Source organism: Mycetomoellerius zeteki, unplaced genomic scaffold (genome assembly GCF_001594055.1).
Source record: "Mycetomoellerius zeteki isolate Tzet28-1 unplaced genomic scaffold, Tzet1.0 scaffold138, whole genome shotgun sequence".
NCBI classification, from domain to species: domain Eukaryota; kingdom Metazoa; phylum Arthropoda; class Insecta; order Hymenoptera; family Formicidae; genus Mycetomoellerius; species Mycetomoellerius zeteki.
The window spans coordinates 96,718-167,063 of NW_017256319.1; the positions used below are offsets into that span (position 1 = coordinate 96,718).

The 70,346-nt window shown below is 32.8% G+C and overlaps 11 protein-coding genes across 15 annotated transcripts in view; 6 read left to right on the plus strand and 5 right to left on the minus strand.

The window, feature by feature from the left end:
• mts (protein phosphatase 2 catalytic subunit mts) overlaps window positions 1–701 on the plus strand; it is a 10,832-nt gene extending 10,131 nt beyond the window's left edge. Inside the window, exon 6 of the mRNA XM_018462331.1 lies at window positions 1–701. This exon is cut by the window's left edge and continues 275 nt beyond it. The gene's annotated coding sequence lies outside the window, so the exon portion shown is untranslated.
• A 5,242-nt stretch (window positions 702–5,943) lies between these two features.
• APP-BP1 (Nedd8-activating enzyme E1 regulatory subunit APP-BP1) lies at window positions 5,944–9,306 on the plus strand. The gene is made up of 8 exons (XM_018462297.1): window positions 5,944–6,170; window positions 6,383–6,547; window positions 6,624–6,806; window positions 6,925–7,420; window positions 7,494–7,627; window positions 7,984–8,186; window positions 8,839–8,975; window positions 9,055–9,306. The coding sequence occupies exons 1-8, from the start codon at window positions 5,983–5,985 to the stop codon at window positions 9,283–9,285; spliced, it is 1,737 nt and encodes a 578-aa protein (XP_018317799.1). The 5' UTR covers window positions 5,944–5,982; the 3' UTR covers window positions 9,286–9,306.
• Window positions 9,307–11,151: 1,845 nt separating this feature from the next.
• Window positions 11,152–14,919, plus strand: CPSF2 (cleavage and polyadenylation specificity factor subunit 2). Its single transcript, XM_018462311.1, has 11 exons — window positions 11,152–11,312; window positions 11,388–11,659; window positions 11,796–11,955; window positions 12,039–12,390; window positions 12,514–12,824; window positions 12,891–13,150; window positions 13,231–13,416; window positions 13,739–14,108; window positions 14,244–14,438; window positions 14,499–14,636; window positions 14,801–14,919. Exons 2-11 carry the CDS (start codon window positions 11,511–11,513, stop codon window positions 14,891–14,893), a joined length of 2,214 nt encoding a protein of 737 aa, XP_018317813.1. The 5' UTR covers window positions 11,152–11,312; window positions 11,388–11,510; the 3' UTR covers window positions 14,894–14,919.
• A 267-nt stretch (window positions 14,920–15,186) lies between these two features.
• On the plus strand, window positions 15,187–17,390 carry LOC108731807 (uncharacterized). Its single transcript, XM_018462312.1, has 2 exons — window positions 15,187–15,438; window positions 15,527–17,390. Exon 2 carries the CDS (start codon window positions 15,638–15,640, stop codon window positions 16,952–16,954), a length of 1,317 nt encoding a protein of 438 aa, XP_018317814.1. The 5' UTR covers window positions 15,187–15,438; window positions 15,527–15,637; the 3' UTR covers window positions 16,955–17,390.
• A 173-nt stretch (window positions 17,391–17,563) lies between these two features.
• LOC108731808 (NSFL1 cofactor p47) lies at window positions 17,564–19,754 on the minus strand. Of its 3 annotated transcripts, none has more exons than XM_018462316.1 (5): window positions 19,543–19,754; window positions 18,568–19,000; window positions 18,205–18,490; window positions 17,890–18,093; window positions 17,564–17,788 (listed from the first exon to the last, which is right to left on the minus strand). In XM_018462316.1, the coding sequence occupies exons 2-5, from the start codon at window positions 18,893–18,895 to the stop codon at window positions 17,659–17,661; spliced, it is 948 nt and encodes a 315-aa protein (XP_018317818.1). In that variant the 5' UTR covers window positions 18,896–19,000; window positions 19,543–19,754; the 3' UTR covers window positions 17,564–17,658. The 3 variants fall into 3 exon arrangements, with proteins under 3 accessions (XP_018317818.1, XP_018317816.1, XP_018317817.1); XM_018462314.1 differs by having other exon boundaries at window positions 19,416–19,753; XM_018462315.1 differs by lacking the exon at window positions 19,543–19,754 and adding an exon at window positions 19,085–19,330.
• A 1,138-nt stretch (window positions 19,755–20,892) lies between these two features.
• LOC108731805 (dynein heavy chain 7, axonemal) lies at window positions 20,893–29,216 on the minus strand. Its single transcript, XM_073512057.1, has one exon. It carries the CDS (start codon window positions 29,214–29,216, stop codon window positions 20,913–20,915), a length of 8,304 nt encoding a protein of 2,767 aa, XP_073368158.1. The 3' UTR covers window positions 20,893–20,912.
• An 880-nt stretch (window positions 29,217–30,096) lies between these two features.
• LOC108731778 (dynein heavy chain 12, axonemal) lies at window positions 30,097–32,445 on the minus strand. The gene has a single exon (XM_018462281.1). The coding sequence runs from the start codon at window positions 32,443–32,445 to the stop codon at window positions 30,097–30,099; it is 2,349 nt and encodes a 782-aa protein (XP_018317783.1).
• A 674-nt stretch (window positions 32,446–33,119) lies between these two features.
• On the plus strand, window positions 33,120–44,350 carry LOC108731826 (uncharacterized). The gene is made up of 14 exons (XM_018462347.1): window positions 33,120–33,221; window positions 33,461–33,670; window positions 34,011–34,211; window positions 34,292–34,431; window positions 34,502–34,756; window positions 34,842–35,009; window positions 35,120–35,613; window positions 39,561–39,778; window positions 40,304–40,485; window positions 40,708–40,855; window positions 40,938–41,302; window positions 41,526–41,991; window positions 43,452–43,681; window positions 43,940–44,350. Exons 1-14 carry the CDS (start codon window positions 33,180–33,182, stop codon window positions 44,265–44,267), a joined length of 3,447 nt encoding a protein of 1,148 aa, XP_018317849.1. The 5' UTR covers window positions 33,120–33,179; the 3' UTR covers window positions 44,268–44,350.
• A 7,726-nt stretch (window positions 44,351–52,076) lies between these two features.
• On the plus strand, window positions 52,077–56,133 carry HLH3B (Helix loop helix protein 3B). Its single transcript, XM_018462308.1, has 5 exons — window positions 52,077–52,161; window positions 53,164–53,391; window positions 53,972–54,183; window positions 54,749–55,096; window positions 55,680–56,133. The coding sequence occupies exons 1-5, from the start codon at window positions 52,159–52,161 to the stop codon at window positions 56,020–56,022; spliced, it is 1,134 nt and encodes a 377-aa protein (XP_018317810.1). The 5' UTR covers window positions 52,077–52,158; the 3' UTR covers window positions 56,023–56,133.
• Window positions 56,134–57,541: 1,408 nt separating this feature from the next.
• LOC108731779 (trichohyalin) lies at window positions 57,542–62,045 on the minus strand. Its single transcript, XM_018462282.1, has 5 exons — window positions 62,010–62,045; window positions 60,591–61,063; window positions 58,942–59,216; window positions 58,577–58,869; window positions 57,542–58,488 (listed from the first exon to the last, which is right to left on the minus strand). Exons 1-5 carry the CDS (start codon window positions 62,043–62,045, stop codon window positions 57,880–57,882), a joined length of 1,686 nt encoding a protein of 561 aa, XP_018317784.1. The 3' UTR covers window positions 57,542–57,879.
• The window catches only part of LOC108731824 (uncharacterized), a 10,712-nt gene continuing 1,351 nt past the window's right edge, over window positions 60,986–70,346 (minus strand). For 2 of the 3 annotated variants that reach the window (XM_018462343.1, XM_018462344.1), the window contains exons 2-9: window positions 66,819–67,091; window positions 66,233–66,496; window positions 65,490–65,659; window positions 65,109–65,180; window positions 63,928–64,214; window positions 63,604–63,765; window positions 63,423–63,533; window positions 62,353–62,713 (exon numbers count right to left, since the gene is read on the minus strand). In XM_018462343.1, coding sequence (XP_018317845.1) covers window positions 62,529–62,713; window positions 63,423–63,533; window positions 63,604–63,765; window positions 63,928–64,214; window positions 65,109–65,180; window positions 65,490–65,659; window positions 66,233–66,496; window positions 66,819–67,058 — 1,491 coding nt within the window. In that variant the 5' untranslated portion in view covers window positions 67,059–67,091 and the 3' untranslated portion in view covers window positions 62,353–62,528. Of the gene's footprint in view, window positions 61,064–62,352; window positions 62,714–63,422; window positions 63,534–63,603; window positions 63,766–63,927; window positions 64,215–65,108; window positions 65,181–65,489; window positions 65,660–66,232; window positions 66,497–66,818; window positions 67,092–69,274; window positions 69,461–70,346 lie in introns of those variants that run through there. The other variant, XM_018462342.1, reaches the window with a different exon arrangement.

A 70,346-nucleotide genomic window follows, 5' to 3' on the forward strand; every position in this document is an offset into this window, starting at 1 on the left:
ATTCTGTGCGTGCCTTACATGATACATGTAGACACAACATTACTTGTACACTGAAAAGGAAAAAATAATACAATAATGTACACACGTATCGATTAAATTCATTTGTAGCATTGAGTTTTACAACTTTTATTATATCCGCTTGTATTTTTATTATAAAAGAAACTGAATTTATAATAATGCACACGTTTGCGCGCAATAGATAGAACAAAAATAACGATAAAATGGTATTGTTTTGTAATCTTGAATGAGAATATTATAAAATTCGTTGAGAAAAATTTATAACTAGGCAACATTGTGTGTATTTTAAACGACGGTTCGTTCTAACGAAGTTGATTGTCATACAAGATTTCAAGAAAATATACCAAAATGGTTATAATTTATATTTAAGAGAGTGTCACGTTATTATTGGTGTGAATGGAGCATGAGATGTTCCACTTGAAGAAAATGCAAGGTGAGTTGATGCAACAGTAAATTGGCATGCATAAATTGTGCCATATAAGGATTCAATAAATATAATTTCCAAGTATAAAGTTCATTAAAAAATTTCATATGGTATTACACATACGAATTCATCAGAATCATGATGAGCAGTCGTTTTGTCAGAATTAGAGTTGCTTCTACACAGTATTTATTATTTTTAAGCAAATGTACATTTTTATTTAAATAGTACCTTTTTGAAGTCCTCAAAAGGTGAATGTAAATCTCGTTCTCGTCGATGTAGCTTTCTATCTATTAATGTATCTGTAACATTATTTTTGCGAAATAATATACGTCTGTATAATAAAAAAAATCGAAGAGAATGATGTCTACATCTGCATTTGAAATGTTTTTACTTTATTTAGGCAAAATAGTTATATTTAATACTGTACATAAAATTTAGTTGATTTGACTTACTTTTATATTATAAATTTGTCTTGTAATGTTAGACTGCAATATAAAATTGAGCTACACAGATTGATGATTAATCGTAAAAAAAAATACGACACTTTTGCATCAATTCTATCTGCCTTCTAAAGTGAAACACATACTTTATATCGAGAGAATCTATGCATTCATCATGATTAAATTAAAAAGAAAATTGTTTGCTTGTAAACTTATCGATGATCTTTTTACTTATTAATTAATGGATATAAAATTAATTAATGGATATGATGCTTCTGATAAATAAACATGTGTAATGCAAGCCAAAGCAACCCAATGTCAAATTTTATATTCAATTCTATGTTAAATACAAAAACAATTTGTGTACACAATGAACAGTTAAAAAAGAAACATATGAAGATATATTTATAAAAAATAAGCATTACAATTCGAATATAATGCATAATGAAACAAATATAATACCGATGACGAAGGATGACAAGGCGAACGTGAAATGTGTTAGATGCACATTATAGCAATTAACTAAGACTGTAAAATCCATATACAGCATAGGATTCAGCGCGGAGTTAACGCGAGCCTTCTGCACAACGCAGGCTGAGCATTTTTTCTTTTTTTCCGTTTTCTATTATACAATATACATAATATTCTCTAGACTACAATAATAATAAATTTTCCTATAGAACAAAAATGCACTTGTAGTATTATATATATGATGCGATGGAATTTGAAGATATGGTGAAGAAATAATAGACATCAGCAATTATTATAACTAATTTTATATCTGCTCTATTTATTGCCCTTTTATTGCATACATCGATGAAATCCTCATACAATGGATGAAATTGATATAAAATACTGAAATTTTATTATATGTATATATATATATATATACTATATAAAATATATATATACACACTCGTCAACAAATCGCATAGGTAAATTTATATTAAAATTTCGCATAAATTTAAATAAGCGTAACTCCTCGAAAAATGGTCGCATTTAAGTTTGCTTTTTTCATTTTCAAGGATAAAATCTGTTTACGAAGCTTTCAATGGATTTTAAATCTATCTTTACTCCTACCTGGCATCTTCAATAATAAGGACGTTTTTTTTTTAAATTTGTATAGTTTGACGCACTCTGCAGAGTAAATTTTTTTCGCAAATGTCATGATAACCGTAAAGTATGGACTTTTCTCGTATAAATTAAAAAAATATTAAGCTTTATGATTTTTTTTTCGAGGAGATACAGTGTATCAAACTTACCTATGCATTTTATTCAATTACCGCCAGCATTAGCATTACCCGATGCGTATCACGGGGAGGTTGCTGGTCCGATTTTACGTGCGTGCGTAGTGGAAGTATGTGGGGGTATATTTGCTCTTACTGTGTATTTCCGTCTCGTCTTCGGATGACCTCTTGTAAACGTGCACGCATATTGATGCAAGCTCTAATTGAAGCCTGAGAAATTTCCCATAACATTCGATGCAATGCTGCACATTTAAAATCCATGTTAATCCAAATTAAGCCATTTTTACAAATCAAACGTGTATTAACGAAAATCGAAACTTTGATTTAAAAAATCGTTCACTAGCGACCTCCAAATCTTAATATTTTTTGATAAAAATTTAGGGGTTTTTTGGCATGAAATGGAAGCTTTTGAACTGAGGTCGATTAAAAAAAATTTTTTTTTTCTTAGTCTAATATATACATATATATGTATGTATAATATATACAATATATATATATATATATAAAATATTGTATTTCGATGAAAACATGCATAGTATCATAATAACTACTTGAATATTATTTTGATTTTATATTGGCATGAAAAATACAGGAACGCTATTGTACAAGGTGTGCCCCATTTTAACGGAAACAAATACTTTGAAAACGAAAGAATTTACACAAAAATGGTTTATACAAAAATTTAGTTTTATTTCTCATTGATGTATTATTCAAAATGTGATGTCGTTTCCTTTAATAATCACCTTTTTTTAAAATAAAACTATATTTTTTGACAATAATTTTAATACATTGTTTTATAACTTTGTAAAAGAATTAAGATTATCAAAAAATAAACGCTTTATAAACTATTTTATATATTTTATAGTGATATATTTTATAAGATTAAAATAATTTTTTAATATCTCTGTTAATGTAAATTTTGCATAGATCGTTTTGTGTAAATTCACTTATTTTTTAAATATTTGTCTATTCATTAAAATAGAACTCTGTATTCTTGGAAATCCATTTATGCATTGAATATTTTTTATTGATTTAGTTTTGATTTAATTAACCCGGCGTGAGGTCGGATATCTCATACCCAGACATTTTTAAAACAAATATTTTTGTTATTGTGTTTCGTGGAACTCTGCTCTCTTAGTAGCTGAAGGGAAGGGTGCGGAGAGGGGTTTGCATTTTTACGAAATAATTATAACCTAGCGTTTAAGTGCAAAAATAAATAATTTCAAACACAAAACTGTTATTTTATTATGTTGATACGTTTAGGACATCCAGGAGAAAGTAATATAATATAATAACGAATCATTATATAGTATTATTATAAGCAAAATCTTTGAATAAATATGTGGGTATATGATACCCACCTCATAGTCATAGAAGGCGAGGGGGGAGGGAAGGTTTCATTTTAGATTTAACTTTATAGAAGTTTATATCGTTAATTCAAATACATTACAATATGTGTGGAGCAAACTTTATATATCTTAATAAATGGAAAATTTTTTGTGATAGCTTTTGTAATTTTTTAACTTATCTGAAATAATATTTAAATCGATTTTACACATGGTGAATATAGAATTGGGCCATTATGAGCATGCAGTACTCTCTTAAACTTTACGCGATATGAGCTTTATTTGGATATTTTAATTTAGCAAATCTGATATTACACACAGATAAGTCCAGATTTGCGAAAAGAAACAGAAAAATGCCATGAATGTATGATTATATAATGTCATCTTATTAAGGAATTAGAGAAATAGAGGTATTATCACATTTAGATAAGGTTTTTCTTACACTCTATATTCACAATATTTTGCAAAAGATACAATATTTAGTATATAAAACTTACTTTCTATGTATGTTTTTATTCATTTTTTAAAGTATTATCTTGTACATATAAAAGAATTATATGTTTGGATTGATTTATTATTTGATACTTGTATTTACGTTACGCAAAAAGAACATAACATGTATAAAGATAATACTTCATCAGTATTTCTGATATTTTATTAATTCAGCATTTGCTACTTGTATTTATTACGTTACGCAATAAAAAAATAGGTAATGTATATAAAGATAAAACTTTATTAACATATCTCTGAGTTATGTATATAGATAAATATACTAGAATATGTATATAAAAATATTAATTTTTTTTGTTTCTTAGAAAAATATACGATTTTGTCAATGTATACAATAATGCATATTACCCTGTTGCAAATTCTTACAAGAAAAATTCTTGTGAGATCTTTCAAGAGAATTTTCACATTCGAATTTCGGACAGGAATTACAAGATCATATAAGAATATATCGCATACGATACCTATAGGTAATTCGAGAATCTTACATGAATCTTACACCCATGTTACATGAATCTTCCCTATAAGCGCAAAATGTTCTTAGAATGTTATATGGATATTATTAAAAAAAAATTAAAATAATGTTATAATATTTCGAGGATACCATATAAAAAGTTAATATGCCTTCATATTAAATAATATTTTGCGCTTGTAAGATTATAACCATATTACATGACTTTTACACTCATGTTACATGAATCTTGAGCGCAGATTACGTGAATCTTGCGCGCATGTAACGTGAATCTTGCAAGAATATAATTGGAGTGTCATTATGAAAATATTACAAGAACACTATTGGAATTTTGTGTGATTTATTGCTCGTATCGTAGTAAATAAAATAGACAAGCAAGGAGTTGAATGGGATTTAAAAGAATTCATTTTGGCTAAAAATTAATTCTTTTTACACAAATTGAATAACGCTTTTTGACGAAATCAAACTTAATTTGGGAAAGGAGCATAAAAAACCTGTGCTAGTTATTATAGCGAAATTATAATTTATCAATTTAAGACAGTGATAATATATTCAGTCATCTTCAGTATACTAAATTTTTTAATTTTTCTTCATTCTTTTTCATTTCATATATTCAATCCAGTTTCTGTTCATTTAATAATTCCATTTCGTTTATTGGGATGATCGATACCTTTATTACTTTGGAGCGATCACGTAAAGAAATTATTTGTTAAAAGTATCTTATTAGGCTAAAGTAATTAAAATCTTTTCATTGTGATATAAATCGTGTATGATTCATGCCAGATTCCTACACCAACTTGAAAGATAAATTATTTTGTAACTATATATTTTTTAAGACTGACAATCTTTCATATAACACTTAGGGCGCGTTCACATCTTGACGGAAAAGCAGTGGCTAATGACAACTCGCGCTGGTAGTAAGTAGGCGAGTTCTGATTGGCTGCTGCTTTTCCGCTTTCTGCTTTTTCCGTCAAGTTGTGAACTCGCCCTTAGGGTGCAGTCACATGGAGTCAGAAATAGCGGAACGGAGCATCAACGGAAAAGACAAATGATGGGAGTTAACCAATCAGAACAATTCCGTTACATTTTTTCGTAGCTGGGTTTCACATGTTGAGAAATATATTTACGGAACGGAACTAAACGAACCGAAATAACCTCAATGACACGATAGTGGATAGCATCCCAGTAAACGAGAATGGATTAAAATGGATTGAAATTTTTTCTATCCGAATGCGTATTTTAAATAGCGAGTACTTTTTTTGGATTTAATTGGATTCAATTGGATTCAATTAGATCCAATTGGATGCAATTGGATTGAAAAACTGCATTTCGTATTCAAAATTTGAATTGAATAGTATTCACAATGCACAGAAAAAGCTGATATCCTGTAAAGAAATTATTTTTTAAAAGTTTCTTATAAGGTTAAGGCAATATCTTTTCATTGCGATATAAATCATCGTGTACGATTCATGCCAGATTCTTCATTTTAGATTCCTAGGTCAGTAAAGATTAGTGGTGAAATTCGTGTATGCGCGAGTGCAGTGGCGTTGTATTCGTTGTGTGGCTGTGCGCACTTGTCAGTGCGTTCTCTGCCTCTTTCCTCGAGGTGCTTCCTGTCACCGTACTATTCTTTCAAATTTGTTTTTCGATGGCATCCCCCGAGTCGAAATCGCCTGAACAGTCGGAGAAAAATCGGAAATACGATCGCCAGTTGAGGTAAGCTGATCAGTTGAGGTAAGCACAAGTTGTGTTTTGAGGTTACGACTAACAACTGTAACTAACTTATCTTTCTGGGTTTTTAATAAAAGAATTTTGACTCACTGTTTTTAACTTTAGTTACTTTCTTCTTAAAAGTTCGTTTTTTCTCTTATGTTAGATATATAAGATATTATTATGACATTTGATTATCTGATCTTTGTTCTTGATAGATTATGGGGCGACCATGGCCAAGCATCTTTAGAAGCTGCTCATGTCTGTGTCATAAATGCCACTGGACTTGGCACAGAGGTACTGAAATCACTAGTGCTTCCAGGTATAGGAGCGTTCACCATAGTTGATGGCAAAAAGATCACTGAGGAGGATATCGGGACTAAGTATATACACAATATCTTACATTGACAGAATCTCAAAATGTGGCTCAACTCAACATATTAAATGGATTTGGCTCAGCTTTTTTCTAGAAACTGATAGTGTTGGAAAATCCAGAGCACAAGTGGCTACTCAAATGCTCTTGGAAATGAATCCAGATGTGACTGGCGATTATATCGACGAAGAGCCTGAACAAATTTTATCCAACAGCCCAGACTTTTTTAATAGCTTCACCGTAGTTGTGGCGACTGCGCTGACTGAAAAGTAAGAATAGCAATTGTAGATTATATTCTATGATGAAACTGTATGATACATATTTTTTAAGTGTTTTTAGTATTAGGATAAAATATAATAATAAATGTGTTCTTGGGAATACTTTTAGAATATTGATTCTTCTGTCGAAAAGACTTTGGGAACTGAATATTCCTCTGATAGTATGTAAAAGCCTAGGCTTTGTTGCATATATGCGGATTCAAATAAAAGAGCACACAGTTGTAGAAACCCATCCGGACAATGAAACGCTAGATTTACGTCTAGACAGGCCGTTCGATAGCTTGAAGAAACACATAGATTCCATAAATCTAGATGAAATGAGTTTTAAAGATCATTGCCATGTACCATATTTAATTATCTTGTACAAATATTTAGAAAAATGGATTTCTGAGCATGGCACTTTACCGACAACTTACAAAGAGAAACAGCAGCTCAAAGATATGATAAAGAGTGGCATGAGGCGCGATGAACACGATTCATCTAATAGTGAGGAAAATTTTGAGGAAGCTATGAACTCTGTAAATAAATGTTTAAGAGTGAGCGATATTCCCGATAGTGTTATAAATATTTTAAATGATGATCGTTGCGTTAATTTGACAGCGAAGGTATCAATAAAATATACTAATATTGTTTATATATGATTCATATACCATTTGAAAACTGATCGGTATATTTTAGAGCAGCTCTTTCTGGATTATTGCGAAAGCGGTGCGGGATTTCGTCGATAATGAAGGAAAAGGACTGCTACCACTTAAGGGTAACCTGCCCGACATGACTGCGGATACTGAAAAATACATTGTACTCCAACAAATGTATAATATTAATCCTGAAATAACAATTTATATAGAATGACGATGCACAAAAAAGTAGCTCAGTATTCTGTATCAATGCAAATAAGAGTATTTTATTAATAAGTTTATTATCCAAAATATAACAAATAAATATTTTAGATATAATTATTTTACATTTAAAAAGTTATTTAATTTTATTCATTACTTTAATTAATATATATATATATATATATAGTTGTAGAAATAATAATTTAAAAAGAATATTTAAACTTTTGTTTAATTAATATTAATGTACTCTAAGATGCAGTACTTTTTCGTGCATTACTTTCAATCTGTTCTTGTAAACCAATTGTACATTATAATCCAATCTATTTTAGTTACCATAAACAAGCAGCAGCAGATGCAGAAGCCATATGGAGACGCACTCTACAATTATTACGACAATTGGGAAGATCGTCAGATTCGATTTTAGAAAAGGATGTTAAGCTATTTTGTAGACACGTCGCTAACATTCACGTAGAAAAAGGAAGCTGTATCGCAGACGAGTACGATCCTAAAGTTTTTGATACTAATATAATAGGTAATTGCCTTTCAAAAAAATATAAAATAATAATTTATAATTTAATTTATAAATCATAATCATGAAACAAGTAATGTTTTTATATGTACAGTAGAACCTCATCCGAACCTCGATTTTCCGATACGCGTGTAACTTCAAATGGCTATGCATTTATGTTCCTGTTTGCATATATCATGTGCGCATATTATACCTACATGATCTGAAGAGCAAGTTGAAACAGATTACTTAACCATAGTCATGAATTTTAACGATTAATATCTCGGTTCGCGGAGTAGAGCGACGCTTTTTTCTGCCAAATTCTTTCTATAAAAAAAGAAACTTATCAAATAAACCTAATTTCATTGATTTTTTTATCTTAGGCGATTTTTTTATCTTAGGCGATTTATCTAAATTCTAAATAATTATCCATGTTTTTTAAATAAAATAAAATATAATCCTTGATTATCCGATTTTCACGATTATTCGATCTAATTCAGGTCCACTATAGATCGGATAATTGAAGTTCTACTGTATAATAATAAAAAGAATTTAAATTATAACTGTAATTATAATATAATAAGAAAGAATTATAATTACAACTCTATATAATTTTTTCTTGTAATTAGTAACTGTAAGTATATATTGCTCTTAACAACTTTACAATTTTTTACAGTTCAAAATTTAGAGAATCCAGAGAGTATGATGATTTATTATGTCATGCTCCGGGGAGTTGATAAATTCCAGGCAGAATATAATTCGTATCCCGGCGAATTTGATGATCAAGTGGAACCCGATATCGTAAAGCTTAAAGTACTACTTTTTTTTTATATGTATAACGTAATTACTTACAACATAATTATAATAGTTTTACAATCACATCATATTATAGACATGCCTCACAAAGCTGTTGAGCGAATGGGGATGTGGTCCGTTAGCCAAAGACGATTACGTGCACGAGCTTTGTCGATTCGGTGGTGCAGAATTGCACTCCGTTTCGGCATATTTAGGTGCGCTTGCAGCGCATGAAACCATCAAGCTCGTCACGAACCAGTATAAACCTGTTCATAATACTTTCATCCATGATGCCGTCACATCGAACTCCGGAACGTTCTTCTTCTAAAACCGTGAATTGTTTAATGTGAAAAGAAAAATCTATGCTATATTAAAGTGATAATACAATCGTATAGCTTATATTAATTCTTTATGGTTCTTTAAATTGTTTCGAATTAAGACGAATAATTTCTTTACGAATATTAACGTTGCTTTTGTTTATTATTCCCATCATTTCTTTATTATTTGCATCATTGGTAAAAATGTAGTCTAGGAGAGCCCCCCCAATGACCTTAACCTTGACATATGTTGTCAAGGTCATGACCTTGAATGACCTCGAGAAAGTTTTAATCGTCGAACGTTACTTGTTAAAAAGTTATAAACAAAAGAAGTTTAAGAAATAACATCTTTCTACTCTCTATATGAAACAGAAATTTTCTGTAAAGGTACCTTTTCATGCTGACGCTCGACGTTCGACGCTCATTTTTGGCGTCAAAATAAGTCACGTGATAGAAATTGACGGATATCAAGCGCCAATTTTGATCACATGACCTATTTTGACGCTGAAAATGAGCGTCGAGCGTCAGCATAAAAAAGCACCTTTATACTTGAGTTGGAATAATAAAAGATGCGTATCACTTAGATTCTATTCGAGAAGCACGTATATCTTTAGCACCTATTTTACCTTTTTTTTTTTTAGAAAGGTAATGGGTGCATTCGGTACTACGACCGCTCACTGAGCGATTGTAGTACTGAATGCATCCAATCTTTCATACGAATGATACATAAAATTTTGTGGAATTTAACTTGGCGCTAGTTGTTATAATATCAAATCTTTTATACGAATGAAATGCATGTTATTAGAGTTAAGTAATAAAGATATTACCATTTAGGTTTTGCTTTTAATATATGTCTTAGTTAGTTAAGACCATCATTTTGATTTTAATTTTTAATTTGGTACAATAGTTTTTTTCGAAGAGTAATAATTTTTGACAGAGCATTAAAGCTGTCATTACTTCCTTGACGGAAAAAAAATTTTTCCGTCAAGTTTGTACGAAAAAGTACAGAAAAACTACATATATTGAGACAAATGCTTAAATTCTAAGCAGAATCGTAAAGCTCGTAACATATTCCTGTAAGACTTGTAAGAATTTTTAAGTGCTTATAGTTTTATACAATATTTTTACAGACAGCTTCTCACTAGTCATAAAATTTATTAAAAATTGTAGATATTTACGAATAATCGTACGTCTTACAATACATACTCATAAAATTAGAATACTGGTCATAAATTCTTACAAGTTTTACGAGAACACGTAAAGCTTCTACATTAGTCACATCGCAGCGTCGCAAGCGTTGCGGTCTAATCAACAATAGAGTGAGTATAAAGAGAGTGAAGCCAATTAACCGGAAGTCGCCATTTTACGACAAATATTTAGGACGTAATTCCTCAACTTTACCTTTTCTTTTTCTAACTAAGAGTTAATCGTAAAATGGCGGAACCAATCAGGAAAGAGAACCAGGATTGGCTTCACTCTCTTTATATCCACTCTAATCAACAACAATCTAGCTCGACTTTGATTGGACCACAACGTTTGCGACACGCTCTATCGAGGGCCACTGCCACCAAGCTCAGTTAACTTTGAAAATTCGACGCGGTAACCAATGAACATGTTAGGAACTGTAAACTTATTGGCTACCGCGTCGTATTTTGCCGCGCGGTAAGCGTTTCCGCGTCCAGTGTGCAGAAGCCATTAGGCCCTGCGCACAATAGAGGAAATATTAGGAACAGGAATAGATATTAAGATTTTAACCTATCAGATACCAGTTACACCGGAATACACGGTTTCTGATAGGTTGAAATCTTAATATCTATTCCTGTTCCTAATATTTCCTCCATTGCGCGCAAGGCCTTAAACAATTTTAAACGATCAGAAATCGAATACATCGGAATGCACGGTTTCTGATAGGTTGAAATCGTTTATTCTTTATTCCTAATTCCTTCTATTGTGCGCAGGGTCATACAACCGTATTGTCTTTTGCTTTTTAATATTATTGCTCCAAATTTTTGATAAATAGTTTGAATTTAATACAGATGTAATGCAAGTCTGAGTTTAGTACAAATTCATTGTGTTTGGCAAAATACAAGCCATTGTTTTTTTTTTTTTTTAGGTTAGGATGATAGAAATTTGAATGAACAATTAGAAACAACCTCGAAACAACGACCGATACTTGACACATCTCTGGTATCGTTTGAGATTTGTATTTGTGATATACTTAAAGAAAATATAAAAAATGACATCTATTATAAAACTTCACGCTATCTCTGGAGCGATGAATGAATCTCCACCTTGCTACATATTGCAAGTGGATGAATTGAGGATATTATTAGATTGTGGATGGGATGAAAATTTCGATCAAGATTTCATAAAAGAATTGAAGAGGTGCACATGCTCATAAAAAAATTATTATTGTAACAAAAAACTTATATATATTTTCATGAAAAAATTTGTTATTGTAACACAAAAAATATTTTATTAATTTTTGTATATTTATTCCTTTTATTTTTTATATTTCTAGACATGTACATCAAATAGATGCGGTATTACTTTCATATCCAGACCCATTGCATTTAGGTGCATTACCGTATCTAGTAGGTAAATGTGGCTTGAATTGTCCCATATATGCTACCATACCTGTCTATAAAATGGGTCAAATGTTTATGTACGACATATATCAGGTGTGTTCCTTTAATACTAGAAATGTAAAAAATTATATTAAATCAATACTAATATTTTAGTTTGTTATTTATATTGATTTCAGTCTCGTCATAATATGGAAGATTTTGATTTATTTACTTTAGACGATGTTGATGCTGCATTTGATAAAATTGTACAGCTAAAATACAATCAAAGTATATCAATGAAAGGTAAAGGCTATGGTGTTACATTGACGCCCTTACCAGCAGGACACATGATTGGTGGGACAATTTGGAAGATCGTGAAAGTTGGGGAAGAGGATATAATATATGCTGTAGATTTTAATCATAAAAAGGAACGTCACTTGAACGGCTGTGAATTGGAAAGATTGCAAAGGCCGTCATTATTGATAACAGATGCATTCAATGCTACATATCAGCAAGCCAGACGAAGAACAAGGGATGAGAAATTGATGAGTAAATTTCATATTTTTTATTTTATTCTTTTTCTAAAATTATAAATTAAATGGATAAATGGATAAATGTAAAAGATGCGTTTTCAACAAATATGTATTTTCAATTTGCATTTGTGTTGTTTAGCTAATATCCTGCAAACATTACGAGGTGGTGGAAATGTACTAGTTAGTGTAGATACGGCTGGTCGTGTATTAGAGTTGGCACATATGTTGGATCAGCTGTGGCGTAATAAGGAATCGGGATTACTTGCCTATTCATTAGCTCTTCTCAATAACGTGAGCTACAATGTTGTAGAATTCGCAAAATCGCAAATTGAATGGATGAGTGATAAATTAATGAGAAGTTTTGAAGGTGCACGTAACAATCCATTTCAATTTAAACATTTGCAACTTTGTCATAGTATGGCTGAATTGAATCAAGTCCCAAGTCCAAAGGTAAATTAAAATTTTATATAATTCTTAGATTTGATTTGAAGATTAATTTCAAATTGTTATATTTAGGTGGTTCTTGCAAGCACTCCTGATATGGAATGTGGATTTTCCCGAGAATTATTTCTTCAATGGTGTTCTAATCCACAAAACAGTATTATATTAACGAGCAGAACATCTCCTGGTACACTTGCTAGAGACTTAGTAGAAAAAGGAGGCAATCGAAATATTACACTAGAAGTAAAGAGACGAGTGAAACTCGAAGGTATTGAATTGGAAGAATATCAAAAAAGAGAAAAGCTGAAGCAGGAGCAGTTGAAACAAGAACAAATGTATATATAATGTAGATCCATCTACCATTAAGTTATAACTTACATGTTACTAATTATACTTGTAACATGTGTTTTATTAGGGAAACTGCAGATGTGAGTTCCGAGTCTGAAGATGAAATAGAAGTTGGTGGTAGCAGGGGAAAACATGATTTACTAGTGAAGCAAGAAAGTAAACCTGGCTTTTTTAAACAAAGTAAAAAGCAACATCCCATGTTTCCATTTGTAGAAGAAAAGATTAAAATAGACGAATATGGAGAAATTATAAAGTAAGGATATTTTTATATATCACAAAATGTATTTAATCAATAAAAATGTCTAATAAAAGTCTAATTCTAATATTATATACATTAAGTCTTTTTTAAAAGTCTATATATGTATATATAAAATATTTTGTGTATATATGTATATATATATATATATACAAAATATTGTACATACATATGTGTTAAAACAATTATCTATATCTATGTATTTATATTTTTACAATAATCCATTGCTTGTTTATCTGTTTATTTTTATGAATAAATATGTACTTAAAATTATAAGTAAACTTATATATATATATATATATTCTACTTATTATTACAGACCGGAAGATTATAAAATAGCAGAGACTGTACCCGAAGTAGAAGATAATAAGGAAAATGTAGAAATGAAGCAGGATGAATCCAATTATCATCCAGAAGTGGCCGTAGATATTCCGACAAAATGTGTACAAGTTTCACGTACGATGACCGTTAATGCAGCAGTAACATATATAGATTTCGAAGGTAGATCCGACGGTGAATCTCTACAGAAAATTTTAGCGCAGCTAAGACCGAGAAGAGTTGTCTTAGTTAGAGGTTTGCCTAAAGACACAGAGATACTAGCGCAGCAAGCGCAAAGTACTGGTGCAAGAGTATTTATTCCAGGAAGAGGAGAGACGTTAGATGCCACGACAGAAACACATATTTATCAAGTAATTATCTTTTCTTAATTATCATTTCTATTAATATTAAGTGACATGATTCTAATTTTTCTTATTTTGTTTTTGTATTAATTATCGATAATTGAAAATATCACGCCATTATGTGAAATGTATTTTTTATTATAGGTACGTTTGACTGATGCTCTAGTGAGCGGATTGAATTTCTCGAAGGGTAAGGGCGACTCTGAAGTGGCATGGATAGACGCTATGATAACAGCACGTGATCAGGTTTGTCGAGATGCCATTGCCGATACTGAATCTGAGAATGCGATTGACGAAAGTGACAAAATACTGACTTTGGAACCTTTGCCATTAAATGAGGTGAGATATAACTGAGAGAACATAAAAATTCAATTTACATAATAAATTGTACTTTTACAGGTTCCCGGTCATCAAACAACGTTCATAAATGAATTGAAACTATCCGATTTTAAACAGGTTTTGAATAAAAGTAACATTCCATCAGAATTTAGTGGAGGAGTACTATGGTGTTGTAATAATACTATCGCCGTCAGAAGGGTTTGTTTTGTTTGTAACATCAGTAAAAACGATTTTATTCATATTGCATGTATATACATTTTGCACTTTTATTCAAAAATATATATTTAAAATATATTTACCAAAGTGTACAATTACTATAAAAAATATTGTAATTAGATAATTAATTATTATATTTATTTTAGCACGAGGCTGGAAAGGTAATATTGGAAGGTTGCATTTCCGAGGATTATTATAAAGTGCGAGAGCTATTGTATGAACAGTATGCAATTGTATAGATTATGCATAGTATACACATACATGTAAAGAGATTGTATTTATATAATAATTATAATAGTGTCTTTTGTGTCTTATTAATTTTCCCTTTTTCATTGGACAACATTTTCCTGGCTGCTTTTTTGCATTTCGTAAGAAAAATTTAGAACATAATTTTTATAATTGGCGCTTTTCCGGAAAAATTCTTGGGACTCTAAAATTTCACTATCCAGCAGCCAATCAGCATGATGAATTGACGCGCATCTGCATCAATACAATTCGCTATGATGCACATAGATATGATGATGAGCGTGTGATGCATGTGTAAATGTGTATGTAAGTATTTTTTTAACGTTATGTACTGCAAGTTAAGTAAATCATTAAAAGATAAATTGTACAAATTTATCTGCAATATCGTAATAATCTCGATTCATGTTGAAGACGTGATTACATCAAAGATCAAGAAATTTGACGTCGAATAAAACGGGCAGTTTATGGTTATGAGATATTTGCTGGCGAGGAATAATAATTCCAGCTAAAATAATGAGAAACAAATGATACAAACAGAGTAAGAAATACTTATAATTATATGCATGTAACAATAGTTACAAATATTATGAGGTTAGGTGACATATATTCATTTATTTTTCTTTCAGAATGATTTTTGGACATGATTTCGTAATGATTATGAAATGCAGTACGTAAGAAATTTATCTTAGTCTTTAGAAACAACGTTATATGAGATTAAGAATATAATCATCGACAATATGAGAAAATATTACCAAGCTGCTTTAGCTGTTACAGCGGTAGTAAGTCTCATATCTCTGCTCATCTATAGACATGAATATAACAAGTTGAGGTATGTCTTAGAAGTTTTTAATTATTTCGGGAAACCTGGGCCAAAAACAGCAGATGCTGCAGGTTGTACGAACTTTAGTACAACTTTCACCATATTCAATGCAAAATTTGATGAACCGATTCCTTCTTGGCAACGCCTGGAGGATGATTTGTACATATATTCTGCATACAGCATCAACGACAAGGAAATACGGGTAGTTGGACTTGGGACCATAAACAGTGTCTCAAATATGCAATGCCTTGTCTTCTTCGAGAATGAGAGTAAACCTATACTGGGGAGTTTCAGATTTATTCCCATTGGTAATGCAGTTACTTCAAGTCTAGGAGAAAATTCAAGATATGGAGGATATCATTTTGTTTGTACATACATTAGTGATGAAACTCCCACTGGAATAACATTTGTTACAAAGTCTAACAAATATCTTAATTATGCACCTATTTTTCCGATAAAAATACAGCCACAGAGCTTAAGCCACAGCAGGATAGGAGTATGTGTAACACAATCATCAATGAAGCCAACAAAATCAATAGATATGATAGGCTTCATCAGCTTCCATGCAGTGATCGGTATGGATAATTTCATCATATATGATTCTGGAATTTCAAATGAATTTAATAGTAGACTAAAAGAAATGGCAAACGATCCAACTTCTTTTTGGAAGTTTACATATACTGTTGTACCGTGGAATTTCCCTTTCATGGAGATCGATCAAAATATCATAAGAGAAATCATTGAGACAGATTGTTTATATCGTACATATAATAATGTTGCTTATGTTATTGCTCTCTCCTGGAATGAGTATGTAAACTTAAAGTATCATCATGCAATGATTGATTTATTGGCAGATTTTAAACAAACCAAATTAATAGCTGATCGCTACAAGCTCAAAACTATGACTTTTTGCACGCAGCAAGCTGACAATAAACAATATGCCAATTCTACACTGACAGTATTGAAGAAGACTAGAACCGATATAAACATTCTAGAAAATCGTTCTATTTACATACACAAGCCATATGTATCATTACAGAATTCTCATGTGCATGTAAAAGAGATAGGAAATGATTTGATTGCTATGAATCAATACATATATTGTGATAATTATAAAGAAAGTCTAGAAGTAGAAGATCTTACAATTTTGAGATTTGCCCAAGATATACAAAACTCGTCAATCCTTAGAAAATATCTTGGACTTTACAAGGTGCTCGATGCAGATATAAAGTGATATGGAGTTTTTGTGTGACTAATATTAAATTAATATTTGCACAAGTTTGGATAATGCTCCACTTGCATACTATTTCATTCATACATAGATATTTCGTAATTATATGCCGTCTTTCATATTAGGTGCCTTAATCATCATAGTTATACAACTAGTCATAACATTATCAGCTATTTTAATATTTTGTACACATTTCAAGTTTTAAACTTAAGCTGTAATAAAGCATTCCTACTTGTTACTTTCAATTGTTTCACATCTTGTATTTTTATGCTGTAGTATAATTATATATAGCAGCCCAGACAACAAAAATCCAAGGAACACGAGACGTCTTATATAATATTTTTGCAAGAATTGTCTAAAAGACGTTCAGATTTTGGACTTTGCGTTATATGGGAGTGAAGTGTATTGACAACATACATTAAAACGCGGCAATTCTATTGGATATAAAAATTTTAATTAATGCTTATTGGAAATTAAATTAAAAACTTAGCATCTAGTTTTTAGATTTATAATAATTTTAAATATTGTTGAATTTTTAAAATTAATATACGCAATCATAGGAACTAGGTAATATACGGTAAAAGAAAAGAGAACATAGAAAAAAAGGTTCTATATTCCTAATAAAAATACATAGAAATTTTATTTTAAGCGATTTAACATATATTTGGTATCTAATCGTTACATCAATCTAAGAATTTAAAAAAAGTTTATTTCAGTCGTTGCATTATAGCCGAATTTTGTAAACCAGCTTCTTCAATAGTTTTATCTTCCGCAAGTTCCTTCGTTGGATACACAGTTAATAAACTGAAATCCCTTAGAGCATACTGAGGTCTCATACTGATATTATATGTTAAGAAAAACTCTTCTCTTTCAATCTTTCGGCTAACTTAGAAAAGATGTAAACACCATTAAAAACATTTTAAAAAATTAAAGGATACGTTATTATATATCGTCTAAGATCAGCGACTGTATGCAATAGGTTGAATTGAGCCTTTACAATACTACCGTCTGCAAGACGGATTTGTAATGTTGTAGTCGGCTTTGAAGCATCTAGATCCAATTCTTTTTTCGCTTGTGCTTCATTGGCAGCTTGATCAGCAGGATCTGTTGGAACCGTCATGCCCACAGTAGCTGGCGATGGACTGAAATATTTGTTATATTACAGAAATAAAATTTAAGAAATACAGAAATCAAATTCGAGATTATTTACAGAATCTGATTCCTAATGATAGTGAGATAAATCTTTAGCGTACCTTCCTAACATGTGCCCCTTTCCAGAAAAGGCTTTCACTTTGGTTTTCGGTGGAACATAAGTCTCATGACGATGATCTTCCATATCGAGTCGTACTTCTGCACCTTGTACCTGCTGACGAATCTCTGCTGGGATCTCACCTCGTTTAATGGCATCTAGAAAGTCTCTGTTTTCAGCCTCTTCGTACGATCGTATCTCACTATCATTTATTGTAAATCCATCCTTCCACAGTTTTAATATAATAAGACCGCTTGAAGATTGTTGATCTACGTTTGCTCCCATCACCACTATTATTACAGAATGTAATAAACATTTGTTTATCAACTTTGCGTCAATCTTTTGCAAAATAAACACTTGAAAATACCTTCGCTATCCGAGCTAGTTTGACCTAATTTATATCCCGTGCCTATGAACGTGTTCGGCCTTTGTTGGCCTCCTATTTTTGGAGGATCCGCAGCGATAGATTGCTCTTGACACGACTTGAATATGTCGCTGACAATATCCTTCTTCTTCTTTCCTGGTCCTAGAACTTGCTGTCCACTGTGTTCAGAACCACCTGCATAAAATGCCTGTCCCTCTTCCTCTTCAGAACTGCTGTCACTACCTTGAAGATCATTTAACGTCCCAAATCTGGGCTTAGATTTGGCACCCTTCGACTCCGTCGAGTCGGATTTCGTTTGCTTATTCGACATTGCGCTCGTATTATCCTCTGATCCTTCTGCTTGCTGTGATATATCGATGGTCTCGGACACTAGTTCAGCTGGCTCATCGTTTTCATAGAAACTCGTCAAGGCAACCTACAAAGAAAAACTACGTGCCAACGCGTGTGACAAGATTGTCAAAGAAAATTTCGACAATCTCATTACACGAAGAAACCTTACAGTGATACGACGGGTCAAGCTTCGACAAACTTGTAATCTTATATTCCGCCGGTAATGGTTACCGTCGTCACGAACTTATTGCGAGTTTATAGGAGCTACGTGAGAGCTACACGAAAGCGAATGCGTCAGGATACGACACGAGTGTAAACGTCAGGGAAGACGGCCGGGCCGCCGGGCAAATGATAAGCGTTATGACGGATGCGACAATAGGTTATAAAAATCTGGTGCCGAGATTATTGCGACAAGACGCCCGTGCGTTATTGCGGACGTCGCGTACGAACGAGAGAAGAATCTCGGTCCCCGATGCGTTTCGTAAAATGTGCTGTCTCACCTCGAGCTGCCAAGCGGATGACTCAAGGTAAAATAGCGCTCTCTCAGCGTCAACACCAGTTACGTCCGCGAATTGCGAGACCAACTCGTCGCGGCTCGCCATTCTCTGGAAATGTTAAAAAACTCACGATGTCTATTCACCGTTTTTTTTCCTCTCTCTTTTTCTCTCTTTCTCTTTTTCTTTTCGCTCCTTGCGACCCCGATCGCGACGAATCCACCCTGCGTGGCCGATTTTGCAAAAGCTAACGCACCTTTCACTCTACATACACTCTACACGTCAATTTTCTTGATCTGTCCGCCTGTCATTAATGTCCATTCCCCATTTCCCCCTCGTAATCAGTTCCGCGCGGAATTGAACCGGATGTAAAGGTGTAGAGGAAGTCCGTTCAAACAACGTTCCCGCATGAAGCGCGCTACCGCCCGCGTTTTGGAAACTGGTTTGTATCAATTTACGATCAGTAGATAAATGATTGAATAAATTCAAGGTTGGGAAGTTACTTAATTGTAACGTCGTTATCATTTACAATTGCTTTTTTCAGTAACAAATGGGTAACAACGTTACATTTTTTTATTTGTAACGTTAATATGGTTTAGCGGTTATTTTTTTTTAGGTAAACGAATTATATATATTGTCTAGCTGCATATCAGATACTATTCTCTCGAGCGAAAATATAAAAAGTGACAATTTTTATATATATATGTATGTATAAATATACAGGGTGTGTCCCGAATTTAAATGTCTAAACTTCGGGAGCGTGTAGAGGATCGATAAATTAAGAAAAAAGTCTTATAGAGATATGCTCGTGTTTGTTTCGTTTTGGAGAAAATCGCAAAAAAAAGACAAAACGTAGTTTTCATTTTTGTACTTCGTCATTTAGTTATAATTTAATAGTGCACAATTTTACAAAAATTACAGCAATATTCCTGCATTATTGAAATATTAATATTTTATTGGAAAAATTGAACAGTATTTTTTAAGGAGAATTAAAGTTACTGTTACTTGGTTGGAATAGGATTATCTATAATAGTAATACAAAAAGATATACGTTACGTATCACTTAGATTTTATTACTTTATTAATATAAATTAATAAAGACAGTACTATTTAGATTTTAATTTTTAATGTGGTATAATAGTTTTCTTTAAGGATATTTCTAACTTTTTAGCTACTTATAATTTTATATCGAAGTGGACTTAACGTTGCGTTTTGTGGCAGCCTTCCTCATTGTTCTCCAAACATTCGAAATAGCACACGATTATACAATCAGTAAATAATATTTTTAGAATTATTAATATCTAGATAAATTATTATAAAAAATGCCTTTAACCAAATAATCCAAATAATATAAATTGTTCTATAAAATTGCCCTAATTAAAATAATATAAATTAATTATTATGTACATTAGACTGATTGAGAGATTAGATTAGTTTGAGAACGAAATATCTAATCCTCACCCATTTGCGAGAAATAGCTTGGAACACACAAGAAATTATAAATTATTTCTCAACTTGGCAGAATAACGCTGTGCCACGTTTTATCCAATATATATGCGACTTATCAGTTTCCAAGGGTACGCTCGTAATGTAATTCTTCTTCGTATCACTATCTGTTCCGTCGCATCGCGTCGGCGAGATATATACAGGACACTTGTATATATCATCAATAATTCTCTTTTCTCTGTTAAATGTAAGCTGTATCGGTGGCATGTTATACCAAAATACGTTCGTCAAGCTTTCGATCAACATATGCCTTTGCGTATCCCATTGGGCGCCAGATAATTGTAAATCGTGAATGTAGTACTCGTCTTCGTCTCCCTCGCTGTACGTAAAATTGTCGTTTGTCACTTTAAGATTCAACGCGATTTGTTCGATGGGTATGCCATGTCGTCGCGAGAACGCGAGGAGAGCCGCGGATAAGAATCTCTTGCAGCAAGACAGCGCGTCGAAGTGGATCACACGAGGTAGATTGTTGTCACGCCAATATCGCACGAAGTTTACGCGCTTCAAGAGTAGATTGATGTAATTCGATAGATATCTAGTTGCAATGCCGACGTCGATCAGTCTCCAGACGCACGGAACTTCGTTATTGCATATTTCTCTTGACAGATCTTCCAAAGGTTCGATCAAGATGGTCTTGCCGTTCAATGCTGATTTTAAATTGCTCAAAGAATTTGCGATCATTGACAAAGTTTCGTTAATCAGTTCAGCCTCATGGATGAGAATCGCGTTTAATGGCTCGCGCGAGATCATAAGATATTTGTCTTTTATTTCGTTGATGTTAAATAACGCGGGCAATCTATTGCTAATTTCATCAATTGCTTGCAATGCCCGATCCTGTATAGCTTCGTGATCCGACGATCTGACTTGATCCAGGAGAGATATCGAATCTAGGAATTCTCTGGCGACAGCTGTGTCTTTTATAACAAGAGCATTCTCGTCGCAGGCAAAAGCTTCTGCTGATGCATCCAATTGTATATTGCTAATGTGCATGATGATATCGCGGTACTCGCATCTTTGCGGTACTGAATGATCAACGCAGTTAGAAAATGAGTATTCAGCGTTCTCAATCACGCGGGCATCACAGAAGGAGTCTAGCAGGTGTCGTAGGCATCTTTGATCAAGGCGATCCGTAATTTTCCCGCCATAGTTACACTCTCCGATTAGATAAAGCAACGTACCGAATGGTACATTCTCGGTTTCGTTGATTAAACTCTGTAGTTGTCTAATGGATATTTCAAAGTCTACGTGATCGAAATCGTACGGAATGTTCCAGCCTTGCGGTCCAAAGTGCCTTCTTTCTCTGACGATTCCGTGGAAAAAGCAAAGCCCGTATAGGAGTTTGGAGAACTCCTTGTCTTTTCCGGGGCATCCCTCAAAAAATTCTTTGCTTCTTATAGGTTCCGACCGGTACATTCTTAGCAAACTCTGTTTCAGCCGAAGTGGATAGTCATACGCGATCTTTACGCTGTTTTGCAAGATGCTGATCGGGAAGTACGGCGTGGAACAGCTGGAAAGCCACAGTCGAAAATCTAAAGATGTACCGGATCGATTCAGATTCTCGCAGATTCGCTCAAGTTGTGGTAACCATGAGGCGGCGTGATGACAGTTTTGCAAAAATATCCATCCTCCTTCTCTTCGTGCCCGCTCCACGAAGATTTCGGCTTTGGTCTGTTGTTCATCATCCATGGATAGAGAGACGAATTTTGAAGTATATCCTCTCGCGCTCGCGTACGTGGAAATAAGCGACAAAGGCGAGGCGTAACTAGGCAGGATAAATATAATCGGCGTGAGGCAATTGGATTCCGCGTAGGATTCGGATATCTGAAGGCTAGGGTAAGAATTGAACACGTCCTCCATAGTATTCTCTATTAGCCGCATTATTTCCACGATTATCTTGTCGTATCTTACGATTTTGATAAGCATCAGTTTCTGAAATCGAGTCAGATTGTTGACCCAGGAATTCGGTATTAGATCGCTTTGAAATGGTATCGCGGTGCAATATTTCTCCCAGGCTGCGCTATTGACACGAAAATCATTTGCAAGTTTGTATAAATTGGGCACTGCGCTGCTCAACCTGCAAATTTGTTTCCATTTGTTTATCGATAACCAATCTGGCGCTGGATCCAAAACCGTTTCATAATCCTCCGAGTCTGAAGATATAAAGTGATTAACTTCTTCCTGCGTAGTCTGCCGCGCGTCTATTAAAACTTTTACGCACAGCAAAAAGGAATATAAGAGCTTATGTTTCTCAAAGAGTGATCTGCAGACACTGGAATGAAGATTCCTCTTAAACGAAGACTTGAGAAACTGTAATCGTTTTTCAAGAACGATACTTCTGTTCGAAGTCTCAATAGAGGTAATGTACAACTGAATAAACCAGGAGAATGAAAATCGGTACATATGATTCAAATTGGATAGAGTAGTCAGTGTGCAGAACAAACCTGCACAGTGATTGGCGAATTGCAAGTATGCATCTCTGAACTTGTTAATGTCCTCTGTCATTGCCCTGGCTGCTTCTTGTTTCTTCAAGATGTCCACGGTGAGATTCTTGGAAGAATCTAAAATTTGTATTGCGTTTTCATCCTCCAGAATGTTTGTCGTGGTCGATGAAAGAGTGCTCAAGATATTGTTTTCTTGCTGTTGAAGAACTTTCTTGTTAGCGGCGTCTTGAAGACGGAGCGCTTCAAATTTCTCCTGAAGCTCCGGTTTCTCTTTCGAAACGACGATGTCCAAGAGTTTATCCTGAAGAGTTCCATCTAACATTGAGAAATCTATTATCGTGAGTTTTCCGAAAACGTCGACAGCATAATTTGGATCCGACAGTCTCGTGGTAATATAAAATCGAAAGTTTTGAGAATATCTTATAGATTTAGTTCCAATATCGATGTACCAATCTTCATTTTTGTAAATATTCTTCAACAGGATTGGTTCCAGTGCAATTTCGAGTTTCTCTCCAACATTTTCTAGCAGAACTGGGATACCAGTTTCAATGCTTTGTTCGATAACCGACATATAATCGGAATCCATCAGTTTAACGACTTTTAAGTCATTTTTCTTTTCCATTTTCTTGATCCATTGGTTTATTTGATTCTGCGAATCGATGAAAAGACACCACTGTTCGGAATTATTTAAAATGATGGCATTTTCCGTCGCGAAGCGATTTTTCGATAAACCGCAGAGTTGCCAATGATTGATCTCGATTTCCATGCCGAAAATATTTACGAAGTCGTACGTTTTAGTGTACAGTATTTTAAAAGTTTCCATAAATTCCTTCCACTTTATCAATATTTCATCGCGAAAAGAGATATTGTAAGACGCCATATAAGCCACTATTCCGCTTGAGAGTAACATGTCGCCAACAAGACTATCATAATTCATTTGAAGATTATGAGCACACTGCATCCAGTGGCTTTTCTCACCTCCCAGACTGGCGATTAGCTTTTCCGCCTTGACCAGCTTGGCAGTGCATGTTGCCACTTCCATTTCTAGATTCAATTTCTTCTGTAGTGTTTGCCGCAAACTATCATTCAGCGCTGCCAATTTTGCGTTCAAAGCGGCCAGGGTGTGTCGTTTCTCGTTTAAGAACGCCTCGGCTTCGTCGCACTCCATTTGCGCCTCTACCAGTTTCTTCTTCTTTGGTGCAACAACTTTGGCCACCTCGTCATAAGACACCATGGCGCGGACCCATTTGCAGAGACCCTCGGCGGCGCTGGACGCTTTCGCGACTATGTGAGGCATGAAACTGTTGTCCGTCATGTATGTCTTCTTAATGATTTGCATCACTGTGGGCGCTATATTGTCCTTGTCGTAGTCCTTCAAGTTCTGTAGGAAGTTCATGTCGCCTAAAATGCGCTTACTCGGGCTCCAGAAGTCTGTGAATTTCTTTCCTGTAACTGGGTCGATGCTACGATCCGGGGGAACTCCCAGCATCACGCAAACAGCGGCCATTACCAGCTTAATGGTGTCAGGAGGATTTTTCATTGCTTTTACCAAAGTGATGTCAGTCGGCTTCAATGTATTCAGCGCTATTACCGCGTCCTCCAGAATCGGTATTGCAACAGCGAGATCAGCTTCACATTCGGTTTTTAGAGTACCCGCGATCTCTGCCTTTTTATTCGCGATTTCCTCTTCTTGCTTCACGAGAGTCGTAGCTCGTTCTACGGTAATATTTTCATTCTCCACTTCTTTCATAGTGATCACGGTCTGTTGAGCGGACAGTTCCAATTGAGGTTTCAAGACCGTCAGAGTAGCTTTCATCTGTTCGACTTGCTCAGCCGCCAATTCCAACTTCTCCAATCCTGCTATGTATCTGTTCCGCGTCGCGATGATTTTTTCCTGTTTCTTCGATATCAGTTGCTTATATAGCTTGAGCATGTGCAAAAAGGCTGACGACGTCACGTGAATGGTCCTACCGAATATTTCGTGATATTTCAAACTCATTTCCTTTGCACTGTTGTGGAATTGCACGCAAATTCTTGCTGTATCAGCTTTAACTTCTTCCCGCACGTTAACGTCCTTCATATGCTTCACTGCGATCTCTAAAAGCGCGTCGTCCGGCCAAACCTGATAACAATTCACTGTGCAGTGTTTCGCTAAGTTAGGATGTGAGCACAAATATGTTCTAAACGTAGCGTTAGTAGGACTGAAGCAGAGTACGAAATGTAGTCTGTTTTTGCATTGATTTACGAAATAGGTCATCACAGAACGCGCACTGAGCTCCACGTTTCGATCACCACCCTGGGCGTGCAGTCGCGTCATCTCAATTATATTCTGCCTGTCTTCGATAGAGAACAAGTCAGGTAGCTCTCCGGTACTTAACAGACAGCTGATATCGCTTAAAAACGCGTCCTTTATTCGTTTTTCGTTCATAAAGTACGTAACATCCTTCCGCAACGTGCCGCATTCCCGCAGAATTCTTCTCAATTCGTTCTTCCATGTGTCCATGTCGTAATAGGACTCGATAGTGGTTTCAAACAAAGTCTGCTGCTGCATAAATGCAGCAAGAGCGATCGTGGATTTTCTGCCGGAACCCACAGTAGATATCAATAGCGCACTTCCGCCTGGAGTGTTCAAGATTCTGGAAATTTTGATCAAAGATTCCAACATGTAACGACATACGACGACGTCGATTTTTTTTTTAAAGCTAGCGTTATATTCGTCCAAGTAAGAGAGAACTTTATTTCTTAGGGCTTCCATAGAAGTGATTTCCTCGTACCGCCTACATTTACCGTCCTTCTCTATATCCATGAAATTCCCGAACATCAGATCGTTGAAGCTATCTTTGGTGATTTGATTCTCGAATTTGGGTAAGTGATCAAAGGCGATCTCAAAAGAATCTTTAAAGTTGCTCTTTACCGTATCGCGGATTTTTAGGAAAAGCCATTCCTTATCATCATCGTTTAGCATGCGATCGCTAAACACGCGTAAGATCTCGTGCACCCACAGCCGAATGAACGTTATCTTTGTCTCCACCGATTCTTTCTGAATCAGACCGCATCCACTGATCACTCTAGATATATCCCTCATATCAAAATAGTAGTACAGTTTGCCGGGCACAGGCTGCAACGTCTTTATTATGGACTTGTAAACATCAATCGTCGAGTTCACTATGCTGGTCACGCTTCCTGTGACGTCTGCTGCAAATAGATTCTTTTTTAAATTAGCAAGTAGTATGTTAAAATATGTTCTGAATATATTATCCGTTGTAGGAGCGGAAATCGCATAGGTATTGAAGTGTCTCAAAAATCTAGAAGGTATGCTTCCGTCGATCTTTCTTGCAGTAACTGCGAGTGTAAACATAATGTCCTGTACGAATATCTTATTTAATTCGTATGTGTCGTAACAGTAATTATAACTGAGAAGTTGTCGTAAAAGATCAAATATGGATTGTGCCTCTGGTTTTTGCATGATGCTTCTATTCATATCGTCCACGAAGTTTACACAAAACTGATTTCTTCCTGGTCCGTAGGTAGTGCGTCGTATCTTGTTTAACTTGGAGAATAATAATCTCTCCGTTCTAGTTACCGTAATCATGGAAGTAAAACTAAAGAAATTGGAGAGACAATTTTCTGGCAACTTGTTTCTCAGAAGATCATACATGATACTCGTTTTCCCAACAGCAACATCGCCATACAAGAGAAAATGCTTCCGATATTTAATATGTTTCAAAAATATGTGATTATATTTCATACTATTAATATTTGGAACGTAAATTTGATTAAAGTTACATATCTCTGGGATTTTTTCGATTTTTAGCAGATCGCCCCAGTATTTCCAGTTTCCGGTACCTTTAAAGATGTAGAAGTTGTCTTGAATTAAACCCTCGTTAGGCAGTGTTACGTCGAAATGTTTAATTATATCAGGTTTCGGATGTTCTTTGTCTGAGCCATTCCAAAATGACACACAAAAAGCGTTGAATCGAGTTTGCGAATCCTCGATCAAGTTTCCACCTAATCCCCAAACAATAGCTGAGATTAAAGCAGCTTGTGCCCATATGATAAAGTGATTGTCCTTACCCTTGTCTCCCGCAGTATCTTCACAGGCGTCTCTTAATAATATTTCAAATAAATTTACGGTCGACATAACAAGATGTAATTCTTGATTTATCAATATATCACCATTTTCCTTTAAATAATTAAGACATGGATCTATTGCCCAATCGAATAAAGCATCTAGTATTTCATTATATCCATTATAAAATGGTTTGGCGATGTGAGACAGCACGTACGGTCTCCAGCCAATAGAATGCACGTCAATATAGATTATTCCGCATCGTGATATTATGCTGGGTGAAATTTCCATCGCGCTCACCGTTTCAAAGATGATGGACATTGAGTCTGTTGTAGAAAATCGTTCTCCAGATGCCAAATACAACATTTTATTCTCATCCAGAATTGTATACAAGTTTTCTATCCACGTGCCGCTTAAATTTCCATCAAACACTAACCATTTGCGGTTTGTTGAGGTATCTTCTACAAAACGTCGAAATATAGTGGTACATAAACCATCCTTCCAAATCATAGACTTATCGCAAAAATATCCAAAGAGCGCGTTGCTATCCACTACTCCTGGTATAACCGTTTCAAGTTTCACTGTAGCGCCAATTTTATTTTTTTGATCATGCAATAGCGATAATGTTTCAGCAAGCGTGTGCAAAATTTCCGTTTTCCCACCCAAGGAGTTACTAATAAGTATAAGACCGCGATGAACGTTCATCAGTTCAATGATCTGTATGGCTTTCAATTTGAAGACTGTATGCAACGTTAGAAGTCTCTTTGTGCATACGATTTCCAGAGCGTTTAGAATCGCCGAGCAATCGAAAGGAAGCACGTCAGACTCAGGAAAAATGTCTTGCATGATATTCTGGAAGATTGATATGTCGGTGTTACATAGCTGAGGAATATTTATGTGTATCATTGAACGTAATAAGAGGGTATATTCATTTTCGTTTGGGATATTTCGTTTCATATTAATTGCAGTCTCGACGACAGTTTTCAATGATGACATACTAAAGTTGTAATGGCGCTTGTCTCCCATGTGCTCGGATAATAATTTATAACTGACGGCTAGCTTCGTTGCTAGATTTTTCGCGTGATTAAATCCTCCAGCGAAGAGTTCAATTTCAGCAATTTTGCCAATATCCGGAGATATCATTGATACGGAACGAAAAAGAATCTTCAAATTATCCGGCAGATCAGCGTATCCCGATTGCTCCGAATTGATATTAACGCATATATTTCCGGAGACATTTAAATTCAAGTCGCAACCTTCGAAGCTTATGATCTTTAATTTAGACGAAACTGCTTGCTTCATCTGTATAAGATTCTGAGCAATAGATGACAGCAATTCTAATTTCAATCTGTTAAAGTTCTCAAAGCAAATCCACGCTCCGCAAGAGATCACTCCTTTAAATGTCCGTATCACGCATTCATAAGAGATGCTATTGTTGCAATTGATGACGTAATATGGCTTTGCGATAGCTCTTGTCAAGCTTTTGATTGTTTCCGTTTTTCCGGTACCTGTTGGACCTATAATACTGCTATACAAATGATAACGGTAAGCTTGCAATATAGTGCGAAAACATCTATCAGTCAAGGGAGTGTTAACAATATTCTGCTGACAACAGTTATATTCGTATTCGTATTTAATTGTTGTATTGAATACTGATACTTCAACAATTTTATCGTTATAATAATATCTCAATTGCGCGACCCATTCAAAGTCTGTTTGTTTAACAATATTTCTCTCTAGTAGCAACTTTATAATTTCTTTATGAGTCAACATGACCATGATCAATGACATCAACAGATTCCTACGTCTTCGCGTTAAATTATTTTTTAATTCGTTAGTTATCGAAATTATCCCATTGGTGTATGTCGTGAGTAAAGAGTTTAACATTTTAATATTTATTGGTGTGAGACATTTTTCTACCGAGCAGGTCCAATAAAGTTGCAAACTACAAATGATCGCCATGCTTGGAAAGTTATCAACGGGAACAAATATCAAATTTTCATCGATCAGAGAATGATACTGCAGAATATTTTTGTGAACTGCGTCTTTCATCTCTTTTTCAAGCTGAATTAACCATTGCTCTTCGCACTTAATGTCAGTGCATAAGGAAATGTTATTATTTAGATATAACATTTCCTCGTAATGCCCAATGATGCCTCGAATACAGTTAGATTTATTAAATTTCAATCGTTCTATACCAGCGAAACATTTCTTCACGAGCGTATGCTGTTTCTCTGTATTAATCGATTCGAATAATATTTTTTGAATTTCTGAATCCTCGAGAAAGAAGAATCTCGTGAACGACAATCTTTTAATATTTAAATAATTCCTTACACTTTTTCTCGCTTTCTCTAATTTCTCATTAGCTTCATTTAAGCTCTCAAGCAAATCAGATGATTTTTTGATTTCATGAAAATTTGAATTCTTCATAAATCTGTTATTAATACCTAATAAAATGCTTGTCGCTTCTGAATATAGTGAAGTTTCTTGGCTTAAACGTATTTCTATTTTTGGATAAGAAAATATTGACTTTAGATGGAGTTTGTGATATTGCACTTGCGTCCACTGATCAAGGATTTCTTGGATCCTTATGAGGACAGTGTAAAAGTCAATTAAGTTTGACAATACTGGCTTTACGAAAACGTGTTTAAAAGATATCATACCGGATTCTTCAGTCGACATCTCGAATGACATCGGCTCCATGAAGACGAAGTTCCTTGTTGGCGCCCAAACTTATGGCCTTGTATCTATCGATGTTATCCATTAGATTCATGTCGATCATTTTCCTCAGAGTCGTTCCTGCGTTTGGTGTAAGATCGAAATTGCATATCGCGGACATCTCTTTCCAATGACGCGCATTCAAAGCTGGATTGCACATACAAACTGCGAGCGGCACATAAACTTTAAACTCATTAATGTTATTAAGTGTCTGCCAACACAATTTCAACGGTGCAGGTTGTTGCATTGGATCAGGATCGTCGGCGATACCGGAAAATTTGTACGACTTGTTCGCTGTCGCGTCCATTTTAATGCGCGACTTCATCATCTTGTTCATATCCGTGATTTCATCTAAATAATTCATAGTCTTCTTCTCGATAACGGAAGCATCCAGGCATTCAAACGGACCATTCAGCCATACAGAGTTGTCCCTTCGCCATTGATGAATAGTACATATGAGTTTGTGGAACGGCACGATCGTTTCTTTTAATTCGAGTATTTTCGGAAACTCCGTTTCGGGAAACTTGAAAAGCCTTTCCTCCGAATTAATAACTTGCATTTCATCGTTTATGCGTTTGTACTTCTTGATCAGATCTTTGTAATGCTCCGCGTATTCTTTGACTTTGCTCACGTCGTCCATATCGTCTAGGATGATAAGCTGCGGGAATATCGCGTCAACTTCTAAATTCAATGCATTTATTCTTCGTTGAAGATCCTCTTCTAGCTCGCTCTTCATAGCTTCGCACAATGTATTGTTTTGCGCAAACACAGGTTGGATATCGTGTAGCCAATTGATAGTGGTCTTATTTAAATCGATGTGCTCATCAGTTAATATAGTAATTTCCAACAATTTGCTCAACATATAGATTGATTCTCGTATCTTTTGTTCCTCCTCTTTTATCAGTACTTTCGAAGCTCGCGACATATGTTCACTCAATTGTGTCAAAGAACTTGCGTCCCTTGGAATATCCAACGCCATAGATTTCAGATTTTCAAAGTCCGCACAAATCGAACGATTGAAGTCTTGATGATACTTTACGAGTTCCGTCGTGAGGACGCTTATAACATTGCAGCAGATCTGCCTCAAGGATTTCTTGGCATTGCTTTGCTCCAACTTTCCCACGTTGTAATACAAATTGGAGACCATAGAGTTCGTTTTGCTTAGATACTCATTGTACTTGCAAATGTGCTCGAAGTAAGAGTCGAAATTCGGTTGTTTAGAAGTCAAAGTTAATATTTGTTTTTTGACACTCGATGTGCATATACCGCTAAATTCCACGGAAATGAACGTTATGTGTTCGTTCATAGATTTAAACAGAGTGTCTAATATCTCCTGTAAATTGCGGTGAGACTCTTCAACGAACCAGTCAGGAAGCGCTATCTTTATGTACCTTTCCTTCGTTTTGACGTTCAACCATTCTTCCAACGGCATCAGATCCTGCGCGATACCTTCAATATTTTGAATAATATTGTGATATGTCGAGAAAACCTTCTGTATATCTGGTTTTGTTATAAGCTGGTCATTTTCACATACCAACTGAAATTCGATTTGAGGACAGAAACGGCCGTCCTTCATAGTGTCTATTATATGATCAATCGATCTCATCATTACATTGAGAATCTGCTGAACGAATACATTTGTGAGACATCGCATAAATTGGGACAGACGTTCCGCAGAAATGCTTCTTAATAGTTTAGATTTCTGTACGGCATTAAATGTTTCGGTATAAAATTTATTAGTGATTACTAAAGAGCTTCTCTTAATGTCCTTAAGGATCATATCTTGAAAACAACATAGTGTTAATAGTCCGAATTTATGATAACGTTTGAAGTCACAAATTACTGCGGGTAGAATACGATATGCCGTGTTCATAATATGTCTAATTATTGGATAAGAAAGAAAGTATCTGTTGGCAAACAAATTACGATGTCGTAAAAATATTGCGTGATCATGCGTTCTATTTTCCTCAACGTTTTGCTTCAAGCCAGCAGGAACGTCGCACTCCTCGCAAGCAACGTGTTCTCTTCTATATATTTTGCAAGACAGTATGGATTTCAAGACGAACTCTTTCATATTTTTAATGTACATATCTTTTACTTCATCTAGTACCGAATTTATAAAAGCAGAATGTTTTCGTCTGATTTTATGAGGTATCAAGTCCAATATGTTTCTTTTCCATTCTGTGGAAAATTCGGGGACATAAATATCTTTTATGTAGTCTTTTAATCGGATTTGATTTGGCTGATTGGAATGTGGAAATTGACACACTACAAGAGTTGATTCCAAAGCATTCCAATCCATGTTCACAAACACGTTAAATATGCTGTTTACCACTTTGCCGAAATTTTTATTGTTTCACAATAATTTTATAAAATATTACTAACACAGTGTTAAATATCTATTTTGTCTACACACAATTATAGATTAATAATAAATATATTTAAAACACAGTTATAAATTATTATTGGACAGCTTCTTCTGTATTTAAGAACAGCTCACAGAACTATAAGTTTCTTGGATACTCCGAGCATGTTTTATCAATAGAGTGAACATTCGATCTTTGGACGCACGTTAAAGCAGAATTCTGCGATTTTTATGTTGAAATTGAAATTTAGATTTTTGAGACAATGCGAAAACCATATTATTTAATTAGATATTGTATTGCATTTTCAATTTTGTGGAAAAAACATGTTAATAAATGTATTAGTTGTATAGGTCTGCATTTTATTTTTCTAATTATATACATATATAAATGTACAGTATTATTACAACAATAATAATTGTATTGATCATCGTTAATATTGATAATGCTATTATATTATATATTCACTAATTAATATGCATGTGTATGTACTCATATGCATATCGTTTTAAAATTGTCGCATAAACAGCTGATTCAGCTGATTGGAAACATCCGCCATCTACTGGAAACTTGAATAGTTACAACACATTGGATGTCATATATCAAACCCAGTCGATCTATTGGTCTTTGTGTTTATGCTTCTCGTGATCAGTTGTAATAAGAGGTTATAAATATGAGTAATATTTATATACAAGAACCGCCTACTACGGGCAAAGTAAGTGTGAATTATTTTATATATATAAAAAATATGATAAAATCATAAATTAATTTATACAATTTTTTTTCAAATAAAGATATGAATTGAATGTATTAGCTAATGTGTGTGTATGAAAACAACATATAGCTCTCTTTGCAATTTATTATATTTATTATTATAATTATTATGTTACATATAAAGTAATTAAATAAATAACACATTTTGTTTTCAATTTATTTTCCTATTTTGCTAAATAGGTGGTAATGAAAACAACAGTTGGTGATATAGATCTGGAATTATGGACGAAAGAAGCTCCCAAGGCTTCTAGAAATTTTATACAGCTTTGCATGGAGGGTTATTATAACGATACAATATTTCATAGAATTTTGAAAAGCTTTATAGCTCAAGGTGGAGATCCAACAGGAACGGGAGAAGGTGGTGAGAGCATATATGGACATCCCTTTAAGGTATAATTATTACTTATTTCAGTTGTGCTTCTTGCTTTTATATACTGTTGACAATTATTATTTATATTACGTATTCTTATTTATATATCTGTTTATTTTCATATATATTATTATTCATAATTTAACATTTTGATTTTTTTGTTTATATCACAACATTGAGGATGACATTACAAGTTAAAACATCCATAATCATTTCATGTTTTTATATTTATATATTTGTTTGTATTATTAGATAAATAAGTATGGTTATTTAGCTTGACTCATTAGCCCTTTATTTATTTATTCTAACAATTTGTAATTTTTGAGTATCAATTTTATTTTTTATGTTACCTGTTTGTAGGATGAATTTCATACAAGATTACGTTTTTGTCGGAGAGGATTGCTTGCTATGGCCAATGCTGGCAAAGATGACAACGGTTCCCAATTTTTCTTTACACTTGGCGCAACACCTGAGTTACAAAATAAGCATACTATCTTTGGCAAAGTCACTGGCGAAACAATTTATAACATGCTTAAGTTGGAAGATGCACTTGTAGACGAAGTAAATATTTAATATATAATTTATCTTTACATAAAAAAAAATTAATATATAATTTTATAATGAAAAATATTTAATTTCAGAATGATAGACCTCAGTATCCACAAAAAATTTTAAAAACGGAAGTCTTAAACAATCCATTTCAAGATATTGTTCCAAGAATAGTATCTGAAAAGAAGGAAGAAAGCAAAGAGAAAAAGAAGAATAAGAAGGCTGGTGTAAAGTAAGATAAATATATAATTGTTTTAAATAATGTAATGTTTATTTTTTTTATACATTTACAACTACGTTAGGAATTTCAAGCTACTATCATTCGGGGAAGAAGCTGAGGAAGATGAAGAAGAGTCATCAATTTTAAACAGACAATATAGTGGCAAAGGAAAATCAGCGCATGACTGTTTATCTGATCCAAAGTTAAGCTCACAATCTGTGATCGAACCGGCTGGACCACCAAATAAAAAAATCAAAGAGGATCGTAGTAGCGATTGGGAGAGTGATGGTGAAACACGAACTCCAGAAGAATTAGTTGCTTTACAACAAGAAAAAGAGTAAGTTATTTGAAAATAAAATATGTAACAAAATAATTGTTATATTATTATCTGTAGTATAGTTATAATAATATTATATTAATAGAGCTATGAAAGAGAGGATTAAGAATAAATTGAAGGATTCTAAAAAGATTTCCCAATCAAAACTGAAAATCGAAAACGATGAAACAAAAAATGAAAATATAAACGAAAATGCCGAAATTGAAGAATATTATTTCGGAAAAGATCGAGATGAAGAACGAAAGAAAAAGGCGTATGTAACATTATTTTATTATATAAATTATAAATATATGTAAAATAGATTTGTATCTTTAGAAAAAAATGACAGATAAGTATTTGTATTATTTAAAATTCAATTTACAGTGAAGCAATAAGGAAAGAAATACGCGATCTAAAGCGTAGCGTACAAAATGAAAAGAAAGCGAAGGAAATAGATCAAAAGCAACAAGCCGAAGAAAAAGGAAATAAATCTGAAATAATGAAAGAATACATAGAGACACAAGAAAAATATAAAAAAGCTAAGGAAAAATTGCCTAAGAAGGGTAAAACGCGTGAGGATTTCACGATGGAACTATTTAAGCAATTCAAGAACAAACTTCAAAATGCCAAAGAACACACGAAGGATGATATGACGAGCTCCAATAAGAAGACATCGAAAGATGCTGAGGATGATGATCTACATGATGAATCTTGGTTGACACACGCTTTGCATTGTGAAGAGAAGGTACCAGTGCTTGCCAAGGATGCTAGCACGAAAGACGACGATTGGTTCGAGATTTACGATCCTCGGAATCCATTGAATAAAAGACGAAGAGGAGAGAAATCCTATAAATCTAAAGACAACAAAAGTAGCAAGAGTTATTCCCATCATTAAAATGATTCATAATTGTTAAATAATATAAAAAAAATTAATTGAAATGATTAATTATTTTTAATTACTTATATACTTAGTGTACGAATATTGAATGTATATAGAAACTAAAAATAATGTATAAATTATATTTCGGTAAAATATACCTCGAACATATATGTATATATATATATATATGTATATATATATGTTCTCATATCAATTTCGAATTTATTAGAAACATGGTTCATTAAATATAGATAAATCATCTTTCGATAAATTAAAATGTCACATTTTTGTTCTCATTTAATTATCCGTATACGTTTACTTTTAATCACTTTTGTGCGTTGTGTTTTACGTTTAGCGGAATTCATCACTTATTCATCATCACTAGCACATCTGCTGATCATACATATAAGAGAAAAAAAAAAGAAATCGACGTTTAAGATAAAAGAATTTAAGATTCCGGAATTTTTCGGATAGTAGATAAGTTGTTTAGCTAGACATGTCATTATGTCTCATATGCGACAAATACAACAGTATTACATGCGTCACAAATCCTGAGCAAATAGACCGCCAATCGAGGATTTTTTAATTCACTCGTTTTAAAGTGCGATAAGACGTTGATACAAAGCTTAGCATGTTCGTTCGTAGATTCAGTCGATCTGTCGACGGCAACCGATACGCATCACGCGTTTTGTTTGATTTCGCGATAGCAGGTCGAATATAATTATCGTATCTCATCACGACGAAAACATCTTTTCAGTTAAACAAGTCTTTAAAAGTTTTTAAGATTCTTATTTTTTTTCTCATTGAGAAAATGTGTAAATTAGTTCGAATGTAGATTATAATGAATGAGTCAAAAGACAACTTTAGCACAATTGAAATTTGCTGCGTTAATTCAGCGTTAGATCTCGGAAACTGCAAATAACATTATCGTTTGCAAGTGAATTGATATTATATAACATGAACGTGAAAAATAAATGTCAGCGCAGCGTGTACGCTTACTAGAAAAATTCTATTTGTGCGTTTTGTTTCGGGAAGAAAACGTAGCAGCGATTTTCTGTGTCTTGTGTCTTGAGTTTTGAAACGGAGCAGGTCTATGCCGCGATCTTTCAAGGAAAATGTCAACGACACCTTTAAGAATAGGTATATATTCCTTGGTAGGAATCTCCGCCGAGAATTTGTTGTGGCTTTTCATATCAACGTCTTAATATGTTATCAGTTCGAATGACAGTGTATCGTGGAAACGGCATAAAAGCAATTGCCACTTCGTATAAATACGCAACACGTCGCTCTGTTGAGTCTTCGATGCACTTTGAACGACAGTAATATTTTATATTTGAACTTTATTTAAAAGTAGTGCGTTGTAACGATACTGTTTTTATAAACGGAAATCCGCAAACGATCGTGTTTCTTGCTTCGTTTAATTATAAGAAAAATGTACGTTCTTCGTTCAATTAAAAGATATATGTACGAACGGACGAGATGCTGAAATATTTTTAATATATAATTATAAAATGGAACAATAAAGATTTGGGAGTATAAAGTATTAGCTTCACAATAGTTTATGTATAAATTTTTACAGTGCACATTGTGTTCAATAATTAGTCGCACTGTGTAACAATGAAAGATAACGTTGCCTTTAAAAAGGCGGCATATTCACTCTATAATCGTGCATTCTTCTTTAATGTAGTTCATTTGATCGTAATAGTACAGATGTGTATGCCGCCCTCGCGAGATAGATTGGTTTTATTTTTAAGTTTCTCAACTTGGCTAGACATTGCAAGTTTAGTAGCACGTGTTCTACGCACGGATCTTCCTTTCCACAAATATAAGGCGCATAATACGATATAAGTCTGCAATGAGACTATATTTCTTTCTATAAATTTATTTTTAGGCGAAGCGGAGACACGGGACTTTCTGAATTGAAAAGAAATTTTACGTAAACTTTTAATACATTTTTAACACATTTATAATAAATTTTCTTAGCAAAAAATTTAAAACAAAATTAAAAAAAATTATTATTAATATGACTTCTAGCTTATAACATAAAATTTACACGATAAAAACGGATTGAGACGTTTTAATTAATCAATATATAAAACGTGAATCGCATAGCTCTCCATAATGAAAGGAATTATTCCATTGTATTGAACTGTTTAAGTTTCATGATGTTTTATTTGCCCAAACTGTCTGGGTAAATAATGATCTCCCTATCCAACAATAATGTTCCGCAAAAAAAAAGAGTTATCAATGCGATATGTGATAAGTTATCGTGGAGTGCATCATTCTGTAAATCGGGTTTGTTGAAGTGTAAAGGTGAGCCTAGACTGATGACCTCCTCATCATCAAATCTGGTATCGTGCGAGATTCTCGCGACATTCGTCCGCGTTCTCCCACGAGTTCACGAAGTCGTTGCATGTAATCGCTGCAATGTTGTTACTCACACATGTTTTTCTTTAAATATAGTTTGCTGTTGCGGTTTTCGAATTTTCTAATGATTTATCCGGTATTATAAAATGTTATAAATAAATTGCCCAACACGTGCCACGCATTCATAACACAATGCTAACACTTCTATATAATTATAATTGATACGTTCAAGTTGCTTTTGGATGCAAATATATGAAATGTTATCTTTATATCTTGAGAAGCATGAGAAAAGTGTATAATCTAATAATATAATTACTTCATATTAGTGAAAATATGTTTAATATTTAATGTTTTGATGCATAAAAGTTCGAGAATCGTCTTCGCTCTAATTGAAATTCGCTCTTTGTTAAATAAAATTTGTTTGTAGTATACCCAAGTAGCACACAGCGTTTACAAAGCGTTAACAAAGCGCTAAAAAAGCGCATATAATCGCTTTTTTAGCGCTTTGCAAGCGCTGTTGTGCTATTTGAGTATTATCGAACATCTATATCATTAAGATACAAACAGACATTTTGTTACGTGCTATTAATGATACGATAAGTGTAATAAAATATTTTTGAATTTAGAAAGTGTGTCGAAGTAAGATTAGAAGTCCATAAAACAAAAACTCGCATTTCAGTATTATGCTTTAGCGAAGCTGTAGAGGATTCAAGGAAATTTCCACCGCTTTTTAAACGCATGTAAACAAGGACAATCGACAATCCACAAGGTATCTTGTGGATTGTCATTGCAGATAATAACGATAAAGAATTATATCTCCTACATGCGCTACATTTCATATCGAGGGAGTTGATATGCTCTCTCTTAATTAGGTTAATCTATTTTTAAAATTATTATACTCAACATCAAGAATCAATAATTATTAACTCAGGAGTAAGGAAAGCTACAAGTGTATTTTAATATAATATATATATATATATTTTTACAATTCTATTTCTGTAACATTTACCGATCTTTCACTTTTAATTTTCTACATAAAGTTTCTTGTAAAAAAGAAGATAATTTTGTAAATATCGCATTTATAGTTTTTAAAAATATTTTTTAACTGTTTAATATTTTTTTCGATATAAAGAGATTGAATTAGAACGGGAAATATAAACCGGTTTTAATTTAGGGTAACTCCAGTATATACGTCGCACCTATCAAAAACTTAATTTATTAAGTATTATTTATTATGTTTAAAGTAAACGAACTATATCAGTAAAATTACCCCTAATCCTTTTATTTTTTCTAACTTCTGCGGCGTAAATCCCAGCGCGACATATTTGCCGGAGTTACCCTATATATATATAAATTATATAGTTTATTTAAGTATTATAAGGTGATGTGCTCATGACATCTCAATTTTATATAATTTTAAATAATTATATACAAAATATTTTTCCCCGGGTAGATTTTAAACGCTATATTAATGTATAATTTAAGAAACAAAATTAAACACTGAAGATTAATCTCATTAATATTTGCGGAAGACTAATGAGATGTCTATATGTTTTATATTGACGACATTTTTTGCAGAGGATGGTATTCGTCCACGAGATTGGCAACCGCGAAAATCAAGTTACAAAGTACCTTTTAGAGTGATGAGATTGTGTTTGCTGGGAATGCTTTTACCACTCGCATTCATTGTTGGACCACTGTATTTAAGATATCGCGTATACTCCGAGCAGTTATATGCCTTAGCAATATCAGATCAAAGATTGATCGACAGCAAAGTATCTACCGTTTGGTGTCAAGTAAGTCATTTTACTATTAACATTTTATTTCTAACTTTTTTCTTTCTTAGAATTCCTAAAAATTTTTTAATTAAATCCTAAAAGAGAAAGAAAAAGGAAGACAGAGAGGAAGGAAAGAAACAGAATCTGTATCACTAATTTTACCTCAAATCATTGTATGTTTTATTATTACGAATTAAATATAACTTTTTTCTAATAAAATACAGTTTGTAAAGATTACGTTCATATACACATATAAGTGCGATATTTGGCGACTAAGGTTCAGTTTCACAATTCACGGTTAACTCTTAATCGAAGCTCAATTTATTCCTCATTTCTTTCCAATTCTAGAATTGGAAAAAGATAAGAAATAAATTAAACCTTGGTCCAGAACAATTTAATAAGTTGTGAAATTGGGACTAAATAAGTCTTCTTTATTACAAGTAATCTTTTGCAGTAAATTGTATTTGTTTTTTTCTTCTTTTTTTATTTTTTTCAAGAAGCTAAAGTTGATGAAGTCTATGGTAAATCAATTGTTGTCTGCAGAGCCAAGTGATCAAAGTTAATGCCACATTCAATGCGTATCTCATGAGTAACGAGCCGGTGGTTGAAAAAGAAGCGATGCCCATCTCGATGACAAGACACCTCATTATGGAGGATGACATGAAGGAGTATTGGGGATTTTATCTTTTGCATGGCAGTAGTGTCACTGTTTCAACTTGTGTAAGGTAGAATTATAAAATCAGGGGCTTATTCTGTAATAAATTTCAAGAAAAAAAGAATTCTTGTCATCTATATACAATAACTATTGCTTATATATATCCACTTAATTCCCCCATTTTCAATTAAAATTTATTTTTGCATTTTAAGATATAATAATATATAATAATAATTTAATTATTTACATTATTTTATTATAAAGATATGAATGCTTCACTGTTCGTTTTTAGATGGCCAGGTGCTTCTTTAACAATAATCCGTGGCTTCAAAAATCTTCATGAGTGCGCCTTTATCGGAGATGACAGCAGCGAGGAACTCGAGGAACTCGTCGAAATCGCTAAGGAAGAAGGTCTTCTTGATGTAAAGAGCACCACGGAGGTATCCTTTCTTTCAAAAATAGATTTTTCTTTTTAAAGATGTATAAAACATTTTTATTTAAGCTATATTTTTTTTATTACAGACAGTGCGTCTTAGCAACGTACCTGAAAAAATGAGACGAGCAGATCAAGACGTACATTTTTATCATGAAGATAAAATTCTTCGTATGAATATTTCTAAATCATCTATACATCAGAGCAGTAACGAGTTGGACCCTGAAACAATGCGAAATATCCTCACCCAGCTCTTGGCCAAGACCGATTATACAAAGAAGAAGCAGAAAAAGAATCTGCATCATCATTATGAAGCAGTCTTCAGAGATATCATCAATGTGGATAAACCAGTAACAAATGGGACAACTCATCCTAAAAATTTACAAGATCAACTTCAAGAAGAATCAATAAGCAGATTTGACAATAATAAAAAGATATCAGAAAATAGTATAAAGTGCGTTATTTTTCTTACTGACTTAATATCTTAATAATTATACCTTAATAAATATTTCGATCCTTTCTTCTTTTATTAAGAAAGTTGGAAAATTAATATATTAAATGTATTTTATTAAATTTGATTCTGCAGATTGTAAATTAGCCTTTTTTTTATATCTAATCAATTTTCTTTTCTTAATTTTTTTCTTTATAATTGAAAATTGTGTACTCAATTGTTCCAGATTCACGTCAATGCCTTCAAAAATACCAGCTTCTATTCAAGAAGAACAGTACAACTACAATGAATCTGAGAACCAGAATTCCACGTTTTCACCTAATTCGAGTCCAAGTTCTACAATATCCATCAGCAAGCAAATGGAACCTAGCATGGCACAAGAAATCGTAAAGGAACAGGAAGAATCGAAAACCAAACAGACAAACTCTGAGGAAGTGTTTCAAGATGTTTTACGAAAAATCAATTCCTTAGGTGATCGCGGGAAACAGATATTGCATAAATTAATGGATACGATTGACATGCAAGCCGGTGCCAAAGGTGCTGCGTTAAAACAATTGGTGAACGACACAATGAATGATAAGAAACTGTCGAGAGAAGCTAAACGGCGAAGAAGAAGAGATTTAGTGCTTTCATCGCCACTTTATCAAGAATTAACAGAGGAAGATGAAGATGGCGACGCAGCGATAGAAGAGGTAAAAATTTCATTTGGTATTTCTTGTGTTTTATTAATGTAAAATGTAATAAATTAATTATAATTACTCTAGAATAATTTATAGGTATTTCCATACAAAAAAATTTATAAATCTTAATAAATGTTCATTGAAATAGTACTACATAACTAAATATTTACTAAATGTAATATATAAATATATATATTTATTTGATACAATTAAGAACCATTTATTTGATTTGTATCATTTTTTATCGAGTAAATATTCATTTACTATAAGTAAATGTTTAGTTGGTACTATTCAAACAAATATTTATTAAAATTTTATAAATTTTTTTCAGTATGTTTAAAACAACAGGGCAGTCGGCACCAGCTAAAAGTAACATAACGTCAATGTTATTTTCACATTCAACAATGTAACTGTTATGTAACATCATGTGTTATATTATACTTATATAGCTGAGAGCGAAATTATAACATTGATATAATGTTATTTTTAGTTAGTGTCGATTGGGAAATTTGTAAGAAAGTTTAACTAACTCTAAAATTCACTAAAGAATTTCCGTCGTTCAAAAATAATGCACGAAAATATTAATATTAATACATAAAATAATATTAATATTAATACATAAAATAATATTATTTTCATTATTGATAATACACTGTTCCCTATCAACTTGGGAATAGTTTGCACCCCTATGTAGGATAACTTATTTTTATATACCAACAGCATCAGCAGTAAGGATAAAAAATTAAGTTCATATCAGTCATAATAATGTTTCTTTATCTACTGATCAGGAATCCATGCATGTACATTTAAAAAATTTATTTTTACTTTTTTTTTAAATTATCCAGTAAATCCATATACATAATGATCTCAAATATTAAATAAAATAATCAATAATATACAATATATAATTACGATAATAGTGATTTTTAACTGTGGGATAAAAATACCTTGAGTGATTGAAAAATGTAAAGAACAATTAGCTGACTATTTCCTGGTTAAAATGATGATTTGAACAATGGATTTTAATTCACCACGTGTAATAATGAGTAGATATACGTCTTAGTTATCATATTTGCAGAATTAGAAATTGCGTAAAAATCGTGCACATGGTTGCTCTTAAATCAGTGGATCTTTCCATTATATAGATATTTGTTTGTAGTGAGATAGAGTATAAATCACATAATAATGTGTTATTAATCTTATCTGTGACTGCCTTTATAGATATTGCGAAGAAACATTTTCTTGCAAAGAACGAATATGATTCTCGCTTATTTGTCATCCGAAATTTATTTTTAATCCTTATGAGCTTATATTAAAATATATTTGATTGCTTATTTTAAAAATATATAATAATTTTAAATGCGGAAAGCAAACTAAAGAATGCACCTTTGGAAAGATTGTTATGTGTTAAATTGAAACATAAATATTGCAACATAAAAAATATTAAAGTAGATATATTAATTCTCTTTCAGGATATGTTGCATCCAGATGGTATTGCGGAGGATCGAGGTATCGTAAACGAAACAACTTTGAACGATAGAAGTAATTCTGAGTTCTGGAGCTCATTTAGTAGTTCCGAAGAACGGTTATTGGAATGCAAAGGTCTTATCCTGAATTTACCTTTAACACCGCATCGTTTTTGTACACCCAAACATGAAAGTGATCATTCTACGGCTTCCTTTGCTAATACGGTGACATATAGGTAGGTGAAAGAGTTATTGTTTGCGCTAATTGTCTGTTTAAAAATAAGGATAGATTTATTTGATTGTTAATTCAATTTTATTAATTACTTTTATTTAACGGTCTTAATTAAAGTTTTATGAGTCTTTTTCCAGTGATCTAATTTAAATAAAATAATAAATACTTCTTTTCAAAATGTAGATACAACTGCTTTATGTTAATTGTATACACACATAAAAACATATATTTTCATAACATATTTTATATTATTTCATTATAGAGTACCTCTAAATGGGTATTACTTCTTTGTTTTTAATTCGGAAAATGAAATTCAACCTAATTACGTGAGGGTGAAATTCGATCTTTTGAAGACTGTCTACAATACCTCAAATCCCGTACACGTATGTAAAAACAGTACAAAGGAGTGCTCGTTACCGTTTAAAATATTTAGTAATGAAAGGACGGTATTAGAATTACCATTAAGTGGAAATGATTCGCAATGGAATGAAGAATATATTGGTGTGTCTGTATGTGAACCAAGAACGATGGTTTACACTATTTGTGTCATCATGGTGCCTTTGTTGATCCTTTGCTTCGCTTTTCATTAGCAGATTTATCGACATTACTTACGTACGTAATACATATTTCTAATGTGATAAATAATACCGTTGTTATACCAAAGTCATTTGAAAAAAGAAGGATAATAATACTAATATAATATTAATTTACAGCTTATATTAATATTTTAATATAAGTTTTACATCCTTCTTTAATTTAAACAAATAATAAATAATAAATATGTATATTTTTGGTTTATCAGTTTATTGCCTATTTGTAAATAAAACTTGGCTCGACCTAGTTATAGTAGTAAATATTTATGAACCTTTGTGCTGTGATTGTACTTTTTTAGGTAACCATGTGTACAGATTTTCGTTAAATATTTCTATTATATTATAATATGTATATATTTATAGCAAAATTATAAATAAGTTTTAAAAGATGTGCGAGTATTTCCAGAATCAGTTATTTGATATTTAATTCAAAGAAGAAGGGTCAATAAGGTCATTTTTTGACTTTCAATCGACTTCCATTAAACAATTTTTTTGTACTGTGTGATTATTAGAAATACCAAAAATAATCATTATATGGAAAAAAACTTGATTCATAAAGCCCTACTTAATTATTAATCTAGATCAGAGCTGGGAATCTAGGATTTAGTTGCACATTTCGGGCGATTTTCAGCTTACCGATTGGTATTTAGACTGCGCGCGGGTTGGCGAAGTAAGGAGCAGGAACTAATTGTAAGCTGAAAATCGGCTGAAATGTGTAACTAAATCCCAGCTCTAGTCTAGATATATCACTAATATCTTAAAGTTGTTTTATTCGTTTATTTTATCCGCTTATTCGACAGTCTTCAGAAATTAATATCTTATTAATTATTGCGAAAATTGCAAAATGATAAAGAACTTTTCGACTCAGTTTAGTCTGCTCTACTTGCCTACGAGAGATTATGAGGTCATTACCGGATACCCTGTATACCAGTTATTGTGAAAAAAAATTTTTAAATACAAAGAAATAAAAAAAAAACATATACGATGATCACGATTCTGTCGCGATACAAAGGCTTAAGGCTGTAGGCAACTAATAGTGATCACTTATTTGTGGACCTTTTAATAGGTACCCATGTGTTAAGAGAAATAAAGTTCATTTTTTTTTATTATGTGCTGTATTCATCTTCACATTGGAAACGATAAATAGTCTTATGATAAAATAACGTTATGATGGCAGTGTAGTACAATGAACGACAATATTTTATCAGTTCATATTAGTCACGAAAAGAGCTTATTAGATATTGTAGTTGGTACATCTAGAATAATAATTAATAGAGTTTTATGGATCGAGTTTTTTCTCACATAGTGATTATTTTGGACATTTTGAATGATCATACAATACAAAAAAATTTTTTAATAAAAATTGGTGGCAAAGAAACGGCTTTACAGATTCTCTTCTTTTGCTTAAATTAAATAATTAATAATTTGATTTAAATAAATAAAAAAAAATATTTGATAAATCAGTGTCATTCAATAAATATTCTCGACTGCATATAATGCTTGTTGACGTGATATAAAATAAGAATTTCTATATTTTTATAATAGAATAATTAATGTCGTTATGGTATGTTTGATTAATTCTATATTATACATACTCGGGAATCTATAAAATTTACCTGAACTTATTGAATAATTGTACTCATTTGGTAAAAGAACACTATGACAATAAATCTAACTTAAATCGTACTTTGCAAATACTCGCACATCCTAAAAGTTTTATAGAGTAAAATCGCCTATTATGAGATACTTTTCTTTAAAGGCTTGTAATTTATTTAATTTGTAACCTGAATTTCTATCTTCATGTCAAATTTATGGGAAATATATTTAAGTTTTATCGCTAAAAGTTAGCAGTTGATAATAGCTATACTTTGTTGTATGTGAAACTTTTTATCAAAAGTGCCGATTTTGATCATTCGAAAAAAGGTTTTTAATATGAGAGAATTTTCTTGTATGAGGTGGTATCTCATAACAGGAAACTAAGGAAAAAATAAAGATAAGCTTTTTATACACGCTTTTATTATATCACATACAAGTAGGAGCAAAGAATTTAAATGTTATTTATAGTAATTATATAATTTTTCGACGTGTGTGTATGTGTGTATGTGTGTGTGAGTAATTTTAATAATAAAATCGTCATTTTTAATATTTCGTTCGATAGTATGCTTTGAGATATTGAATTGTTTAGATGCTTTCATATTAGTTAAGAATACCTTGAGTATCTCATATTACTTCCACGCCTTTCGGTTTTACGATCACCAAATCTAATCTTTACAATTAAACAAATCATTATATCACGTGTTTTCCTATGAATACGATCTTACTCTATCACTGCATGTAGACTTTATTACCCAATATTTATTTTTATATAATAAAACAAGATTTAAAAACTAACCTCAATAAAATTTGACAACATTCAATTTCACAAATCTTTTTTTGCAACGACTACACGTATGATCTAATAATGAATTTTCTACTAAACAGGTTTCACACTAAGAGTAAAAAGTTTATGATTGAACTAAACACATGCGCTTATTAATTTAACAGAAACCTTGCTATCTCATATTAGGATAGGAACCTATCCCATAATAGGCGACTTTACCCTTGTATTTTATATAGTTATACATTTATTAATTCTACTGTAGATGATTATAGGAAACCATTTTGAAATTGTTGGAAGAAGCTGTGATCGAAATTCAGTACTTCTGTGATTTAATTGATTCAATTGGCGAATCGCTGAATTATATGTATTAAAGGCTGAATTAGATCGCAGTTAATCTCAAGATACTATGATTACAAGGCGAATTCGAAGACGAAGCTCCGATTATATATAAAGAGTAGATTAAAAATTTATTCCTTTATTATATTATATATATATATTTATATGTATATATGTATAGTTATCTGATTGATGTAATATATATAAATATTGAGATTACACGTCGCATAATTGTTACTAACTGTTGCAAATACTTTAGATTACTTGTGATTCGGATGATACAAGATCGTGATATAACGATATGAGCGAAATATCACATCTGATACTGTAAAACTTCAACTATGAAATTAGTTGTTAAGGTTATTGAACGATACAATTAAATTGAAATACATTATTGGACAATAAACTTAATTGTTGAAAATAAAACGATCCATTAAACGATTGCATTTAAATATTAAATTTGAGATCTTATCAAGAAATTATGATGTGTCCAGAAGCTAAAAAATAATTAAACATGATATCGAGAATAGTTATAATATATTATATACATATATAGGAAATGCATTATAATCCCAAAATCTATTTATTATTCGTTGATATTAAATACATGCATTGTGATTATATGAACATAATTTACATAATTAATTTTGAAATATCTTATTTTTATCAAGAATGTGGTGAATATTGTACTATATAATACTTTGTCTCTTACGTCCTATAATTATCTTTAAAATAATTTTTTTTTATTTTAACTTTTCACAATTTATTGATACAGAGATAACTCGCGACATCGTAACATCATCGCGTAACTCTCAACGCAGCTAATATTCATTCTAAATGTCTTACGCGCGTTTCGATGATCGATATGTCAGCGGACGCAAGTGCCACACGTGGAAAACAAACACTAATAATGGGATTAGCGTGGGGCGGCTGGTTGACGGCGATAACGAAAATTGATTTCACCCTTCGCGTCCCCTTCGACCACCCTATGGCACGGGGATGCTCTCGCGCGCATTGACGTTCATGGGACGCTGCGCAAAACTGGCGACACGCCTTTCTCCCACCGGCACACCCCGACGAGACCCCAATAAGCCACACGTGCCTGATAGAACATTGGTTTAACCCATTCAAGAAATGATTTAACTCTGTTAACGGAAATCAATGGCCCTCTCACATTCCGCTAAACAAAAGTTACATGAGGATACTGAGTCATTATAAAATTGTGGCACGAATTTATGACAATATTTCACTCAGGCGAGAACCTTGAATTTCAAAAATACACAGAAAGATATTGAAAAAAAATCTATAAAGAGTTTATGAAAAAAAATAAAACGTTTTTTTTAACATTTCAACGACTTTTAGGTTTTGCTAAAATTTCACATGATTTATAATATATTTATATAATTACGAAAATTATAAAAACTAATTCGTGAATTATTCTAACAAAAATATGTATCTGTATTGATGCGTTAGAGAAATCTATCACTTTTAGAGAAAAGTGATAATTTGAAGTTTAATAATTTGTGAAGTAGTAGAAACGTTGTGATCAAGTAATAAGATGTTAGAGAAGCAGAATTTAAAAAGAAACAGGCAATGTCTCATGCAAAATTATTTTATGACTAATTTGCTTTAATTTAATTACAGTTAATTCTGAATTTGACATTTCATACTATCTTAGTCACTGTTGTGATATTTGCTTGATTATTGAAAGAGAATTTCTGATTCAACCCAATATTTAACTATTGCAACACTATTCTAAGATGGCTATCTAACGGTGACACTCATATACAAGTGAAAGTGCTGCTGAGATATCGAGCAGAACGCTATTGAAACGAGGAGATGGAGGCTGCGCGAGTGTTCGCCGCTGATAAGGGATGCCCCGCCCTGCAGCCCTCTCACAGCAGTTACCCTCCCGCGTCCTCACGTAGAATTGCAGGGTCAAGTTGTTGGAGGGCCGCGCGGGCGTGAGATATTAATCTCGGGGATTAAACGGACAAATCGACGGAAGATTAATTTTTAAGGTGCCGTAAAGTGAAAGGATTATCTCGACGTTTAATTAACAGTTACGCTACGTCGTTTTGTAATTAATCTTAGCTTTTAATTTTTTACGGGTTCTGCCATGTTTCGCTACGCGCGGATGAGTTTAGATTTGAAGACAAATATACTAGAGAATTATATAGTTGTCGGAACATCTATATTTATATATTGCATTGTCGATGTACTGTAAACGAACGTACTTATAATTATGATTTCGTGATATCGCTAAATTTATAACACATTTATATATTATGGGTATAAATCTTCCGCCTATATATTCCATCGATATTAATGATTTTCTGATTTTTATCTGAAAATCGGAACGCAAAGACCGCGATAAGAGTCACGTGAGTCAATCTCATGAGGCGATGGCAATATTAATACCTTATTCTTATTCATTGACACGCGCAAATTGGCCGCGAGTTGCCAGGCCTGTGGGAAACCGCTACAAAATATCCCCTATTAAATTCTGTGGGGCACCCTAGGGGTGCCTTTTTGTTGAATTTTCTGTAATGTGACTTTCATTGGACTGGTTAGTTTTCAAATTTTCTTTGTGTATATTATCGTGTGTAAAAGGAATAATATTGTGTTTTATGCGATTATTGTACAGAAAAGGTGTAACAATATTTAATTATTAATATAAAATTGACATTCAAAAGAAACGATAAAAGTTGCATAGTTACATTACGCTAGGACTGCGTAGAGTCACACAGAAAAATGAAATGGGTGATACATTCACGAAGATTTTTCCCAAACAATCAACTTTCGATTAGTCGGATTCGATGGGCATAAAAAACGATGCCCTGCTTAGTATACATTAAGGGTGAGAGAGCAGCGCTACCCCCCATCGTCAAGTGGCCACCAGCTATGGGTTGTTTTATTGTGACACCTCGGGAGGGTGCTACAGATTTTCCAGTAGGATGCGTCGGGGTGTCATCGTCGGAGGTTGATTAGATAGTATCATTCTTGATGCTCATTCAAGCGCCATTACGAGCCAATCTGCGTGGGAGCTGGTCTGGTTTTGGGTAAGCGATGACTATCTGCAGAAAATCAATGATAGATAATACTATTTATCAATTTTAAGTTACAAAAATGTATCTTTTCCCTTGACTGATATATTTATATGTATATGTATAATGTAAAGAAAAAAAATTAATAAATTTATATACAACAATAATTGGGAGGAAATCTATATCTAATGCGTGAATAACTAATTAAATATAATAAATTACTTATAAATAGTTACCATTACACACACGCATATCTATAGTATTATTTATAAAAATGATAATAATTAATCATAACTATTAAAAATTTAAAAATAAAATATCTCAAGAGATGTTAAAAAATAAATATTATCTAAAAATAGAAGAATTTGGAGTGCAATGTGGTTCTTGTCGAGAGACCGTGTTTATCGCTTTTATGAAAAAATTATTCATCTGTTTTATCGCGAGTAAAGTTGTTGTGACCGCAACGATAATAACTGGATAATAGTAGCGATAAGATAGACCGCGAAACTTGACACGTATTATTCTTTAGTGTTGTAGAAAGCATCTTTGAAACACATGGCAATGAGTCGAAGCAGGAAGGGGATGGAGATAGATTTGTTTACAATATACGCAGGCAAACATACACACTTGTACAAGATAATGAAGAAAATCTTGTAACCGTCTCTATGCCTGCCAATTGAATTGAAACGTACAAATTTAATTGAGCAACGGGTGATTACGCGGCGATAATGTTTATAACATTAATCTTGGAAGACCTACTCGATATTTTAATGATATATATTTTATTTATACTATTTAATAACAAATTGTATTTTATGTGCAATTCCATAACAGATTGTACTTTATTTGCTATTACGTGAATGTAGAAGCTTCAACAATTTTCAGCTAAATTTGGAAGTATTAATAAAAACCTAACACCTAGAGAAAGATTTCTTCGATTTATAGTAAAGAAATGTTTGTTTGTCATACAGTTAAAGAAAAATTTTCTTTGATTTGAACGTCATTTCTTTGATTTGAATATAATTTTTAATCAAATAAATGTTTTTATTTGATTTCAAAAAATAATGTTTAAATAAATGTGTTTAAAGAAATGACGTTCAAATCAAAGAAATTTTTTCTTCAACCATATAGCAAAGAAACATTTCTTTAAATCGAAAAAATCTTTCTCTTGGTGCAGAGTACATTAATATTTGTATTTTACTATACAATGTAAATTATTCAGTAAGCATAGGTAAACATTGGTGTTCTTGGGACATTTTTAAATATACATTATTTAACTCTAAAAATGTCAGATCTTTTTAAATATATCGGACTTTAATCTTGGAATAAACAGCTTATAAAGGCCACGTGCGTAACCCTCGGTAACCTACACGTGTCCTATTATACAGCGAGTAACTTTTTTTATATTGGGAGGATGGACTCGCTAACTGACCCATAAATGTAAAAGTTGCCTGCAACTTAAAATAAATATCAGAAATTCGTTTTTTATATATTTAAGCACCAAAATTCGCTTTAACTGAAAATAGGATTTTTCTTAGTTTTTTCTCATTGGTCTAATTTCGAACTATAATTAGTTTTCCGATTGCTATTATATATTACAATAAAATAATTTTAATTTTAATTATAATTAAAAAATTTCTCAATTAAATTCTTTTTTAATCGGAAAAGTCGTGGATGTAAGTTTATACAAAAAACTTTAATTTCTTCATAGCCGATTTCATGCACTTAGCAAAGCTTGAAAGTGACGTTGCTGTATGTCGTGTCTGTATCGCTAAATCTTACGAACAATGATATTATGCAAACCGAGGATCGATGCACAATAAGGTGGAAGCAGTTGCATTTTCGTTGAATGTATGAAGATGTGATCCGCGTCGATACAGGGATGTTGGATGGGACGGACCTGACACGAGCTCCACCCATGAAGCCTGCGCTCCGCCCTCATGAAATTCATTTACCCAGAGGGTTACCCTGGACTCGCGACTAGTTAGATCGACTCTTTCGACATCGGTGTTTCTCTCCATTATAACCACGATGCGAATTGTATCGTTCTCCGAGTTATTTGTTCCTTAAGTCAATCTCTATCGTTTAATCTCGCGATACTGTTGAATTTTTTTTCGCGTGCAATATGGTGAGTCTTGACCTCTTTATGTGCCTTTGTGATTGTGTTAAAATATATTCTTCATACCTTTCGGCAAATGGAGATCTTGCGATTTCTAATGTGTGCAAGTTGTATTATGTGTTCGCAAAAATATGAATTTCCTGCGATGTCGTGATGTGTCATAGATTTAGAACTCTTTAACTCATGATTCAAGTGCAAACCATTTTAGTTGAATTTACAATTGTTTTAATCTTTTAAAGAGATCTGAAATTGCAAAAAGCAAATGTAATACATATATGTGCATCTAGCTTGTTATTCATCATGATAGAATGAATAATGTTAATACATGGACATTTTTTAAACAAATTTTTAAAAAGTTATTGGTATCAATTTATTAGTATCTTGTCAGTAAAAAATAATTAACATTAAATAGACGCGATAAATTTAAACTTATAAAACCTGTTGACTGACAGAGAATTCATTATCTATCAATAATCAGTTTTCTAATACCAGACAAATTGAAGAATAAAATTATGACTAAGAGAAGATGCATATGTATAGACGGAAACGCTTCCTTTTTCATATAAATAAAACTGATATGCACAAAGCAACCGCGAGTGCATACATGACTAATATCACGTATAAAGATAAATCGAGTGGCATACATATCTGTCGAATGTCAGGGACAGTTGAAGAGGACGTAGTATCAACTTCCTGTTGGCGTTATATAGCTAATTATACATATAAATGATGAGAATATATCCTTAATTGGCTTGTTTTATTATTACTAAATATTCATTGATTCTACTTACAGATTATAATTAATCACGGTATTAAATCAATAATTAATAGATTAGTAAGATAGATTTAGATCAGTAATTCCAATGAGTTTCAAAATTGTAAACATAAAATAATGGTTTTTACATTTATTTGAGAGCATTAGAACGCGATGATTGGCGTTGAAAAATGGTAGCACAATTTCTTGCGCATACGTTCGTTATATTTGTTCACCATACTTATCAATCATTGCAGCCGATGTTAACATATAGTGGCTGCGGTATAGGAGCTGCGGAGGCCGAAAATGGTTCTCCAGCTGGATCGTTACTGTCTGGCGAAGGAGAGCTTGCGGAAGAAGCCGGCGATTCGCCCGGAACATCAAGGGACACTGAAGAGGAAGCCACGCTTTCCGACGAATTTTATTCCCACGATACAGATGAGGAGGAAGAACAAAACAAAAGACGGAGGGACCGTTCCAGTTCCGTGAGTAAAATTTAATATTCGCTTTCCTGTGTGTTTATTAATAATATTAATTTATATTAGCGAATTCGATTGGATGCTCTCAGTGCGCGCTGGTGCACATGAAGTATTAAATTGTTGTATTCAAATTAATATAAAAATATGTGCTTAACATAAATATAAAAACGGATTAAACCATGAAATCTTCAATATATTTTATTGTACTGTTAAGTAAAATCTGTATTTTATAATTTGAACTATTTGCATTTTACTTTTACACAGATTAAAACGCTGTGTAACGGCTTTAATATGCAGTAGTACGTCCAACTGAATTTGCTAGACGTTTCAATTATCGTTGAATATAATAGATTTTATGGTGCGTTTTCCATTTGGCACCCTACAAGTGACGAAACTCGCGAGTATAATTTGTCCTTAACATTTAATAAACAACAATTAAATAAAATGATTCCATGAGTTACATAAGCACCAAATTAAAGTGGAATATAGTCATAGTGTCCTAAATTTTGCTAGTTTATCTGGAATCCAAATAACAGTTTACGAATTAAGTGATTATAGTTTAATGAAATCCGCAATAATCTCGTAGCTAGACGGCATCTCGTCTTCTGGCAGTGGTCATTTGGGGTCGCCCACGCCCCGTATAGGTAATTTAGGAGTAAGAAAATTATTCACTAACAGCCGTGAACGATGGAGGCAGCAGAACGTGAGTGGCGCCTTTGCTGAGCTTCGCAAATTAGTGCCGACTCATCCACCTGACAAGAAGTTGTCGAAAAATGAGATTTTAAGGATGGCAATAAGGTACAAACATGTTTTAATCCTAAGCAGTAAATATTCTATTTTTATCTATATTTCTTGAAGAATTTCTTTAAAAAGAGGAAATGTAAAGGCATTTCTTTATCTTAAAAGTAATTAAGAATAATCTATCAAAATTTTTGCATTTCTATTCACAGAGACATGCAGATTCTGGAAATTCTATTAGAATATTAACAATTTATTTAAAAAATTAATAGAAAAATAACCAAATATAAATTATTTTAGTCTAATATTATAATAGAAATATATACAAAAAACATAATAATAGATTTTTAGCATTAAAATTTTTTAAACTAAGATATATATAAATAAAAATGGAAATTTTATTAGAATATATATATTATATTGTGTCTCCAACATCGTTTTTCACTCCTTATAAATGTATAATCATTTTCGATCATTTTTACTTGCTGTGTCAGAATTGTATCTATATCACATACAGTATTTAAATTTCTAAATTTTTAAATGATTAGTAAAAATAATATTAAAGTAAAAATTTATTGCGCGCCTGATGTCCAAAATTGAAGAAATAACGAATTTTGTTGCATAGGTACATAAGGTTGCTAAGTAATGTTCTGGAATGGCAAAAAAGTCAAGATCGTAATGGGATGCAGCACGATGTACGCATCAAATGCGAGTCGCATTTGAACAATCAAAATTCCACATACCACTTGAAGCCAAATGTAGCGTTTCTGAAGCAGGAGAAGCTCAGTAACGAAAATTCTCACGTCTTTCGTGTTAATTACGCCACGCAAAGACATAGTTCGCACACGTGTGACAAGAATGGCAGTAATTTGCTGATGATTGCCCCGAGCGGACTCAATACAACTATTTCCGCCGGAAAACGCTGCGTCACATCCTCCATCGTCGTTACTCAAGGCAACTCTCTTTTCCACAGGTGGATTACCAAATTAACTTTGTGCTTGCAAAAGAATAAGCGAAAAATTAATAGGCACTCGATTCATAAAGCTTATGAATTCTTAAGCTCTTTGGATTATCAGATTAAAATTGCCTTTTCTCTTCTTTAATGGAATAACGTATATAGTTCATTCATTTACTTCAAATTTATTATCTGAACCGGAATATTTGTTCCTCTATAATATGACTAATACGATTGGACAATCAAATTCTAATTTGAATCCTTATTCAAATTTTTTTAAATCAAAAGTTGACTATTAATTAAGTGAAATTCTTTATTTAATAATTAATGATTTCCGGAATGAATAGAATTTAAAATTTCTATTTAAAAAATTCTCAAAAAAATTCAAGAATGTATAATATATTGTATTTTTACTGAAACCAATTACCTTTTAATCTTTACTTCTTTTGAAATTTTTTTAAGAAAAGAATATAAAAGAAAAATATACATAATTTTTATTGACATAAATATTCGTACTTTTTAAACAAGCTATTTTGTATTTTATTGAGTGTATTATGCATTGTTTTAATTACTAATACTTTTAATTCTATGTTTCTCATAGCAACAGCAATGGAAATCTTATACGTTCTCCATCGAGCGGACGGTCCTCGAGTTTTCCGAAATCACCGCAAATCTCATCGAACACTAATATAGTACCTAATGGCTCCTCTTCATCTTTGACGGGTAACACATCAGTTACAAACGGAATAGGATCGAGTGGCTCGAATTGTGCCCAAAAAAGGTTTAAGATTGAACGAGAAGAGGAAGACCAGGCATCAAGGGACTGTAGAGTTCCGCCACCACCTGTTCATAATGTCCCGGTCAGAAAAAGGGTCAAAGTCGCCTTTGTAAAGGACTCAAGTTCAGGGTTTCGCGGCGATTTGTGCGGTGCAGATCGCAAATGAAACATTAATGAGAGAGATATCGTTCGTAAACGTATCAATTGTTGAGGTCACTTTGCTTTAAGTGCGCGCATGTTATGTAAATATTTCTTTTACACTGTATTTGACAATAATTGGTGTATGTGTGTGTATGTGTGATACAAAATTAATTAAAAAATTTTAGATCTCTCGTGTGAGCTAATATCTTGAATTAATATATGAAAGTTTATTTTCAATTATTCAAATATCAATAATACTTTTTTTTTTTCTATTCGCGCTAAATTATTATATTAAATATATATTTAATTTTGTAATTCATTCAAATATTGATTTAATAAAAATTTCTTCTTGTTATAAAAAGACATTTTCTTTTTAAAAATAATATTTTGTAAATGGTTCCACCGTTCTATTAAAAATTCAATTTTAGATTGATTCTTTTAGAGAGATTGAATTTGTTATTATCTTGATTGGAAATAGTTACAATCAATAATTTGATTAAAAAAAACATGTATTTTTTAGCACAATATTTTTTAAACAAAAATTAATTTATCTTCCAATTAGCAAAAGAATCGTGATTAGAAAGATGAACCGAAATTCTAAATCGTATGCGTACAGAAAAATTTAGACAAAAGGAGCACATTCTTCAAAGAATATTTTATTATCTTTCATATTATTTCGTTTGTACATTATTAACATCGCAGTTATGTTTTGAACACCGACATGAAAAACATGAATAGGAAACTTTCAGTTACGTGACTCATTGTAAACCTGCTATAAATATATTCACCAAGCTCCTGCGTCCCATCGGGTGCCATTTATTGTAGATTCTGTAATAGAATATATACGAATATTTCGTGCATCCATCCATTTACACATCGCATTATTTTACGATGAACACAATAAATACCTGAATGCTTAACAGTTATCCACTGAGAACAACTCCATCGTATTTATCGCAGATTGTTTATATCTTATACTTACTCATTTTCATAGATATTCACAATATAATATATTCAAATTTCGTTTTTTAGTTGACAAAAGTGACGGGCATTGTCCAACACAGAATTAACACTGTACAATGAATTTAAATTTGTGACACACTATCCACATAGCATGTAGAGCACACCATGGCTCTTTTTGCTTACAAATCGATTGCCTACAGCATCGTTTGCCTACATCATTTTTGCCGATAGTTCGTTCGCGCACAAAAGTTATTGTCTACATGCACTTTTGCGCATAAGTAAAAATTTCAGAAAAGAAGTCACATTCGCTTATGTGTATTATTGCCTACATGTAGTATTGTCTACATCAATTATTGCTTACAGCTCGATTGCCTACAAGCATTATTGCACACAAATATAAAATTAAGATTAAATTACGTAAGAAAATAATTTGTATTTTTAAAACAGAGAATTTGTGTTTTAAAGTAGAGAATTTGTTTTAAAACAGAGAATTTGTGTTTCAAAACAGAGTTTGTGTTTTTAAAGCAGAGAATAGTACATGTAAGCAATCGAGCTGTAGGCAATAATACATGTAGGCAAATGTGATTTCATTTCTGAAATTTTTATTTGTGCGCAAAAGTGCTTGTAGGCAGACGATGCTGTAGGCAATCGATTTGTAGTCAAACGGAGTTTCCCCTTTATTCAACGTCCTGGAAACGTCCTTAAGACATAAGGTTCTCTCCTGGATGTTCCTTGGAGGTCTGTGCTATACGAGTATTATTGACGATTTTTGTGAAAAATCGTATCGAGCTTTTCTTGTTACGGTTATTTCTCCATCCCACGAACTTGTACTTCCTCTTCGTCGAAACGTTAAATATTAATCTAAAACCCTGCGAAAGCGGCATTCGCTTCGCGAAATGCCTGCTCTCGCAGGCATTTCCTATGTTAAATACACTTTATATCTAGTACTGTCCCTTTTTGGTTCCGACAATTTCTTGGGAACGTATCGTTCGTCGTTGAATTCGATCGGTGGCACCGGGGTAGATGGTCGCTCATCGCTCTGGCTGAAAGCTCTTCTTGGTGGGATATCGGGGATCATTCGGGTACCTTTGCACTCAACACTGCCCCTCTTGCCCAGGTTTACGCTGACGTAACTGGCGTCACTGGTACGCGAGTCTCTTTTTGTGAAGTCTATTTCTACGTAGCTGACTTGGGAACCGCGTGGTTTCATGCTCACGTCCGAATTCCGTTTGTTCTCCTTATCCACCAGTCTCCTAATAGCCGGTGCTTCCGGTCGATTCCTCTTGAACGTCACCAATTCTGGCTGCCGGGACGAACAAGACTCTCGTCGGACTACCTTCTCATCGTAGTCATCCGAGTAAGTGCGCCGTTCGCGGCTGCGAAGTCGCTCCGCGCTGAAATCCTCACTGTATCGCAATTTGTCATTGAACTTTCGTAGACGCTCGTCTTGCTCGTCCGCAAACACTTCGCTTGCGTTGTGAATATTGCGTTTTGGTTTTCGTTTGTCCTCCTCATGTTGAGCCTTGGACTGTGAAAGATAAAATAAAAATAAGGTGAACTAACCGTTCAAAGCATCAGATTTCACTATTGATCTTAAAAAAATTCAACATAGATACCTTAAAAATATCGATTCTATCATTGAACTCCAAATCTTGACTATTCCTGCGAACCGGTAGATAATTGCTCCTTTCTTCTTCGCTGCTACTCTTGCTAATCCAAGTGTTCTCTCGAGAAGTACCTGCCCTCTTCGGCCATTCGTTCTCCGTCTTAAAATCGTATAAGTCGCGCATACGTTCGCTAAGTTTATTTGCTCGTTCGTCAGTGTCGACATAACTCAAGGAGCGGTCTTTTACTCGCTCATTATTATCGGCAAAGCTGAAGGAGCGATCTCTGCCAATATCTAACTCATCTGTAAACATTTAATGCAAAGTAGTCTGCATAAATCGAGTGCATCAAATAACAATATGACCACTTTTCATACCTTGTCTTTGTAAACGTCCTTTCTCGTTCTTCGCTGGAGAGAATTTTCTGGGGGGTTGCCATTTGGAAGCGTCCGCGTTCTTGCGCGATCCTTCGTCCTTTCTGTCGTATTCCGTTACAGAATCCTTCCTCTCAGGATTTATCCTTGGTACAGGTGACGGACTTTTGGTAAACGTCATCCATCGGGTAGCCGCGCTCTTCGTGATTTCACAGCTAATTCTCGCAAGGGGAGACGTCTCTCGATAAAACTTCGCACCATTAATGTGTGGTAGCCATCTGAGAAAATCATATGTCTAAAGTCGAACTTATACCTCAAACGTTTATTTGTTATTTCAATTATATATTAACGCATATTCACACAAATACAAAGCAAAGGTCTCATATCTTTGATAAAGATATTGTTATCCATGATTAACTGCAATAGATTACTTCAACACAGCGCTGAGTTGATAGAAAAGTGAAACGTCTCAAAATTAGTAACATTTTAGAAAAGTATTTTTTTTAAATTGAATTGGAAATAGCATTTTAATTAGTATAATAAATGCAATTTTTACAACTTTATTTTCTTTCCATGTTTCAATTATAAGTATTCTTTAAAATTATGTTATGTGTGAGTTTTTAAAATTTGAACACTGTAATTATAATATAATATAAATTTCATCTTTTAGTCAGAGTTATAATATTTTTCTGCATAAACATATGAACTACAAATGTTATTTTTCTACAAAAATATATTAGTTGTTAGAGTTAATTTCCTTTCATTACCTAAATATCTAAAAAAATAATTTTTTTAAGATAATTTTTAAAATAATATTAAGTTAAGTTAAAAATGCTAATTTTTTACTTATGTCACTTTTCTATCAACACAGATATGTGTAACTTCAATGGGAATTGGTATGCTTCGTTTTTTAATTCATATCCGTTTTTCGTCACCACAGCAAACTTATTGATCATTATTAAAAATATCTGTTCAAGCAGCCTATTGTACATAATAATTTTTTATTTATACGTATAACTGATTAAGTTGAGCTTGTTTTTGATAGCTTTAAATAAAGAATGTTCAATTATTAAATTATTAATTAAAATATACTAAAATATACTAAAAAAAAATCGCAAAATCAATATTAATTATCCATGCATATTTTTCAGAGGAATAAAATTGTTGTCATAAAACTCTCTTTTTTTTCAATTATTATCCCACGTAAATAAAGGAGAAGGGAATATATCTGAACATTAAAACAAACTTTTACGAACTTCGAAAATTCTCGTTATTATGTATCGAATAGCTATTTTTATGAAACTCTTAGTCCAAGATATGAACCATAAATATACGACGAGCGTCACAACGTGAAAAGATATTAGCGACTAGTTCCGGTCGATGGAGCAAACCAGGCACCACTATGTTTTCACGTTGCTTTGCACTCGGTTCTTGACCAACGTGAATTTTCATCGACAAATTGCCAACACCGGCTCGGCTACACAGAAGGAAAAGGCGAACGAAAGAAGCAGAGAAATCTGACCGAAACTAGACGCCATTACCCGTTGGAGGCTCCGTAATGACTATCGTGTTCAATCGCGCCTACGAATCTCAATTACAATCCCGATCACGGCATTTCTCGCTTTCGGACGTGGAAAATGTGCGCAGTCAACCTCGTGGCGATAGTTTGCGGGTCGCTGCAGTCCGTGTGCCTTCGCTGCTCAGTGATGCTCTTCTCCGGCCTCTTAAGAACGGTCATGTCGGTGCTGTAACTCCTCACGGTGTACTGAGGTCGATCGATGACCTCGGGCAACAGTCTGGAGAATCGATTGTCGGTTGATGAGGGTGGCTTCGTTGGCCATTTCTCGGCGTCCTCAGCCGATTCGTCGATGCTCTCTTGTCGCTCATCCCTCGAAAGTCTCTTGGTCGTCCCCGATTGCTGCCCCCGAGGTACGTTCTTTGGTAGCGGCATCCACTTTGAAGTGTCCAATTTGCTGGTGTCGCTGATCTCTGTGTGCCGACGTTCCTCCACTCGACGCTCCGTATATTTCTTCAGGCAGTCGACGTCCGCGCTGCGGCTACGCTGACTTCGCGGTGATCGAGATGGTCTTCGTAATTGCCCGTTGTCCACCGGGCCGGCCCTTTCCTAAAGTTTGAGCGAACGCATTCGTCGAGAGATATTGATCGCGCTTGGGATCGCCGTATTGGGATGATGTGCTTTTAAATAATATTTTAAAACTGATATTTTTTGTGACTTTGAGTGACAGGGAATTTAACTGTCTCACTCGTAAAGAGAATAAAAAAAAACAGTTTTCAACAGTTTTATAAAATATATCTTTTAATCTAAATGTCTTTATGTCTCTCTTATAGCTTGTATATTTTATATTTATAATTCTGATTGCAATATATGAATCTTTTGTGTATAAATGCTGCCTATTTTTTATAATAATATTACGATCCGAAAATCAAGTTTTACATATGTTTAATGCATGTCGAAAATTGTGGATTGAAAATTATATAAGATATCTAACAAGGGAGCCACACGAAGTGTTAAATTCTGATTTTAATGAAACTTTGTATATATATATATATAGGTTACATAAAAAGATAAATTTAGAAAATAGTAGTTGTGGCAGAACAACGGAAAGGGTGAAATCACTCTTTATATAGCCCAAGTAGAACAGCAGCGCTTGCAAAGCGCTAAAAAAGCGATTATATGCGGTTTTTTTAGCGCTTTGTTAACGCTTTGTAAGCGCTGTGTGTTACTTGGGAGGTAAGGCGGGTTTTAGCTTTTTTCGTTGTATTTCAAAAACTATTTGAGATATTAAAAAATATTTTATACAAAACTTTTACTATAAAATTACCTCTGTTTATCAACGTTAATAATATTTTTGAAAAATAAAAAAAATTTGTTTTAATTAAAAAAATTGTTTATTAAAATATTATTGACGTATAAATGAATAGAAGTAAAAATTTTGTTGTAAAGCTTTTGTATAAAACATTTTTTGATATCTCGAATAGTTTTGAGATATAGAACGAAAAAAAACTTAAAATCGTTTTACTACATAAGGGATGATTTCACCCCTTCAAACCGTTTTTTCGTCGCAACGGACATTTTCTAAATCCATCTCTTTATATAATCTATATGTATATACAAAGTTTCATTAAAATTAGAATTTATCACTTAGTGTGGTTCCCTTGTAAGAGCAATATGTGAGATTATTAAGATTCTCTCATTATAGCAAAAAATTTAAATAATTAAGTTAATTAACTTCTTTATTGTATAGAGGGGGATAAGGAATGGAGGAAAGAAAGGATAAATCATTTAATAAACTCCTAATAATAATTTTTCATTGAACAATTCAATTTTTTCGATAATTGAATATTGCCTAGTAAATACACGCAATGTATTATCGATAATTCTAATATTTCTGCTAATAAATACAAAGATAAAAAAACGAGATTTTATCTCAACTAAATAAAGATGTGTTGCCTCATTGACAATATATATAAAGGCAACATCATTCATAGTTCCACATGTGGATCGCAAAATCGAACTTCGTTCAGCAAGGAAGACCAGCGTTGATAAGGAGACGCTTGTCGGGGATTACCTAAGTAAGATGGAGCTTCGCGTAATCCGATATGTGGAGGATTCCATGCTCCGCGGATGCGACATGTAAGCTGGCGCCGCACGCGCGTGGATTGATCTTAGAATTATGCAGCTCGGCTATTTGAGTGCTGCATGCGGCTGCGGGATCGCCGCTGGTTTCTAGACTTCCTACCCAGAATTCATTCCCTGCAAAAATAACATCATTGTCTTGAAGAGAGAGATGTTGATAAAGATATCTCATAAGTAAATCTCAGAGAACGTCAGATCGATTTTTCTCAAACTTTTATAGTTATTTCTTACGTCAAAGTATAAAAAAATCTGTCATTAATTAAAAAATTTAATTAAAAAATTTTTTTGTATTTGAACTATATTTAAACTATTTAGGGGCCTGGTTGCACCAACGTTACTTTGACTTTAAGCGAGACTTAAAACTCTCTGTCTCGTTTTAAAACGAAAGTGAGATAGAGACAGAGTTTTAAGCCTTGCTTAAAGTCAAAGTAACGTTGGTGCAATTGGGCCTTAAGGAGTATTTTTTCTTAAGAATAAATTTAACCTGATTTTTTAAAGCTCGACACACATATAGAACACCAAAATAATAGTTAATAATAATTAAAAAACTGGCAAAAAATATATACTGCTTTAAACATGTGTAACATCGGGTATTTATGTAAAACAAAAAAAATTTTTTAATTGAAAGACTCAATTTAAGCTAACAAGATTGTACGACTAACATAGATTTCTTCATCTTCATACTCTGATATAAAAGCAGCTATAAAAAATTTGAAAAAATCGGCGTCTGACATCATCTAAAGTTTATTCATATCGGCATTGACATTAAATAAACAAACACTTATCTTTAGATAAATAAATAAATAATGAAATAAATCATTTAAACCTGGTAACGTATTTCCATCGCTAGCATAAGTTACAACGAGGAGTTTACTTGAGTCTTTGGCTCGAAACAGTCTGCTGTGTGGTTCTCTCAGAGCAAAATGTATCTTTATATCTAAAAATAATCATTGTGGTGTATAAAAGTTGTAAGCATATTTATATTTATCCGTTCATTAAATACTAACCACCCAGATAATCGCCGTTTCCCGCACCACCGCATTTCTGTTGCCGGAAATAAGCAAACATAATGTCAGAAACGTATTTGAGCTTCTTGTTCATCTTTTTGATGGCGATCTCGAATGTTTTCAGGAAGTAGACTTCCTGATCCTGAATTACTTTCCAGACCCCTGCCAATAATTATTTAATTAATAAATAATTAAAGAGAACAGTATGAAAAATCATTTCAATAATTTGTTGTATATAACATTTAAGTTTTTAATCTTATAACGCTTAACTTTATAATATTTAATTTTAATCTTATAAGCTAACAATAAAAGCTTCACACTAACCGAGACCAAAACCAACCACGTGCAAGAAAGCGGTGGTGTTTTGCTTCTCGGCGCGGCTGTTTGCTTCGAGCAGTATTATTTCTACGGAGAGTAAGGTTCTCTTCATGTAATTCTCGATATCGAAGATTAACTGATTGCCCAATGATATATATCGCCTATTTTCTTTCGATTTCATACGTTTCACGGTTTCATCGTAGAGCGGGTGATAATCCTCGCCATAAAACTTGGCCCATAAAACACGCATCCCGCGTTTTTCTTCAAATGTGCCATCCATCGCGGATCCATATCTATTTCGCATAGATTGATTCTTTCAAAAAAGTTTCATTTGTATACTGCAAAAGAACTAGAGAGTAGTGTACATTATATTGTAATTTAATTCTGTTATTAATCTATTATTATCTTACCACAAATACAAGTTACAACATATGCAACAAATTTTGATAGAAACGATGTGTGTACATATCTTATTAATTAAAATCTTTACTATTAAGAGAAAGAATTTAAAAAATTAACTATAGATATTAGGGGTCCATATATTACGTAAGCATAATTGGGGGAGGGGAGGAGTCAGACAAATTCTTACTAATGCTTACATAGGAGGGGGAGGGGGTCGCATATATTCTTACGTAAGACTTTTGTCTGAAATTTTTTCAATGCAACTATATTTGTTTGTATAATAATATTGAAAGAATTGTGTTGAAAACTACCTTGAAAATTTGTTTAGTCTTAGACATGGAGTATGAAAAATCTTAAGTAATTATAGGGGGGAGGAGTCACTAAAATCTTTACGATTGCTTATATAGGGGAGGGGAAATTAAAAATGGCCAAAAATTTGCTTACGTAATATATGGACGATCCCTTATTGAAGCACTGATGTTTCCCATATGCGATGCGATGTTTCTTCTCGGATATGTGCAATGTACAGAGGAAACAATTTATTTGGACTAAAACTCGTATTTACATTTATTTCATTAAAACAATTTAATTTTGAATAAAAATTATTTTGTTTAATTCTAAAAATTTAGTTTGAACGCAATCAATTACATTTCTTAATTTAAAGAATCGATTCAGTTGAACAATTCCAATAACTACATTTATTAAACTTAAAAAACCTTTTTCTCTTTGTATCGCTCAATAAATTTATATTTAGTTAATAATTATTGCGGAAAGTTACTGCTTACCCATTATCCATATTGTTTTGCTGTGGCGTAACGGCAATGTCCTGATACTCCATATATCGGGGCTTTTGGAATCTACATGATAGATTAAATGGTACGAGTGGCTCAAATTTAATGGTAACATATAGCAACTTTGTAACGACAAATTCTAACGTCTACAAAAGATATATAATAGTAATAAAATTAAAAAAGTATATTAAAAATGATTAATTGTTTATAATTTCAACAATTTTTTAACCGCGAAAATTTTTGCAGTTATAAATAACCGCATGCAAACGAGATAAAAATAGAACACGCATCTACAGGCGCGACGGCAAGTTGTTACAGAGTTCGCATGTATAAAAATATTCCTGAAGAAGGAGGGGTTAAATAAATGCAAAGAACCTTGTGCCTACGACACCCATAATAACCCCTCTCGGTTGGACGGCGTCTGGGTCACGGCTCACGATACCTCTATTATTTCGCGAACCATCATTTATGAACTCCGTATGAGACGACACCACCATCATTGCCGACAGTTTAATCTCGTCGTAGCTCAAACATTTTGTTAGGACCTATTCATGAGATTTTTTAAAGCTTATTAAGGCATTGTGACGTCGAAGAAGATGATTTACAAGAGAAGGTGATATTATGAAACTTTATCTTGTTTTTAATATCCAATAAACTTCCAATATCGGTAAATGATTAATGTACGTAACGTTACATTAATCTGTAAGCAACTTAATAGCCTATAGCTATACTATAAAATAAAAGAGTAAAAAGAGAGGAATAAGAATAGAAATTTTTATGAAAATATTATTTATAAGAAAATTGTAAAAAACACTTTCCCACTTCTCGTTATTTAAGTATATATGTAATTACTTTTGTGATAATATAAAAAGAACAATTATATATTTTTGCTTTTATTTATTGAAAGCCAAAGTTTTTATTTATTTAGCCAATGTTTGGCTAATTGCATCGGAAAAGAATTTAAATTTCAAAATAAATTAATATTAAAGGTCTTTTATATGTATTTTCTCTATATTAAGTTTTATTATTACCTTTTTGTTTTACTTAGATAATTTAATCAGAATAATCATTGTTTATAAAGTATTGCTTGATTAATTAAAACGGTACCATGTACTTACTAATGGTTCCTTCTCCTGATCGGTGCCAACACTCTCCCAGGCATCGAAGCCACTTTTGTTATCGAGTAATTTCCATCGATCGTTAGCTCCGCAAAAGGAGGCCACTCTCTTATCCAGTAGACGATGGATGAATTGGATGAGGCCCATCTCCGCATACATGACTTTCTCAACAGCGCTACCATACAATCGCTTGTGTTTCAACCATCGCGCAATCAAGGGCAACATCGCTTCGTGTATCAGCGGGTATACCGAATTTGCGTTTAACTAAAAAATGTCATCAAATATGTATTAAATTAACCGAAATTATTAAACATTATAAAAAGTGATAAATAGAAATATCTCAGATTCGAGGACAGAATTATAATCTTTAAACAATTATATTCTTGTAAAGAACTTTTAAAGACTCTAAACAAAACAAGTAGAAAGTTTTTGATAATAAAAGTTTCAAACGATTTCTCTCTTAAATATTTAATAAGCATTTAAAAGAATTAATTAAAATAGAAATATATCATTTAATTAAGCATTCATTCCTTTTGTCTGACCACGTATACTAATCGCTCGAGAAAATAACTTATTTTATACAAACCTCGATAGAATCCGTGCTGATTCCCCTGTTCTTTAAAGCGGCGCATCTTACAGTATTAATTGGAAACTTCAAGGGGAACGCATTGCTTCGTCTGATTAGCTCCGTCACGCTGGTTGGTGGTAGCACGGAGACATCGAGGCACTTCCTCAGTAACTCCTTTGTATCATCATCGAAGGGCACACCGTTGGGCGAACCCAGTGTGTTCTCCCATGAGATCTCTGGCGGATCTTTCGCTAGCATCTGTTGTAGTGCCTCTTCTGCAGCTCGATTATTCTGTGAAAGGACGCAAAGATATGCAAACTAATTCCCAAAATGCAAAAACATACCGCTGATACTGAATTTTCAATTTAATTTAAAAATTCTACGAAAAGACACTAGTTTAGTGTTGAATAGAAGATTTAATTCCCAGTAAAAAAAGTTACATAATAAACAAACACTTAGGCCCAGTTTCATAACTCACAGTTAACTCTTAATCGAGGTTCAACTTATTCATTGTTTCTTTTCAATTGTAGAATTGGAAAAAGATGAGAAATAAGTTGAACTTCGGTTAAGAGTTAACCGTGAGTTATGAAATTGGGTCTTAGACATGTTTCCTTGAAGAGTCACTGTAAAAAATGTTTTCCGCATCATGTTGCGTTATTCATGGAAAAATTTCAATATACCTATCTCAAAGATAAATGAGAAAGCAATTAAGTAAGGCATGTTCGGAGAACGTGAGTCATTTTGTCTCTGATTTATGTCTAGTAAACGATATAAAAATAGAATAACACAATAACACTGACAGCTTGCTCTCCGAATGCGCCATTATATCTATACATACAAGAAAATGTATATTCAGAAATTTTTGTTAAAAAAATATAAGTGAATAATTTGTTCATCTGTTAAGATTTTTTAAAAGTAATTTGTTTACTGCAATATTGAGCAACTTTGCGCTCGTGCGGACTCGACGTCATCGATGAAGTAAAGAGCTACGAAATCGATTCTAAGAAAAATTTTGCAAAACAGTGAATCGCCGTGTCGTTCTATTAATACAACCCCCCGGCTGATTACAGCAAGGACGCCAGTCGCTTTGATACTTGAGCATGAAATCTGTTAAATAGCGTAAAATGTATCTGTTCATCCTAGCGAGCGGCTTGACGTTCACTCTCTTCGTGGGCGCGAGCACATGCATAAACACATGGATATATACGTACACATGAATACAGATGTACTATGCACGCACATGTGTTGGTGCCCGTGGTAGAGCCTTATAAGTTTACTTCATTTTTCTATTTACCGATTTTGCCACCTGAACGATAGGGGTGAGCGAAGAGAATTCAGATTATTTTGTATTGTAAAACAATTTCAATGTTATTTCTTTCGCTAGCAGCTGTTATAATTTTTATATAAAAATGTATCGATGTTGCGTGTGTTCTAATCAGTTATTTCGATATATTTATACACATATTATATATAATATATATCTTTTATCATTTAAATTTATATTGTCTCAATTTTACATGAATATATTCATATTAAAAAGGTCTATCATTTATTTAAAATATATATTTTTTCTTTAATTTAATTATTTACTAATTTACAACAAATACGTATAACAAATTAAATCATAGTTACACCAACACATTCAGATACTGCAATCGATTGATGGATTATACGAATGACAGAATTTTAATAAAAAAAGTATTAAAAACGTCAATAAAAATGTAAATATATCTTTTAACAATATTATAATATTAATAATGATAAGTTATAGTTTTGAGGTAAAGAATTAAATTTATTAACTTTATAGGGCAATTATTTATTAATATAAAACATTAATTTGTCAAAAAATATAAACAAAAAATTTATATGTAGGGTTAAAAATATATAAAAAATGGTAAATAGACAACATAAAAATGATAAAAGAAAACAAAAATAGAAGATAAATAAATAGAAAATAAATTATAATAAAAATACAAAAGTATTTTTTATTCTATTACTTAATCATTGTTATTTTTATTCTATTATGAGATTTTTGTTCTTTAATATTTATATAGAATTTGTATTTAAAAAATAATTAAATAATAGAATAAAAAATAATAATTTGTTAATAAAAATTTTGTATAAGTAATGAATTTATCTATCTGTAATGTTTTATATGTTGATATCACTTTACAATAAAATAATTATTAAAAAAAGTTAAATGGGCGATAAACTCGATCGTTGGCGTTGCGCGCGATTAGCATACGCGCGGTCGACTCTAATTGCATGATTGAATTTCAATTTTCTGTCCGCGTGTATTGAACAAGAAAACATAACTTGTATATATCTTTATCATTACATTAAGTGCCTTCCATTTAGTGATAAGTATTGTTTTGTCTTTGTTATTCATGGAATGCAAAGAAAAATAGAACAACATTTATATTGATTTGTGTCACTAAATAGAAGGCATTCACTATTAACAAACAATGACTCACCTGACGGACGCAACAAGCAAACAGTGACATGTTTCAAGTTTAATTGTTTCAATAAATTATGCAAACAATTTTTTTTCCTTCTTTTTGATTTTCTGTTTTCTACGATACGTAATACCACACTTTCTTTTTTTTTTTTTTAGAATTTTAAAAATATATGTAAATACACAAATTAAGCGATTATAAACACAACATGGGAAGGAAGTCAACGAATTGAACTTATTTGTTGCTATTTGATGTAATAGTGACTGAGAATAATGCGTCGCGTTTCACAGTTTTTCACCTTAAAACAACCACGTTAGGGAACACACGTAATATCTTCTACATGTAATATTCTCGTACTAAACGACATGTCTTGTAAGAGAGATGCTGGTCCGCCGCTCTTTAGACGCACATGCGCGCCCGTGACATGGCGCACGCGCAGATCTGTATTTTTCCGGATTTTATCTTTCGAAAAAGGAAAAGGCCAAAAAAGGGGACTAATCGAATTCGATGATGATGAAAAAGTAAAGAAATTTTCATCAATTTTGTATAGGCTATAAAAAGTGCAATTTTTAATTGCTTATATCTCAGTATTGAAACGGTCAATCTCATTCTAATTGTACAAGCATATCAAAGCATTCTAATACAATGTATAATTTCAATTTCAAGAAATTCTGGCTATTTTCATTTCGCGAGTGTACTGCCTTAAGTCCCCCAGCAATTTTTTTCAATATCAGTTGTTATACGTTTTGTTACGCGGCACATTAATTATATAAAAATATCGCATAAAAATGAATGTATTATATATATATATATAATTAATATTATAATATTATAATAAATTAAACAATTTGTTTTCAATTGAATCGCCAGATATTAAGGAATATAACAGTAACAAGCAATAAATATATTTTTTTATTAATAAAAAAGTTATATCATATAAAATAAAAGACAATTCGGATATACTGTACTGAGAGAGGCATCAAAGAATTAAATCAGTTTGTGCTGTCACTTTTCGACATGTTTTATTTGTGGATTCAAGAGGGAAACATATTGGAGAACAGAGTAGATATCAATCTACTGCAATGTATCT

Excerpts from the sequence above, each read along its gene's own strand:
- APP-BP1 (XM_018462297.1), top strand. The coding sequence starts at position 5,983 with ATGCGCGAGTGCAGTGGCGTTGTATTCGTTGTGTGGCTGTGCGCACTT. Across the intron at positions 7,421-7,493 it reads GCGTTAATTTGACAGCGAAG|AGCAGCTCTTTCTGGATTAT; the intron begins GTATCAATAAAA and ends GGTATATTTTAG. Across the intron at positions 8,976-9,054 it reads CCGATATCGTAAAGCTTAAA|ACATGCCTCACAAAGCTGTT; the intron begins GTACTACTTTTT and ends ATCATATTATAG.
- CPSF2 (XM_018462311.1), top strand. The coding sequence starts at position 11,511 with ATGACATCTATTATAAAACTTCACGCTATCTCTGGAGCGATGAATGAA. Across the intron at positions 11,660-11,795 it reads TTCATAAAAGAATTGAAGAG|ACATGTACATCAAATAGATG; the intron begins GTGCACATGCTC and ends TTATATTTCTAG. Across the intron at positions 11,956-12,038 it reads TTATGTACGACATATATCAG|TCTCGTCATAATATGGAAGA; the intron begins GTGTGTTCCTTT and ends TATTGATTTCAG.
- LOC108731807 (XM_018462312.1), top strand. The coding sequence starts at position 15,638 with ATGAGAAAATATTACCAAGCTGCTTTAGCTGTTACAGCGGTAGTAAGT.
- LOC108731808 (XM_018462314.1), bottom strand. The coding sequence starts at position 19,517 with ATGGCGAGCCGCGACGAGTTGGTCTCGCAATTCGCGGACGTAACTGGT. Across the intron at positions 18,491-18,567 it reads AACTAGCTCGGATAGCGAAG|TGGTGATGGGAGCAAACGTA; the intron begins GTATTTTCAAGT and ends CTGTAATAATAG. Across the intron at positions 17,789-17,889 it reads CTTAGACGATATATAATAAC|TATGAGACCTCAGTATGCTC; the intron begins GTATCCTTTAAT and ends ATATAATATCAG.
- LOC108731805 (XM_073512057.1), bottom strand. The coding sequence starts at position 29,216 with ATGTCATTGATCATGGTCATGTTGACTCATAAAGAAATTATAAAGTTG.
- LOC108731778 (XM_018462281.1), bottom strand. The coding sequence starts at position 32,445 with ATGGATTGGAATGCTTTGGAATCAACTCTTGTAGTGTGTCAATTTCCA.
- LOC108731826 (XM_018462347.1), top strand. The coding sequence starts at position 33,180 with ATGAGTAATATTTATATACAAGAACCGCCTACTACGGGCAAA. Across the intron at positions 35,010-35,119 it reads GAAGAACGAAAGAAAAAGGC|TGAAGCAATAAGGAAAGAAA; the intron begins GTATGTAACATT and ends TTCAATTTACAG. Across the intron at positions 39,779-40,303 it reads TATCTACCGTTTGGTGTCAA|AGCCAAGTGATCAAAGTTAA; the intron begins GTAAGTCATTTT and ends TGTTGTCTGCAG.
- HLH3B (XM_018462308.1), top strand. Across the intron at positions 53,392-53,971 it reads GGAGGGACCGTTCCAGTTCC|CTAGACGGCATCTCGTCTTC; the intron begins GTGAGTAAAATT and ends ATAATCTCGTAG. Across the intron at positions 55,097-55,679 it reads GGCAACTCTCTTTTCCACAG|CAACAGCAATGGAAATCTTA; the intron begins GTGGATTACCAA and ends TGTTTCTCATAG.
- LOC108731779 (XM_018462282.1), bottom strand. The coding sequence starts at position 62,045 with ATGGATTTAGAAAATGTCCGTTGCGACGAAAAAACG. Across the intron at positions 59,217-60,590 it reads CCGCAAACTATCGCCACGAG|ATGGCTACCACACATTAATG; the intron begins GTTGACTGCGCA and ends TGATTTTCTCAG. Across the intron at positions 58,489-58,576 it reads ATAGAATCGATATTTTTAAG|TCCAAGGCTCAACATGAGGA; the intron begins GTATCTATGTTG and ends TATCTTTCACAG.